The 72,089-nt window shown below is 38.7% G+C and overlaps 1 protein-coding gene and 2 non-coding genes across 7 annotated transcripts; all 3 read left to right on the top strand.

Annotated features, from left to right (window-relative positions):
- The first annotated feature begins 27,449 nt into the window (after positions 1–27,449).
- Positions 27,450–27,521, top strand: TRNAD-GUC. Its single transcript has one exon. It is a non-coding gene; the product is annotated as a tRNA-Asp (tRNA).
- A 623-nt stretch (positions 27,522–28,144) lies between these two features.
- On the top strand, positions 28,145–28,216 carry TRNAW-CCA. The gene has a single exon. It is a non-coding gene; the product is annotated as a tRNA-Trp (tRNA).
- An 8,241-nt stretch (positions 28,217–36,457) lies between these two features.
- LOC111142034 (thymopoietin) lies at positions 36,458–65,630 on the top strand. Of its 5 annotated transcripts, XM_022494954.1 has the most exons (9): positions 36,478–37,022; positions 44,599–44,725; positions 48,126–48,284; positions 53,800–53,897; positions 60,766–60,885; positions 60,985–61,080; positions 61,504–61,614; positions 62,607–62,695; positions 63,391–65,630. In XM_022494954.1, exons 1-9 carry the CDS (start codon positions 36,744–36,746, stop codon positions 63,674–63,676), a joined length of 1,365 nt encoding a protein of 454 aa, XP_022350662.1. In that variant the 5' UTR covers positions 36,478–36,743; the 3' UTR covers positions 63,677–65,630. The 5 variants fall into 5 exon arrangements, with proteins under 5 accessions (XP_022350661.1, XP_022350662.1, XP_022350663.1 ...); XM_022494955.1 differs by lacking the exon at positions 60,766–60,885; XM_022494956.1 differs by lacking the exons at positions 60,766–60,885; positions 60,985–61,080.
- The last annotated feature ends 6,459 nt before the right edge of the window (positions 65,631–72,089 follow it).

Genomic DNA, 72,089 nt, shown 5'->3' with positions numbered 1-72,089 from the left:
GGGCAGAACCATAGGGATGCTCTTCTACTATAGGAAGGACTCTTTCACAGTCTCTCGGTCCTGCCCCTCAGTAGGTATAAACCCACTGGTTTCAAAAGGGTAGACTTAGAACCCCAGAGTTGACAGAAATTCATTGAATAGTTGAAATGGAGGTAGTAATTCTAAAGCTTAGCAGCAAAAAGTGCCTTGTGATTTGAGCTATATTTAAAATTGCTACATCTAGTATGCTTTATTTAAAGTGTAGTTTAATCATAAGCAAATAAAAATTTACTAGCTGAACTCACTTGCAAGTTTAAATGTTGGAAACTGACAGAGGCTATTACCTTCTACTGAACTGCAGAGAATTTAGAAGTTTCTTGGGTTTGTCCAGTTTATTAGAAGGGAGTTTTTGAGGGGAAAAAAAAAAAAGATCTTCAACATTTATAGGAAAATAAAGTCATTTGTTTTCCTGAAATCCCAGGAAGTTGGAAGCAAGGTGGGATGCATGTGTCCTTCTAGTGAACTCTCTCCCACAGCCCTGCATTTGATTCCTCTCTGGGCGTGTTCTACTTCTCCTACATTACAACCTTTGATAAAACTGGCCAAATGAAAGGTTGTACCTAGTGAACACTTGAGGAAAATAATTCTGCATCAGGCTGTGAGCCAGAGACTGGGCAGGGCCGTTGGAACCCAGGCAGGCCTTTTCTCCCTCTGGGCCCTGGTCCCATTTTCCTCACCAGTGCCCTCCAGTTCACCTCTCCATTCTCTGCTGGGACCTTGATCCACATAGTATTGTGATTTTCCCCTTATTTCCAACTTCTTTTCTCCTGCTTTTCCCACTTAATCTATAAACATGCTCAAATTGCTCCTCATCCTAAAGAAAGAAAAGGGAGGAGGAGAAAACAGAAGGAGAGAAATAGAAAACACAACCTTCCTGTATCAGGTTGAATAGTGCCCACTACCACCACCCCCACAAATTCATGTCTACTTGGAACCTCAGAATGTGACCTTATTTGGAAACAGAGTCTTTGAAGATATAATTAGTTAAATTAAGATGAGATCATACTGAATTAGGGTGAGACCAAATCTAATGACCGGTATCCTTATAAGAGAAAAGAGAGACCCAGAAGAGACACCCAGAGAGAATACCATGTGAGACACAGGCAAAAATTGGAGGGCTATATCTACAAACCAAGGAATGACAAAGATTGCCAGCAACGACTGGAAGCTAGGAAGAAGCAAGGAAGGATCCTCCCCTAAAGCCTTCAAAGCAACCATGGCCCTACCAACATCTTGATTTCAGACATCTATCCTCCAGAATCACATGAATAAACTTCTGTTGTTTTAAGTCACCCAGTTTGAGGCAATGTGTTATGGTAGCCCTAGGAAACCAATCCACTTCCCATTCTGTTATTTTTCTTCTTGCTCATTTGAACTCTGTAATTTTTCTACAATGGACATGGATTATTTGAACAACAAAAGCCTAAAGATTCCAAACACTTCCTTGATTCTGCATCCTCTTGCTCCTTCCCTGCTCTCAAAGGCTATCTATACCCACTGTCTCTACTTGCTCTCCTCTCAAACCCTTCTCAACCCACTCACTGCTCTGGATTCTGCCTTCATCATCCCAATGAAACTGCCCCAGCAAAGTCTTCACATTCCCAAATCCCCTAATTTTTAACCTTTCTTATTGACTCTCTCTGCCACATCTGTCAAATACTCTTGCCTTCTTAAAAAGCTCTCCCTCTAACAATGTACAACATGGAGTATTTACATTAAAAACTATTGGTTAGCTGTATATACATCGCAGCAGACATGGATGGATTTTAAAACATAGGGACGCCTGGGTGGCTCAGTTGGTTAAGCAGCTGCCTTCGGCTCAGGTCATGATCCCAGCGTCCTGGGATCGAGTCCCGCATCGGGCTCCTTGCTCAGCAGGGAGCCTGCTTCTCCCTCTGCCTCTGCCTGCCATTCTGTCTGCCTGCACTCGCTCTCTCTCCCTCTCTCTCTGACAAATAAATAAAAAAAAAAAATCTTTTAAAACATAATGTTTGGTGAGAAATGTAAGAAATGGAAAAAGATCTCTAATACATCACTTATACAAACTAGAAATATATACACAAAGCATCAATATGCATTTTTTCAAATACATTAGAATGGTCTCCCACATGGTAATGGGGCAAAAGGAATAAACAAGTAAGGTCTTTCATAGACCAATAAGTTGTTCTTAGTATGCCATGAACTACAGTTGGCTCAATCCTCTACACCTGGGGTCACCTCCCTACACCTAGAAAAACCCATCTCTCTTATCTGGGCTTTCATGACCCCACACTCACCTATCCCCCTCTTTTTTTTTTTTCTTCCCATAAATACAGTAGTTCCTCAGAATTCCTCAGGGTTCCTTCTGCTCTTGCTTAGTCTCCCACAACTGGTCCTTCAAATATCATCAAAGGTTGATGACTCCCGTATTCTATATTTCTAAATCCAGGTCCATAAATCCAGCTTCCTTATATACCAGGAATACATGTTCATGAATTTATCAGAGCTAGGATGAGCTTCCTGATCACAATGTAGTGGCTTAGGTTAAAATCCAGAGTAAGCCTTACACAGGTTAAGAAGGTGGTGTGATACAAGACACAAAAAAGTAAGGCTCTCTTTTCATTTTTCACCCGGCCTTCTACTGCTAACTTACTTTCGGGCAAGCAGGTAGACACTGGGCTTATTTTACCTAACAGTAGCTGCTATAACACATAAACCCTAAGTTCTCAGCATCCTATTATAATCAAGGTTATTTCTCACTCACATCACAGATCAATGCAAGTGTAACTGGTGGGGCAATCATCCTCCATCAGTGATGTAGGGATGGGGCTGCCTCTTGTGACATCACCATCTTTAACATACAGCACCCGAAGTCAACGCTGGTGGATGTCTCTCCATCAGCCATGAGAAGAAGAAACTAGTACTGAAGATGGTCCCTGGGGGATTTTATGGAACAAGCCTGTTGGTGATCACCTCTGCCCATATTCCAGTGGGCAAAACTCAACATATGACCACATTTAACTGCAGAGGAGACTGGAAAATGTGGCCCAGCCATGTGCCGGGAAAGAAGAGGAAATCACTCAGGCAGACATAGCAATCTCTTCCACAGGGCTTTTCGTGCATTATCTCACTTACTCTTTCTACAACTACTTTATTATCTCTATTTTACCAATTAGAAAATCAAGTCAGAGAGAAAAGTGAACAACGAGCCTTAAATGCTCAAGACCCTAAAGCATTTTCTCCTGGCCAAACTTACCAGTCAGGCAGTCAATTAGAGCTACAAGATCCGATTGGCAAAACAAAACCACTTCCATGAGCAACTTGTTGCTAAAATCCTTGAAGATGGCATGAATTTCATTTAGGAAACAGTCGATAGTCTAAGAGTCACAATTACCAATCTGTTTTTTTCTCTCTCTTTTCAGAGTTGAGCATTTGAACACAGGGATCCACAAAAGGCTGGTACAGAATTCTCTTCCTGTGTAATAGCGGCTGGTGCTGTGTCTTGACGGTCTTGATTTAGAGTCATAGTCCTTATTCGTTATGTTCAGGTACCTTTCCTTTCAAACATATTGATGAAACATAAAGGATTCACCTAGGCAGCTGAGAGCTGACATCTAAGTATTATTCTATGCACTGACCTCCAATTAGCAGTTCTAATTTTTTTAAAATAATGCACTTGACTTATAACCACTTTTAAATTCTAGTAATACCAAACCAAATGAAGGTCTTTACCTCCCTGTTAAAGTCTGACTAGTATGTTGACATTAGTTACATTATTAATAATTCCTGTTACAAGACTTCCTACCAATAACTCATTGTGCTACTAGGCCAGAATGACCTTGTAGAGAAAAAGAAAAAAAAATGTTACATTTGTTTATTCTGTTCTCATGATGAGATATTGGAGCTAGAGGGCATCTGGAGAAGTTGGAAGTTGTATGCCAAAAGAAAATAATTACCATTTTTCCAAACTTGACCTGAGCCATGTGTACTTTTGTCTCTCAGAGTCATATTTTATAACCTCTTTTGTCAAAACTTAAAAAATGGGATTAAAGCAATCCCTCTGCTCCAACACAGCAGAAAGGAGACAGTCCTTGCCTCACTGGAAAACAGGAGGGGCTCTTCTACAGTTAACAGAGGTACAGGGAACCTCAGTGAAATTTCCCCTCGGGACCTACGCTGACACAAGACAACTGTCTCATTCAACTTTATGTTTCCATAATGCTGCACATTTAAGGGGTGCATGAGTATTGGAGCACCTGGTTGATTCAGTTGGTTAAGCATCTGACTCTTCATTTTGATTCAGGTCATGAGCTCAGGGTCATGAGATCATATCCCATGTCAGGCTTCGAGCTCAGCATGGAGTCTGCTTGTCCCTCTCCCTATGCTCCTCCCCCTCAGACTCTCTCTCTCTCTCTTTCTCAAATAAATAAATAATAGAAGTGCATGAGTATTAAAAAATACTTGAATTAGGGGTGTCTGGGTGGCTCAGTTGGTTAAGCTCTGCCTTCAGCTCAGGTCATGGTCCCAGGGTCCTAGGATTGAGCCACACATCAGGTTTCCTGCTCAGTAGGTAGCCTGCTTCTCCCTCCCCTGTGCCCCCTGCTTGGGCTCTCTGTCTGTGTCAAATGAATTAATAAAATCTTTTTGAATTATTTAATGTTAGGCCATGTCATCTTATAAAATCAAAACTTTAGAACTCTGTAAAAATTCAGTAGACTTATTCAGAATTCTATTCCTTTATTACTGAGACAATAAAAATTGGTTGAGCTTTCATATTTTCAGGAATTTGGTATGAGAAAAATATTAACAAACTTCAGGGAAAATATTTTAATATAACTTCTTGCAATTGATTTTTATGAGAATAAAAATTTTTCTACCTTCCTCATTATTGAAACTTAAAAAACAATCAGTGAACATAAGCCTTTGGAAATCAAAATGTTATTTAGGTTTTGTTTTGGCAGGCAGGTCTTAGGTTCCTATTGCATCAATAGGTCTATTTAAGTAAAACACATCACCTGTTTTTCCTCTCTAAAAGGTTTCGCTCCCAGATGATTTCTATGGCTTAAATCCTAGGACTGTACTCATTTCAGCAGTCTGGAAGCTCAGACCTTCCCTTTACTTAAGCTTTCCAAGTGTTACAACTTGCTTTAAAACACAAAATCAAAACCACAAATACACACACACACTCTCCTTTCCAGAGCTCTTCTAATAATCTCGTTTATTTTCAAGGAGGTTGGCAGCGCCAAGAGAGTCTTCATTTTCTCTCTCTGGTTGGTTGTCCAGGAAAGCCAAGCACATCCTCATAGATGATGCTGGACGGGCATGTCAGTCCGGCAGCAAGAACATGCTCTGTTCAACAACTACCACGAGACTGCCCAGAAGAACAGCACCCCCATCTTCCCTCCCTCACTCACTGAGTCAACCTGAACCAGATATGAAATCCAGACTAGGATCCAAACTCTAGCCCAGAGAAAAACCAACTGCTCCAGGCCAGGCATGAGGATTTCTTCTGACCTGGAATGACTCAGGAGCTGGCAAGTTAAAATCCACCCACTGAAGCTTCTCTAAACCAGGGGCTGCCTCTGAATTAAACCAGCATGTACTCTTCCTCCAATGACTTAATCAGCCTCTGATAAAATTAATCAGAGACTCAAGTGGTTTCTAATTCTACTCCTTTCAATACACTCACTTCAGTGAAAGTATTCTGTATGCTGTTATAATGGTGGGACATACCATCACATTAATCCAACCATAGAGAATGTAACCCTAGGGTTACCAAGAGTGAAGACTAATGTAAACCATGGACTTGGGGTGATCATGATGTGTCCATGCAGGCTCATCAGCTGTAACAGATGTACCACTCTGGTGTTAGATCTTGATGGTGGGGAAGACTGTGCATGTGAAGGAGAAGGAGGGGAAGGCAAAAATTTATGTATCCTTTGTATTTTCCACTCAATTTTGCTATGAACCCAAACCTGCTTTAAGAAATAAAGTTTAGGCCGCCTGGGTGCCTCAGTGGGTTAAGCGTCTGCCTTCGGCTCAGGTCATGATCTCAGGGTCCTGGGATCGAACCCCACATCAGGCTCTCTGCTCAGCGGGAAGCCTGCTTCCCCTTCTCTCTCTCCCTGCCTCTCTGCCTACTTGTGATTTCTCTCTCTGTTAAATAAATAAATAAAATCTAAAAAAAAAGAAAGAAAGTCTATTAATAATAATAGATAGGGACAACTGTGTGGCTCATTCGGTTAAGTGTATGCCTTCAGCTGAGATCATGACCCCAGGTCCTGGAATCCAGTGCCACATCACTCTCCTTGCTCAGCAGGGATCCTGCTTCCCCTTTCCCTCTGCCCTTCTTCCTTGGTTGTGTTCTCTCTCTCTCTCCCTCAAACAAGAAAATAAAATCTTTTAAAAAAAAGAAAATGAGGGGGAAAAAAACATGATTTTTCTCACCATCCAGATGTGCATCATTCTCTTTCATATATATATGTAACAGGACAATTTCTAAAATATTAATTGTTTTTGCTTTCTGTTTGTTGCTCCCTACCTTCAGCCAGATGGGTGGTCAGTCACCCAATGCTTTAGAGATTTTTAGCAGAGGTACTAAAGAGAACACACCATGTGTATATTTTTTTTTTCCTTTTAATGTCAAAAGCCATATTGCAGTATAAAACAGAAACTATTGGAAAGGATATGCAAATAGTTGAAAACAGTTTTCACTGGACCCTCCCCTACTCTACCACCCATTCCCTAACGAGCTAAGACCCTCTGAGCTGGAAAATTCGAGGAGAGTCAAAAGAGGAAGCAAGGTCAAGCGCAGAGTGTGGAGTGTGCATTGAGCCCTGCAAACAGACTCTGCTGTGACCCAGTATCCAGTCTCCACTTTCTTTCTTACTTCTACAACCTCAAATCTGTTCAGGTGCCATTTTCCCAGCCTTCTTCTTACAGTAAAGTATGGCCACATGACATAATACTAGCCTACTACATGTGAGCAAAAGTCTTCTAGAAAGTTTAAGAAAATATTTTGCTTTTTTTATATAGACACCATCTCTTCCTTCTTCCTTAAATGCAGAACTGATACCCAGTTGGCTACCATGAGGCAGCAAGCTAACAGACTAAGAAAGGATAGCAAACAAAAAGATAAAAGCCTTAGATCTGTCTGTCCAATGCAGTAGCTGTTAGTTTCATGAGGCTATTAAGCAACTGAAATGCAACCAGTTCAAATGAAGATGTGCCATAAGCATAAAATCCCATCAAATTTTAAAGAATTAGGACCTCCCAGAAGTGTAAAACAGTTCTGAAATAATCTTATTTCTAACTGTGTATTGCAAGGACATTATTGGGAATATATTGGGTTCGATGATACATATTACTAAAATTAATTTTACCTATTTACTTTTTTAATATTGCTACTAGAAATGTTTAAATTACGTGTGTGATTCACATTATATTTCTACCAGACAGCACTGCTCTAGAATATGAATGACATCGTGGCGTCATTGCACCACTGAAGCTTATGAGAAAAAATAAATCATTATTAAATCACAGTTAGTTAGGTTATCAGTTTCTTGCAATCAAATGCATTCCCGGCATATACAAGCATCCTTGGAGTGGAGTTTCAGAATGGGTAGAAATTTAAGAACCCCTTTAAACTTTGGGGAGCCAAGAATAGAGATCTGTAAGCTGAGCATAAGCTGAGGATGTATAGAGTCTCCTGACAGCCTCATGGAGCAGCAGTCATAGAGCAGAAGAGAGGGACATTTCCATATTAAAAGAGCCTGGTGATCCCTAGATCTCCATGGTTCCCAGATTGCCCTGCAAGAGCATCCAGAAGCTTTCCAGAGTCTAAATGGTGCTTAGAAGTAAGCTAAATGAGGAAAGGAACTGCCTGGACCATAAGATCATCCTTCAGCCCAGATAAGAAATCACTACTACAAAAGGTAGGACATGGCCTTGCTGTACTTGGGGAGTGTTGAGGATGAGGCCCCGTCTCCAAAGAGTGGAAATTAGCTGGAAACAGGCCAGGGCCTGAAGACTGTCAGGTGGGTAGGGAGACATTTGATGCAGAATGTCATGTACAAGAGGAAAAGCGGGCACCCCCTTTGCCCTGTTGCCAGAGTGGTGTTTACATAAGCTTCCGTGAAGTTCATGAAATAAGGAGGCCACTAGACTGATAGGACTTTAAAGCCGTGATGAGCCTACATAAGCAAACCAACTTCTAAGCCTGAAAATGTCCCAAATTTACAAAATCAAAATGCTAAGGACAATCAACACAAACGTCCTTCTAGGCTTAAGTTGCAGCTGATCTGGTAACTTCCTTTCTTTGCTTCTGTGCCTTCTCTAGATGTCTTTCCCCTGATTCCTGTCCACAGAGCGCTCCTAGACTCTTCTGGTTTGGCACAGCCCCCACTGGAATCGACTTTTGCTCAGATAAACTAAAATGTTTAATATGCCTCCATTTAACTCTTAACACTCCCCAGGGCTTAGCATCAACTCCAGGAGGACAAGAGGAACACAGAGAGGAAACAAGCCTATGTCAGGACTCAAAGACTGAATGAATGAGAAACCACTGAGGCCAAGTGTGTTTATCGGAAGCAGCTAAGTACCATTTTCTAGATCAGGAAGAATGGGCAGATAACTAGGGATGAGAATTGGGAATTGTAGTCATAAATTGAGTTTTAGAATATAATTATGTCACATTTTTAGCACAACCAATTTTTTGTGACCTTGATAGATCATACCCTCTATACATTCACACACGCACGCGCACACGCGCACTTATACAGAGAGAGATACAGCTTTAAATATTTTTGTAAATGGAATCATACTGTACATGCTGTTCTATAATCTGCTTTTCTCTGTTGATAACATACCTGAAAGTTCTTTACATGATCCAAACTTTCAATGCCAGGCTGAAATGCACTCAGTCCACCACACCCTTCCAGGGTCCAAGAGACTACATTTTCCAAAGAATCTTCAACAACATCTCCTACCCCACATGCTCTTCTGCCATGGGACCTGGCCCTCCACCATCAGGAAGTGGAGACTAATCCCCACCCCCCTGAAATCTGGGCTAGCCTTGGTGACTCACTTATAGCAAAAAAAAAAAAAAATGTAGCAAAAGTGACCGCTTCGTGACTTTTGACATGAGGCCAGAAAAGGCCATGCAGCTTCCCCTGGTACCCTTGCACAACTTGTTGTCTGAATGTGCTCTCTTGAAACGAACTGTAACAAACCTAAGCCCCACAGGAAGGCCAAACGTAGGTGCTCCAGGTAACAGTTCCAGTTAAGCCCAGCCTTCAGGATGTCCCAGCTGCCCAGGTACCAGCCATGTAAGTAAAAAGTCTCCAGATGATTCCAGCCCCTCACCTTCTAAATCATCCTTTGCTACTCAAGTCTTCCCATCTGAGGCACCAGATATTGTGGAGAAAAGGCAAGCAATCTCCACAGCCCCCCACTGGATTCCTGACCCACAAAATCTGGAAGCATAATAAAATTGTTCCTTTAAATTGCTAATTTTACGGTGGTTAGGTCTGCAATGATTGAAAACCAGGCCATGGGGCACCTGGGTGGCTCAGTAGGTTAAAGCCTCTGCCTTTAGCTCAGGACATGATCTCAGGGTGCTGGGATCAAACCCCACATTGGGCTCTCTCCTCAGTGGGAAGCCTGCTTCCCCTTCTCTCTCTGCCTGCCTCTCTGCCTACTTGTGATCTCTCTCTCTGTCAAATAAAAAGAAAGAAAGAAAGAAAGGAAGGAAGGAAGGAAGGAAGGAAGAAAGAAAACCAGGCCACAAGTCCAACAGTATCTAGGGTGCTACAGACAGAATGTATCCCAGCCAAAATTCATATATTAAATCTTGGTCCCCCCATCCCACCCCCACTGTGATGGTATTAAGAGGTGGGGCATTTTAGAGAGGATTAAGTCATCAGGGTAGTACCCTTATGAAAGAGGCCCAAGAGCGCCCTTATCCCTTCCACCGTAGGAACACATATGGAGAAGACAACCATCTGTGAATCAGTAACAGAGCCCCCACCAGACCCCAGATCTGTCATAATCTTGATCTTAGACTTCCCACCCTCCACGCCTCTGCAAACTAGATTTCTATTGTTTCTAAGCCCCCAGTCTATGGTATTCTGCTGTAGCAGCCTGGACAGAGTAAGACCCAGGGAAAATGAATGCTGCCAGCCTAAAAACTAACTAAAAAAGCAAATTCTCTATAAACATCTAATGGAGTACAATAAGAGTCAAGCCCGAATTTAAATTTATTTTGGATTCTCTCCGCCAGTCTACGGCCATACCACCCTGAACACACCCGATCTCGTCTGATCTCGGAAGCTAAGCAGGGTCGGGCCTGGTTAGTACTTGGATGGGAGGATTCTCTCTGCCAAATATCCCCCTTGTCAATGTGTGGCTTCATCATGTGTGGCCAATGCGTGTGTCAGACACTTTACAAAACACCAAACATACTAAACAGTTCATTTAATTCGCAAGAACTGTAAGAAAAGTATTTTACCCTCATGCTGCAGATAATAAATCTGAGGCTCAAAACACTTAATCAGCTAATATATGGCAGAGCAGAGATCTGAATGCCAACCCTTGACTCCAGAACACCAGGCTCTACCCACTCCATTCAAGAGTTAGCTGTGTAGCATTTGCAGGAAAGCTTACATACCATAAGAAACCAGCTTTTCCCACCATTCCCCTAAAAACAGAGAGGATTTCAGTGATATATGATCATGGAGAAGATCCCATGGCCTCATCCCTAGTTCTTTTTTGTGATGGTATACTCTGGCAATGTAGCCACTCATCTATTTCATGGGGTGTTTATATAGTTACATTTACATAGTTCAAATCCTTTTCTCAAACAAAATGTTTATCAAGCCAGTCTGTCAGCATGTACACATATAAAAGACCCGCTCCACCAAGAAACACCAAAAATAATATTATCAATATCAACATTCTCTGAGTTGTTCTTTTTTCTATTTTTGATTTCTATAAGGGCATATGTTGAGTTATTACTGCCATTCTGTGATGTAACAGTGGACAAATAAAGTGGGGAGAATACATGGGTAGACAGTGAGTTTGACAGAGGCATTTATAATTTATCAGGATATTGGTACTAACACTTCTTGATTTTTATTTTTTGTTGTTGCTGTTGTTTTACCCAGAAAAGGGGGATCTGAATTTAACACTAAAATAACTCCTGGGACATAAACCATCAAATGGTTTCTATAAAGGTTCAATTTTATATCCTCAGCTTTGATTGTCCTAATATCAACTATAATACCAACAACATCTAGGATAATAATATGAGCTTATAATTAGAGAGTGTTCACTAGGTTAAATGCTTTACATTTTACCATGTTTAATATTAATAGCACCTCTACGGTATTTCCACTCCTATTATCTGTAACTTATACATGAGGAAACAGGCTTGAATGGCTGACCCAGAGTGACTCGGGAGAAGCTGTAGAGCTGATCTTGAACCAAGGCCCATCTAACTCCAAAATCCATGCTCTTAGCCGCTTGGATTCTCTTTCCATTTGGCTGTCTTGCTGCCTTCACCGTGGCCCAACATCTATTGTACATTCTTCCTGTTTGGAGAATTTCTCACATGACGAGTCCCACACTCAAAGGCAGAAATCAGAGATTTGCTTTCTCAGCCTCTCTTGTGCCTAGGCAAGGCTCTACTAATCAGATGCATCCATATAAAAATTCAACTTGCAGAACCAGAGGAGACAACAGGCAGTGTCTTCTGGGAAAGGTGCCAATGGAGTTGCCAACCTCTGGAGGCAGCAGGGATAGATGTTCCAGTGGAGGTCTTCACCATGGACAGCAGTACACAGCACTCTCACAGGGCCTTTGGTGTGGCCATCATGTCATTTGTTTCTGGCTGTGAGGCCCCAAGCCTGACTCTGACCCTCTCAGAGTTTCTCTGACCTGTCAGTCAGTCCTCCATAAATTCTGTCTCTGCTAAACTAGCTACTAAGCTCTCTGGGACTAAGAATCCAACTGGCACAATACCTTCAGAACTCAACAAATATTTCAAAAGGAACTATACAGTCCTGTTTGTTTTGTTTTTCACAAGCTACATTTAAATTTATTAGTAATCATTTATTTTTTTTAAGATTGTATTTATCTATTTATTTGACAGAGAGAGAGAGATTACAAGGAGGCAGAGAGGCAGGCAGAGAGAGGAAGGGAATCAGGCTCCCTGCTGAGCAGAGAGACCGAAGTGGGGCTCGATCCCAGGACCCTGGGATCATGACCTGAGCCAAAGGCAGAGGCTTTAACCCACTGACCCACCCAGGTGCCCCAGTAATCATTTATTTTACATGCACACAGATTTGGGGGCACTTGGCTGGCCCTGTTGGTGGAGGATACAACTCTTGATCTCAGGGTCATGAGTTCGAGCCCCCCATTGGGTGTGGAACCTAGTTCAAAAAAATTAAGAATTAAACACACACAACTTTTTCTAAGTGGATTAGTTCCCTAATAATTTGTCAAAAGCGGTGGTACTAACTAACCTCCTCAGCTATGTAGAACAGATCACTGACTTTTTCACCAACTGCGAACCATTTCTTTTATGAACGGAAATCCCAAAAAAAACTTCAAATATACTTTTTTCCCTTTGGAAATATTTTCTTTCTTGGCTTTTTTGCAATTAACATTAATGTTATATACCTGGTTCTAATTATGAATTTCTTCAAATTTGTATTACACTGCCTTAACTTTATTCCTAAAGCCAAACTCTAAAAATTTTGCTCATCCTTATCCTTGACCTCTGCTCTACTGACAGACTGATCACTGCACCCTAAATGATGTTACATAATTGCAAAACATTCAAAACACTTTTAAAAAAGAGATTTACTGGGGCGCCTGGGTGGCTCAGAGGGTTAAGCCTCTGTCTTCGGCTCAGGTCTTGGTCTCGGGGTCCTGGGATCAAGCCCCACGTTGGGCTCTCTGCTCGGCGGGGAGCCTGCTTCCCCCCCTCTCTCTGCCTGCCTCTCTGCCTACTTGTGATCTCTCTCTGTCAAATAAATAAGTAAAATCTTAAAAAAAAAAAAAAAAGACTGCCTTCAAATGCGTCATATTTAAAAAAAGAGATTTATTTACTTGAGAGAGAGAGGGAAAGGGAGAGAATCTCAAGCACACTGTCCACTGATCGTAGAGCCTGACACAAATCTCAATCTCACAAACCCCGAGATCATGACCTGAGCAGAAATCAAGAGTCAGACACCCAACCAACTAAGCAAGACTGGTGTCCTCAAAACACTTTTGATATGCTCTTGCCTACTGGTTGCCATCTAATCAGCAGTCTTCAGGGTTCAGTGACATCACAGATACTATACTGAAATTGGGTGTATTAAATAACTGAGTTCACAGAATGTTGAATGCTGAGACCCTCAGTTCTCTTTCCTTATTTGTCTCCCGAAATGTTGGCAACAGGATCTGAATCCTCCATGTAGATAACTTAAACACTCTCGGAGATAAACAGCTCACAAGGAAAGAACTAAAGAGAGTCATGGGAATTGAGAATGGTCACTCAGGGCACCTACACAGTGAGGTTCCCAAAGTGAACAAGATTTACCTGTACTCTCAAAAGTGCAAAGTGCCTCTTGGGTGCTCACTCCTCATCAGGAGTGAGACAACCCAAGGTTTCCAATCATCTGAGAAAAACCCATAGCATATATAAAATATATATATACTATATATAGTACATTATATATAATATATATACTATATAAAATATATATATACTATATACTATATACTATATATAGTACATTATATATAATATATATACTATATAAAATATATATTTATACATAGTACATATATTATATATAAATATATATTTATAAGCATATACAGAAAAGCCCTCTGACTGAGGATCAGAGAGATGATTCTACCAGCCTGCAGAGAGAAGAAAGGGACCACATATAAAATATGAAGAATCAAAATTGCTTCAGATTTCCACACAGCAATACAACTGTACAAGTCAGGGTTTATCCAAGAAAACAGAAGTTACTCTTGAAAAAAAGAAAAAGTTACTCTAAGCAGATAAATAGGAAGGGTTTGAGTAGAGGGAATAGAGGCTTATATAACCAAGGGTTGAGGTTATGAAGGTCAGGGAGAAGCCAGTCGAAGCAGGTGATTAGAGAACTTCATCTGCAAACCTCTGAACATCTCAGCACCCTAAGACAAGCCACTGCCTTTGGTTGCACCTGCTGAGCAAGGATCTGAGGGCCACCTCTAAAAGCTGAGAGAGGTCCCCACAAATACCCAGCAAGACAATAGGGACTTCCATCCTAGAGCTGCAAGGAAATGAATTCTGCTAATAACTTGAAGAAGCGTGGACATGTAGCTTTCCCAGTCAAGCCTCCAGATGAGACACAACCAATAGACACCCTGATTTCAGCCTTGAGATACCCTGGACAGAAGGGCCAGCTAAAATGTACTGGACTCCTAGCCTGTGGAAACTAAGGCATAATAGGTGGGTGTTGTTTTAAGCCACTATATTTGTTACTCAGCAACAGAAAACATACCCATCACGGCCTGCTGTCTGGGTGAGCTGAAGAACTTTACTTCACCCCATAGAAGGGGCCAGCTTTGACTTCCTCATGAGAACAGCGGAGAGGCCACAGAGAGCTAGAAAGCTGCCCACGCCGACTATATTTCTGCAGATGGACAATACCTGATACAAACTACACCGTTACCAGGTGTCCCAACTGTGGTATAGCCTGTGTTTCCCAGAACTCACTCTTGATCCTGACCCCTCACCTCCCAGAGGAGTTTGTGGATTCTCTGAAGAACGCTGGGGCTAGACTTGTCTTGGAGATCTGTTCAGCCTGTCTTTTGAGAGCCTGCGGCTACAGTTGTGTTTGCCACTCAATTGTCAAGGATCCGAACTACATTTTTATTTTTCAAAAATTTTTTTAAATTCTAGTTAGTTAACGTAGCATGTAATATTGGTTTCAGGGGCAAACAATGTATTTTCTAAGGATAGAGATAGGTGGTAAAAGCATAAAACAAAGCAAAGAATAATTACAAAAAATCAGGATAGTGGTTACCTTTCGAGTAGGTGAGCAGAGAATATGATTAAAGTACAGCACCAGAAGGAATTTCAGGCTACTGGCCGTTTTCACTTGTGAACCTGGGTAACAGGTACATGAGTGTCATTTTACCATTATTCTTTATATTCTACAGATGTTTCATACAGTCTTCTGTGTGTATTACACTCAACACAAAAGTGCTTAGCAAAAGGTGGTATTAATTGTAAAATGGAGAAGTGTAAGACATGAAACTAAAGATTAAATTTTCATCCTGACTCCTCTGCCCTTGAATTCCTTTCCTTAGACTTCAACAGAGTATTAAAAGTATGGGGTGCCTGGGTAGCTCAGTTGTTGAGCATCTGCCTTCGGCTCAGGTCATGATCCCTGGATCCTGGGATTGAGCCCCACATGGGGCTCCCTGCTCCACAGTGAGCCTGCTTCTTCCTCTCCCACTCCCCCTGCTTGTGTTCCCTCTCTCACTGTCTCTCTCTCTCTGTCAAAAAAAAATAAATAAAATCTTTAAAAAAAAAAAAAAAAGTACTAGTCATAAGAAATGGGGTCTCTGGGGCACCTGGCTGGCTCGGTCAGTAGAGCATGCAACTCTTGATCGCAAGGTTATGAGTTCGAACCCTACACTGGATGTAGAGATTTCTTAAAAAATAAAATCTTAGGGGCACCTGAGTGGCTCAGTCCTTAAGCGTCTGCCTTTCGCTCAGGTCATGATCTCAGGGTCCTGGGATCGAGCCCCGCATTGGACTCCCTGCTCAGCAGAAAGCCTGCTTCTCCTTCTCCCACTCCACCTTCTTTTGCTCCCTATCTTGCTGTGTCTCCCTCTGTCAAATAAATAGATAAAACATTTAAAAATAATAATAATAAGGGGCGCCTGGGTGGCTCAGTGGGTTGAGCCGCTGCCTTGGCTCAGGTCATGATCTCAGGGTCCTGGGATCGAGTCCCACATCGGGCTCTCTGCTCAGCAAGAAGCCTGCTTCCTCCTCTCTCTCTCTCTCTGCCTGCCTCTCCGTCTGCTTGTGATCTCTCTCTGTCAAACAAATAAATAAAATCTTTAAAAATAAATAAATAAATAAAAATAAAAATAATAAAAATAATAATAATAATAAAATCTTTTTAAAAAAATGGAGTCCCTGAAAATCAGGAACCTTTTAGAGTTTCCATTAGTAGTAAAAAGATGGGATCTTTGATAAACAATAATAAATTGACTTCATACCTCAAAATTTACACAGAAATAAATCTCAGATGGATCAAGATTTATATGTGGAAAACTGAAAACCTGAAAGTACAGGCATACAATATGGAAGAATTATTTTATAATCTGGGAGTAGGGAAAGCCTTTGTGAGCATAATACAAAACATGGAAGCTATAAAAAGCTATAAAAAAACATGGAAGCTAAATATAAATACTTTTTTTTAGTATATGTGCTGCTGAAGCGAGCACGAAATACTTTTTTTTTAAAATCCTACTTAGGAAAAAAAAAACATAAACAAACTCAGAAGACATAAAAAACTAGGAACAACAATTTCCATTCCTACAAATCAATCAGAAAAAGACCAATAACTTAATTGAAAATGGGCAAAGGAAATGAACAAAAGTTCCCAGAAACAGAATTTCAAATGGCTTTTAAATATATGAAAATATGCTCAATCTTCTCCATAATAAGGGAAATGCAAATTAAAACTACCAGATTGTCAGATTAAAATTTTGATAACACCATGTAGATGAAGGTTAGGAAAACAGATGCTCTCACATATTGCTGGTGGGAGTATAAACTGGCTCAGCCCCTGAGGAGAACAATTTGACAATATCTATCAAAATCTGAAATGCATATTTTGGCAGGCACCATTAGTTGTAGACCCCAAAATCATTCCCCCAGATTCCCTGCTAACAGAATCCAGTTGCTCAGGTGGCAATGTGCCAAGCTCCAAGTAATGAGTTTATTTATTGATTCATTCATATTTAAGCATTTTCTGTTCTAGCTCTGAGGATACAACATTGAAGGAAGCAGACCAAACCCTAGTCTTCATGATAATCCTGCACCAACTAATGGAGATTCCAGATTTTGATGTATACTTCAAATAAGAGGTGACTGTATAATTTTCATCCAAACGAAGACACTTTTGAGAGTGAATGGAGTGCTATTAATAAAATACACTGGGACAGAGGCACCAGGGTGGCTCAGTGGGTTAAGCCTCTACCTTCGGCTCAGGTCATGATCTCAGAGTCCGGGGATTCTCTGCTCAGCAGGGAGCCTGTTTCCCCCTCTCTCTCACTGCCTGCCTCTCTGCCTACTTGTGATCATTCTCTCTGTCAAATAAATAAATAAAATCTTAAAAAAAAAATACACGGGGACAACAAAGTGCTAACTGGGGCTGTTCCAGGCAAACTGGGAAACACGGTCATCTCTAGTAATCCTTAAATAAAGATGATACCACCACTGGTTCAGTTGCTGTTCTAAACTATGCCCTTCCATTCTAACATGACTCCACCTGGAGTCCTCCAGTCCACTCTGGAAGAAAATTAGGACCCAAACTAGTTTTAGAGAAAGTACAAATGACAGATAAGTTATGAAAAGATACTCATTAATAATGAGGAAAAATGGAATTAAATCAACAGTAAGAAGACTTGGAAGGATTTCAAAAAAAGAAAGGATGTCATCAGAATGCTTTCAAAACATATGCCTTTGATTTAAATGTTAATGCAATTATATAATTTTCTGGGCATATCTCCAGACATAAAAGTGATTAAAACATTATTGTTAAATTAAGGAAAAACAGTGTTATGCTAACAAATTTCAGTTCTTAAAAATAGCAAAGAAGACTAGAATACTAAAAACTGATATTTTAATCACTACTCATTTCCTTTTGCCAGATAGTCACTTTCCCAATCTCCTTGTGATCCAATACTGGCTAAAGAAACAGGAAAATAACCTCAGAGTGCTTCCAGAATGATTTTCTTCCTGTTAAAAGGGACAAATTCAAAAGGAGCATTTGCTCAAATTGCTTCCTACCTCATGCTCCAACCTCAAAAGTGGCCATGATGTCTGGAGCAGCAGCTTGTAACCATGAAGGGACAATCATGAAAAGTCAATTTGTATAGGATTGTAGAAAAAACACACCTGCGGAAAAAGAAGAACCCAGAGCTCTTGATGACCTCAGTAAGCTACTGAATCCTCACATCACTTGGGATGGAAGAGAGACTTTCTTCTGTATACACTTTGGTACTTACTGAATTTCATATTTTGTGCACAAATCACCTATGAAAGGTAGCAGAACATGCCACCCCAAAATATGCCACTTTGGCATAAGAATTATTTTTGGAAAAATAATTTGGAAAACAGAAGGTTTTCCTTCCTAAAAGCAGGAGCTAAAACTCACATGTGAAAAGTATCCTTCTTACACCAAAAGGAAAGAACTATGCTTATCACCAAAGATGGGGTTTCAAGGCTGAGAGAATTCTGTACAAACAGATCTTGTTAAAATAACTCTTATCTTCCTCTAGCCTCCCCATATACTTTGGTTTCTTGTCCAAAATTGGCTCTCTTTGTTCAAACTGATAATATAAGCATTTAGGTTTTGCCGCTTCTTTGAGCCTTCATTTTCCTACGGGGTGGGGGGGCACACATTTTGTAAAAACTAGATGTTTTTCTCCCATTAGTCTGTTTTATGTCAGATTAATTCTCAGACCCAGTATAGATCCCTAAGAGAACAGAGGTAAAGTTTTGCCTTCTCAACAGCCATTCAAATAAAGCTTAAAGCCTGGGATCTTGTCAGTTCATAAATATTTAAAACAAAAATATTATTTGCCTATATTGTTTTGCTTTGTGGGGTTTTTTGTTTTTATTGTTTTATTTCTTCAGTGGAAATGTAATTTTTAAAAACGCACAGTTTGATGAGAAATGCAGTATGAATAATTTACATTAGAAAAGGATTTTCAGGGTTGCCTGGCTGGCTCAGAAGAGCACGTGACTCTTGATCTGAGCATTGTGAGTTTGAGCCCCACGTGGGGTGCAGAGATTACTTACATATATGCATGCATGCATACATACATACATAAACAAACAAACAAAAAGGACTTTCAGTGTCAACTCTTGTAGTATTGTGATAAACCTAAAAGCGGCAGAAATCATTATCAGGAGTCAAGCTAAAGTCTAAGTATCCAGACCTCTTTCACCTAATGTGTCGGCAATTACTCCAAAGTATTGACTTGCTAGAATTACAGAACTAAATTTGGCTTTCTTAGGTTCAGAAACCAGAAACCTAAGCTGACTACTTTCAGAATAGACTATTAGATCTCTTTTAAATATGCAGATACTGATTTTAAGTGTTTTCTAAAAAATCAATAGCCACACCTACAGTTTCAAAGAGTAAACCTGCCAAGCTTTTGACGTGTGATTTCTTCCTCTAAAATGCCAGACGTTCTCGTTTCCAGGCATCATCACATGCGGTGAGTACTGTGTGAAAATGGCCGTGATCTTCGTGGGTTATGTGTAGTTATACCTCACTGGGACACCAGAGGGCGCGCGGAGGGCCGGCACATGTTTTTCTTTAAATCCTGAATCAAAATCCTTGTCGAGCACAACAAAAGACTGGGAACACAGGGGCCGGAAGACAAAGGGACAAGGAAAAAAGGCTGCACACCCAGTTTTACTGACGTTGAAGTTCGCTTCCTCATCCCTTCACGTCCCTACCTTAAGGAAGTAAAACAATTGAAACTGCAAAATGAAATCTTCAACTAACAAGGAAAATCAGAGTAGAAGAGGTTTTTATTATAGTTCTAGGGAAGAGTATATCACAGGTGTGCATTTACGCTGTTTGCTTTGCTTGGTATTAGTAACTTTTTTTTTTAAATGTTACTGTTTTTCTGGGTTTAAGAATAATATATGCCCAGGGTAGAAAATTTGGAAAATAGAGAAAAGCAAAAAGAATAGGGATCATCAACACGCTTTCACCCAGATATAACTACTTTTAATATTTGCACATATTACTTTCCAGACTTGTTTCAGCATTTATAAATGCAGGGGCTCCTGGCTGTCTCAGTCCAAGGAGCAGGAGGCTCTTGATCTTGGGGGTGGGTGGGAGGTTGTGAGTTTGAGCCCCAGCTTATGTGCAAGGATTACTTAAATAAATAAACGTTTAAAAAAAAGATTTTAAAATATTCATAAATGCATAGAAAAATAGTATTCTGCATACTATTTTGTGCTAGTTTTGTTCTCATTTACTGTATTATCAATTTCATTTTTACCAATAAATTCTGATAACCTTGCTAATCACAGGAGTGACTCACAAATAGAAGAAATTTCAAAAGTGTTAGAGGCAGCTTTTTTCCTACGATGGCAGCTTCAATGCCAGACCTGAGTATTTAAGGCAGGAATTTTTGTTTCTTTGCATTTAGAAGAAGAAAGAGCTAAAGACAAAGTAAAGAAGTAGACACTATTTCATCCCACCCCAAATAAGCTGAATGAATTTGTCCTTCCGGTGTCTGAAAACTGACCCCAAAACTGATCTCAAAGGGTTAGGAGAGAGTGTGGGTCAAACAGGACCCAGTGGTCCTCCCAGTGGGGCCAGTGCTTGCCCCAAGGCCAGACAGATCAGCAAGTGTCATTATTAATACCAGCAAACCAGAGCAGGTGGTCTGCAAGGCACGAAATGTCAGGAACAGGAAATCAATGACCCTGAAGCAGGTGCCTTCCTCAAAGGAAAAGAAGCTGAGAACAGCCCAAGAAGAGTTATCCACAGGAAAGGTGATGCCAAGATCTGATGCCCTGGATTCCCTTGCATCACTGCAACAAATAAAGGGAAAAGGGGTGACATTCTCCACCCTGAGAATTAGGGAAGCCACTGGAGCCCTCTGGGCCTCAGTTTCCTTACCTATATAAATGAAAGGGTTGAAAAGATCTGTAAGGTTCCTGCCAGCTCCTCAAAGTCTGTGATTTTTAACTATCCCCAACTGTGCATTATAATGAACAGTGAAGACATTTCCTGCCTCCCGCAACCCTATCCCAACAGCAGCAGGCCTTTGACTTGGCGTTTCCGAAATCCCACATACTCTTTCACAAGCTCTGAGCCTTTGTTAGTGCTTCCCTCTTCCAGAAGTGCTGGAAAGTCTTTTCCCTTCTCTTTCAAACCTCATCATCATCTTTTTTTTTTTTTTTATTTGACAGAGAGAGAGAGAGAGAGAGAGAGAGAGAGAGATCACAAGTAGGCAGAGAGGCAGGCAGAGAGAGGAGGAAGCAGGCTCACTGCTGAGCAGAGAGCCCGATGCGGGGCTCGATCCCAGGACCCTGAGATCATGACCTGAGCCGAAGGCAGAGGCTTAACCCACTGAGCCATCCAGGTGCCCCCATCATCATCATCTTTTAAAGATCCAGCTGAAAGTGGTTTTCTTTGAAACCCACCCCTCCCCCTGCCCCTGCAGACCCAGTCTTTCCTTTTTTGGAATCCCACAGTAGTTTACACTACTATGCATAACTTTGTTTCTTTGTGACCTTAACCTTCTTGTGCCTCAGTTTCATCATCTGTAAAAGGGGAAGAATTACTGTACCAAATTTACAGGATTATAACAAACAGTAAATAGTTTTCTTATTCTTATGTAAAACACTTAAAACAGAGCCTATTCATGGTAGGCTCTCAGGAAGCATGGACAATGTTCCCACCAAGCATTTAACAAACTATCAGCAAGAGGGTCCACCTCCTCCATGGAAACTGAGTTTTTCAAGGGCAGGAAGTGAATATTACTCATATCTTTGTCCCCATTGTCTATCTCCATACCTGGCACAAATACTAGATCAACAAAGTTGGGGTTTTTGTTGTAGTTTGTTGTTTTGGGGAGGGGGGTTAATGAGAAGGAAAAGACTACAGTGTTGATTGGACTGGGTGGGGGGGAGATTTGCCTCTCAGTTTTAACCCTGGATTATTTAGATAATTAGGCTGGGAGATGGTGAAGTATGAGCATCCTCAATAGAAACTTTTTTCCTTTAATAATCTAAACTTGTGGGGCACCTGGGTGGTTCAGTGGGTTAAGTCTCTGTCTTCAGCTCAGGTCATGATCCCAGAGTCCTGGGATCAAGTCCTGCATCGGGCTCTCTGCTCGGCGGGGAGCCTGCTTCCTCCTCCTCTCTCTCTCTCTGCCTACTTGTGATCTCTCTCTGTCAAATAAATAAGTAAAATCTTAAAAAATAATAATAATAATAATAATCTAAACTTGTACCCACCTAAGTCTGTCTTCCAGGCCCAAATCATAAACATTCACCTTTATATTGAATTTTAATGTTTATGGAGGGTCCGTTTCATATTTGCATAGAAGTGTTGCATTTTAATAAACGTAAATCATGTTTCTGTGAATGAATGATTCTAGAATCCAAAAACTACCAGGAGCAATTTAGACTCTTCTATATTTATGGAGGAGGAGGAAAGGGAAAAGAGAATGTTGAGTAGTGAGCTGGCCCAAGCTCTTATTTACACTGTGTTCAAAGGTTAAGTTGAGGAAGTGAAAATAATACAGAAAAAAAGGGAAGAAACACAAGGTCATTATGCTCTGATAAAATAAAAAATTCTTTACTCTTCACTATAGGAAACAAACTGAGGACTGCTGGAGGGGAGGTGGGAGAGTGAATGGGGTAACAGGGTGATGGGTATTAAGGAGGGCACATGAAGTGATGAGCCCTGGGTGTTACATGCAACTGATGAATTATTGAGCTCTACATCTGAAACTAATGAGGTACTTACTATATGTTGGCTAATTGAATTTAAATTAAAAAAAAAAAGCTATACAAGTTAAAATTTTTAAAAAATCAAAAATTCTTTAAGAGAGCGGTGCCGGGACGCCTGGGTGGCTCAGTTGGTTGGACGACTGCCTTCGGCTCAGGTCATGATCCCAGAGTCCTGGAATCGAGTCCCGCATCAGGCTCCCAGCTCCATGGGGAGTCTGCTTCTCCCTCTGACCTTCTCCTCGCTCATGCTCTCTCTCACTGTCTCTCTCTCAAATAAATAAATAAAAAATCTTTAAAAAAAAAAAAAAAAAAAAAAAGAGAGGGGTGCCCGGGTGGCTCAGTGGATTAAGCCTCTGCCTTAGGCTCAGGTCATGATCCCAGGGTCCTGGGATCGAGCCCCACATCGGGCTCTTTCCTTGGTGGGGAGCCTGCTTCCTCCTCTCTCTCTCTGCCTGCCTCTCTGCCTATTTGTGATCTCTCTCTCTGTCCAATAAATAAATAAAATCTTTAAAAAAAAATAAAAATAAAAAGTTATTCTTCAATAAACCCTAAAAATAATAAATAAGCAAAAAATACATTTATTTTTAAATGAACAAGAGGCCAAGAAAAGGTTAACACAGCTTGAGAGATCCTGCACCGCCCACCCTACTGCCATGGGCCTTTCACCGTCATCTCTCCCATAGTCCTCCTCAGGATCCCCATCCACTTCCAACCCTCTTTGAACCCCTCTACTCACCACACTTCCTCAGTTCCTATAACCTCTGCACATACAACTCCATCTACCAAGAAAGCTCTTCCTTCTGCATCTTCTTCTTAGTAACTGTTACGATTGTAATTTTACTTTCTTGTTATTATTCTTTGGTTAATGATATGATATGTGTCTCCTTCGCTCAAATGAAAGTTCCTTGAGATCAGGGTCTTTGTTCTTCCGGGCACCTCCAGCACAGAGCACAATGCGTGGCCTATACAATGAGTACTCAACAGTAATGTTCAACCACCTACTCCATGTCTCAACCTTAACACAACCCAAACCAAAATGCTGATTATCACCCCCCCCCAAATACTGCTCCACATGCAGAGCTGCCATGTTGCACACTTCCAAGGAGGGCCAACCACAGCATTTGTGTGAATGGTGCCCTGCCTCCTCCCCAGTGTGCTCTTGTTGGGGGCCAAGGCGAGGCTGCCCCAAAATGGGCTACGTTGGCATTAATATTATTTTGAGTTAAAAAGCAATCCAAACTGAGCTGATTCAGAAAAAGCTCATGAGCCAATCCACAGCTGCCTAAAAGAATTGAGATATAAGTAACTACATTACAATATGAGCTAAGTATGGTAGATAGGGAGAAACCTAGCAAGGCCTATTTGGTTAAAGTCCTCTCTTTGTCCCATTGTTTCTGAGTAGCCCAGCACACACTCCTTTAAAAAGTATTTACTCTTTTTCATTCTGCCTGAAGAACACAGGCCTTCCCTTTGAAGACCAAGATCCTTACCCCTTCTCAGTTCCTAATGACATATATGCCTCATTTTGCCTGTCTTTGGAATTTCCATGTCTGAATGGATTCCCTGTATGTATGTTATTAAATTTCATTTCCTATTAATATGTCTCATGTCAATTTTTTCCTTTTTTTAAGAGAGTTGGGGAGGAGCAGAGGGAGAGAGAATCTTAAGCAGGCTCCATGCCCAGCACAGAGCCCAACGTAGGGCTCAATCTCACAACCCTGAAATCTGTCTCATGTCAGTTTGATTCTCAGTCTAGCAAAAAGGACCTTCAAGGGGACAGGAATTCTTGCTCCCTTCGCAGAGACTATCAGTATCGATGATGCCGTCTGAAGTTGTGCACTACTCTCCTCCACTTCAGTTGATAGCAACTTTACCCTTCCAGTTGCTTAAGCCAAAAAATTTGGAAGCATCTTTCATTTCTCTTTTACACCTCTCATTCATGCTGTCAGGGAGTTCTGTCAGGAAGGCTCCACCTTCAAAATATCTGAGCACCTCTCACATTCTCCATAACTCTCAGGCTGGCCTGAACCACCTCACCTCCTACGTGGGTTATTACAATAGACCTCATTGATCTCCCTGCTTCTGCTCTTGGCCCTCTACAGTCTATTCTCGACCCAGTAGCCCAAAACTCTAAAACATAAATTAGACCAGGTCACGTCTCTGCTCAAAACCCTACAGCAGCTCATTTCCCCTCAGAACAAAAACCAAAGTCTTGGGGCACTTGGGTGGCTCCGCTGGTTGGACAGCTGCCTTCAGCTTGGGTCATGATCCTGGGGTCCTGGGTTTGAGCCCCGTGTTGGGCCCTCTGCTCAGTGGAAAGCCTGCTTCTCCCTCTCCCTCTAACTGCTTGTGCTCTCTCTCTCTCTCTATCAAATAATAAATAAAATCTTAAAAAAAAAAAAGGTCAAAGTCTTTACAATAACCTCTAAAGCCCCACAAATCTTCTAGATAACATACGACCACACCTTCAAGTCTATTCAAATGCTACCTTATTAAAATGAGGCCTCTTCGACCATTGTATTTAATTTGCTAATCTCTAAAGCCCCTTATAATGCTACTTTTTTCTATTTCCACTCTTGTCACCATCTGGCATATTCATATATTATATCCCTTGTTTATTGTCTACCTTCCTTCTATTAGAAAATAAGCTCCACAAGAACAAAATGTATCCATTAAACCCATGTGTCTAAACCAATGTCTGGCACATTGTAGGTTCAATAGTGAATGAATAACTACAGTGCCTAAACAATTAGAGACTAGTAAATATTAATACAGGAACGAGTGTGACACAGTATGTTGATACTAGTGATAAAGAATTTTCTCTCCATAACGCATGATTTGTTACTGTACAAGTATGTGGAACTATACAGCAGGGTGAATTCTGTACAAGATTTGCAGTCGAGGCCCGGGTGAGTCCTGGCCTCTCACCACTTCCTATCTGTGTGACTCTACAAGACTCTCTTTCTCCTCCTGTAAAATAGGGATAAAACACCTGCCCTAGTAACCTCCCAGGACTGTGGAGAAGATGAAATGAATGTGAATGGTTCTGCAAGCTGTGATAAGCTAGACAACCAATTACTTAGGTAGAGCAAGATTTGAAACTTTCAATAACATTGATTGTCACCATGCTTTTCACCTCCAAAGAGAGTTCTGTGCCCTCTTTACTGCCAGTCAGATTTTAACCTTTACTTTCACCCAGTGCTGACAGTGAGGAATCTCTGAGCTCCCTTACCCTCTTCAGGTTAATTATCCTCTCTTCTTTTCCATTTTAGGAAAATGGGCAGCAGGTGGTGTTTCCTGCTCCATGATCTCTGCTGACTCAGGCTGCTTCATTTCCCTAGGGAGGATAAAAAAACCACATAGAAACACATGTATGAACACTGGCATAGCTTTACCACAGCTTAGGTGGAGAGGACGATGTCTCTTCTGAGGGACGAGGATCAAGCTTCCCCAGTGGGAGTGGGGGAGGGTAAAGACAAGCTGTGTTAAATTAATTTGGGTTCCAACTGCTGTTGGAATTTTGCCAACAGAGACACCTGGGACAAATTCTTTAACTCTTACAAGGAAAAAGAAATCATCATAGTCATCACAGAGCCTTTTAGACTTCATAAGAGTTACTAGACAGAAGTAGAAGGAGGCCACAGGACATGGAGTTTTACTGAGGCTTTTGGTGCATTTAAGAGTGAAAATATATGCCAAAACAGGCCTCAAAAATTGCCGTTTTTTAAAGTCTGCATTAAATAATCCCTTTCATCAGATGGAAAACACCATGTAACCCATGATCCCTCCAAATTGTGTTAATTCATTACACTACAAGGAATGGATTCCATAAATTCAAGTTCGACAATGAAAACTTTCAATCATGTCAGTTTGTGACTCTACAAATTTGCTTATTTAGAGTTAATGTCAAAAGTTTATGTGGGGGGTCGTCCTTGGAACAGGTTTGATCCTGTTTATGAAGAAGCTAACAATGGTACAAATTATTCTATTAGCACACCTCTTCAACCTTCTTTTTAATTAATGGCACATCCTTATTGAGTTATTTAAATGTATTATTATTTTGCCACTTATGTGTTTATCATTTTCAAGCAAACTGTAGACGCCTCAGGAAAGAGACCGAAATACAGGGGGAAAAAAAATCAGCCAACAGAATTGCATTTGGCCACAGCTGGTCCAATGCGTGAGCCCCTTTGAGTCATAAAAGCTTAAGAATTGTTTGAAGAGGCACTGTATTGTGGGACAACCCTGACTGCCCTGGACATCTGGCAACCATATGATACCCTTGAACTTCGACTTCAGAATGAAAATAAGAACTTGTGAAGGTAAAGTTCTGCTTCAAGTCACATCCCCTTGGTCACTATTAAATTAAAAACCTCCCTTCAGAAACCTAAATCATCTGGAAAGCAAAAAGCTCCGGAAAACAATTTTCATTAATTCATCACTACTCAAACTGGAAGCTCATTTTGTTTCACTTATTCTAAATAATTTACCGTTTCCACCAACGACAAGTCGAAGTGCCCAGAGGGGATAGTGAGAGGAGGAGCGGTCCAAGTGCTCGCATTTTCCACACTTCCGGGTGGTAAGCGGAAAAGAAATGAGCCGGGGAAGGGGATCTTTCCTACATTTGAAGGGCTGTTTGGAATAGTCATCAAGCGGCTCCTCGTTAGTATAGTGGTTAGTATCCCCGCCTGTCACGCGGGAGACCGGGGTTCAATTCCCCGACGGGGAGATGGTTGCTTTTTACTAATCCAATTGTTCTTTTACTTATAATTCAATTCCATGGCATCAGACCTGCTGACAAATACAATATTTAGATGTTTGTTTTACCACGGGTGCCTCTTAAGCTTAATGCTCACCTTGAAATAAAAGCCTTCCCTGACATTAAAAGCTCCGTATTGTTGGTGGAAGAGAAAGGGAACCACACACTCCTCCACGTTAAGTACCAGAGGCGAGCTGGCACAGGCGTGCGCCTGCGCAGCAACGCCCGCCAAATTCCAACTTGAGGTCATGAACTTGGCGCAGAACCCGAAGGGGGGGAGGGGAGAGAGAAGGCGGAGTTTCCGCCCCTAAAGGGGCGGCTAAGAACGGAAATTGATGTAGAAGAGGAAGGAGCAGTTTCCCTTGACCCTGGGGACCCGAGTGAAAGGGAAACTCAGCTCTCCCGCCTTCGCTGGTCCCGTCTCAAGTTAAGTGGAGGACTAGCGATCAGTAAAATTTGGGCGCTAAAGTGATCAGTCTCCAGCTTCAGCGTGTACCGGGTGGAGGGGCAAGGAAAGAATTGAAAAGAGATTATCCGGAAGAAACGTCATGTTACTTGAGTCCTAAGAAACTGCCAGAGCCACAACCCAGCAGGACCTCGTGGCGCAACGGTAGCGCGTCTGACTCCAGATCAGAAGGCTGCGTGTTCGAATCACGTCGGGGTCATGGGCTTTTATAAACTTTTTAAAAAAAAAACACTGGCTTCTTGAGATCCAGGAGCATTCCCGCCGTTTTTCGAAAATGCTTTAATTTTAAGATTAAATCTTACTTCTTCAAATGTAATCCTAGTAATCCTTAGGGTGCGAAAAGATAAGGCTGATTTTATATCGCATTCTTAACGCTGATCATTTTGGATTTATAAATTGTTTGGATTTATAAATGGAGTTTTTTGTCATTTAATGTTCGTAATACATAGAAATGTGGACTATTACTACTGTGCACTAGTGGGCATATCAGTCCAACCCTCCTTCAGAAGAAATGTGCAAGTTGTTTTCCCAAAAATGGTGTTAGACCCTTTTGAAAGCAAGGACAATAGAGTAAAATTTCTAACTTTGAATATTGCTGCACTTTACACATCTTAGCCTGTGTGCCAATAAGCAATCTTACAACGTGTGATTAGTATCCCACTTTTACAGTCCCTATTCCTCTGACAAACAGAGGAATAGGGACCTGCCAAGGGTCACTCAAGTTTCCAAACAAGGTAACTTACTATATCCTTGTCTTTACTAAATTTTATAATAAAGGTAGGGAAATTGTTGAAAAATCGTGCTAGAAGCCTTTGGGCCTAAGTGATATTATCAATGCCCCTTTGTATTTTCACCAATTCATATGAGTGGGGACAAGTCAGCTATCACTTTCAATTAATCTCTTTAATAGGGAGCAAAGCTTAGTCAACCTTTGTGAGCTCCAGAACTCTTAGTACTGAATATTCCCTGACAAGCATGTGTCAAACACTTGTACAAAAAATGAATAGCAAGATGATGACAAATATTTTTAGATCTTTATTGGTCATGTTCCATAAAAGTCCCTGAGTGTTTCTGCTCCGTGTTTTGAAAATATCGAGTACTAATTTCTTATGACTTAACCTAATACAGCAGTATAGCTGGACATCATATTTTCACTTTGTGTAGTTTGTTCTTCTTTCTCCTCTTTGGATGGATTGAGATTAGACCATTTCAGCAGATATGAACCACCAACTATGATGAGCCTAATACTGTGCTCAGCACTGAGGGATACACTGAGTAACCAAATACTGTAATATGTTGGGCTAAGTGCCATGAAAGTAACATGAACAGAATGGTATGTAGATGCTAAAATAGGAACATTAACTCTGCCTTGGGTAGCTCAAGAAGGCCTCATAAAGGAGGCTCTTCAAAAATAAAAGTTTGCTATGTTACTTTAAGGCAGTAGATATATATGAATGCCTTCCATGAGTCAAGCACTGTCACTTAATATCCCTGGGGTCTGATTTATTCAATTACAAAAGTAGTTCATATTAGTTTGCTAGAGCTGCCTTAACAAAAGACCACAGACTGGGAGGCTTAAACAAGAAATTTATTTTCTCATAGTTCTGGAGCCTAGAAGTTCAAGATCCAAGTGACAGCAGGGTTGGTTTCTTCTAAGACCTGTCCTTGGCTGATAGGTGGCCACCTTCTCACCATATCCTAACATGGTCATTCCTCTGGATGTGCACATCCCTGCTGATGTCCAAGTTTCCTTTTATAAGGAAACCAGTCAGTTTGGATTAGGGCCCACTCCAATGGCCTCATTTTAACTTAATTACCTCTTAAAAGCCCTTATCTCCAAATATAGTCACATTTTGAAATACTGGGGGATAGGGCTTCAACATATGAATTGTGAAGGGTCACAATTCTGCCCTAACAGAAGTTATATTCCTTCTCCCCTGGCAACCTTTACATGTATAGAATGTATCTGTAAAAATACTCACTTTATCTTAGCTTGGACCAAATACGTTATCTCATTCGTACAAAATCATACTCTTGTGAGGTAGAGCAGGTAATGTTACCTTATTAATCATTTTGTGATAGCGGACCTAGCAAACTAATACAGCGTCTTTGGAGAACTGCTAGTACTCCAGCATGGCTGGAGAGGAAAAGAGAAATCTATTAAGGTAAAACAGGAATCAAATCAGTCAAGACCTTCTAACTAATTTGGATTTTATTTGAAAGGCAATGTAAATATTATTCAAGACTATGACAGGATCAGCTCTGGCTTTACAAAGAAAGTTAAAAAAAAAAAAATGGCCTAAAGCTGTTGTTTCCAGACCAGTACCCCCTGTGAACAAGTTAGATATGCAAATGTTCAGGCCCCACACCATACCCCATACCCACATCAGAAAAGTATGGGGATGGGGCCTAACAATCAGAGTTTTAACCAGCCTTCCAAATGATTTTGATGCCAGCTAAAGTTTGAGAACCACTGGCCTATAGAGCAAAGCCAGATTGGAGATCCCACTTACCTGTCAGGGTTGTTAAGAGAATCAAATAAGGCACAGCATAGGGAATATTGTTATGATATTATAACAGCATTGTATGATGACAGATGTTAGCTACACTTGTGTTGAGCATAAAAGAAGTCGAGTCACTATGTTGTACACCTGAAACTAATGTTAACATTGTGTCAACTATACTCAAAAAAACTTTAAAAAAAGAATCAAATGAGACATACATAAAAATGTTGTAAGGCAGTATATATATATATATATATACATGTCATCATTTATACTGCTGTAGCTCTAAAACTGTTACTTCACAGGTTCCAGCTTCTTTCCAAGTTTGGACATCTGTACTTTCCTAGAATAGCCCATTTGCTGACTTGCTATAACTCTGAAACAACTTGAAATCCAACACTTCATTTTATCTTCTACAACCAATATATAGGAATGATGTCAGCAAAGAGGCTCTGAAATATAGATCCATATTTGAATTCCCACTTAATAGATCTGTGATTTTGTTCTTTTCCTCTAAAAACTTTCCAGGCATTTATTCTTCCAGGTAGATTTATCCACTAGTACAGAATGCTCTGACTATTTATTTCACCTGTTTAATAAACTAGCTTTCTCTTTTGAGATTATTTTTAATCAGTTACCGAAGACTGATGAGCTGATAAAATGGACGCTTTGGAAATATAAAACCGAAAGACTGAATTCTGATAAGCCAACTGATTTCCTAATTTCTCACACTCATTCCAAAAGAAAAGTAGTTATGTTTATAAAAGCAAGTGTTCATCATAGAAATTTTGATAAATACAGAAAAAATAAGAAAGAAAACAAAAATTACTTGTTCCCCATCACCTAAACAAAATTACTACAAACACTTTGGTCTATATCTAGTCTTTTTTATTTGTATATATTTAAAAAAAAATCCATACACACTGTTCTTTACAGAACTGAGATCTTACTCCAATATGGCTCTCTTTTTGTTTTCTTATTTTTTACTTAATGCTGTATTGTGAATACACTTTCATATTCTTAAAAAAAAAAAGTCAAGAACATGACTTTTATGACCATGTAGTATTTGGTCATCTACTTTTGTTTGAGGTGACACCTTCAAATTCACAACCAAGCTCTATGCAAAATGGAATAATGAAAAACAAAAAAGTCAGCTGTACGTTAATAACATTTAAAACTTCAAAAAGGAAAATGAAGTCAGTTATCCAAGTGATTTATGGGAAAAAAAGTTCCAGAACAGTTTTCTGACAAAGTCATTCCATTGATTTATTTTTTTAAGCTGTGGCTTCACATAAGATTATCTTTCCACTGTCTCCCAAGGTTTTAGGTATCAATGCTGCAACATTTTAAAGAGTTTAAAAAAAAAAAACAAAAAAACAAAAACCTAATACCTGTTTCAACATAAAAGGTAATTTTTAAAAATTTTATTTGTATGAATATAACAAGATAAAATATTAAGACTTTTTTTTCAATTAAGAAATTTCGCAGGGCAGTAGAGCATGTGACTCTTGATCTCAGGGTCATGAATGAGTTCAAGTGCTATGTTGAGCATGGAACCTACTTAAAACTTAAAAAAAAAAAAGATCTAAGAAATTTCATAGGCATTGATCAAAGAATCAAGTCCTTGATCCTACGATTGAGAAAGGCCCATCCAGGAGAGAAGGATGAGATCCAGAGTACAAGGGGTGGAGTTCTTTCTGATAGGAGTTCTCTCTTTTCCACTGAAACAAGAAAGATGCAAGAGCAAATGATCACAGTAATAATCTTCTGAAGTTAAGGCATTCCCTGCAGATGGTTTCCAGTTTCTCAAGTATGATCCAAGTTCACCAGCTAAAAATGGGGATAGGTGGGGAGAAAAGGATGTAAAAGATTTGAGTAGAGAAGCCAAGGTATGAATGGTTAATCCAGCAAATGAATACTTTTGCCAGACAGTATAAAGTGCTCCCATGAGGTCTGAGGTCATGAATTAAAACCAGTCAGCCCTGTAGTATGATTTTTCTATAGCAGTCTTTGCTACTTGGATGCAGCAATGAAATGGAAAAGTTTGTTTCAGTAGGGTTCAGTCCAAACATGACTAAGTAAGAGTCTACCTTGAGGTTCCTCCAAGTAAGAAAGAGAGAGACATTGGGGTAAGAGAGTTGAAAATGTCTGCAAAAGAACAATTACAAGGATTAATTGAGGAACCTAAGTTGGGTAAGTTGGAAGTGTTTATGAGGTCAGAAGCATAGTAATTGTTTTTTTTTAAGTGTTGGGCTTAATAGAATGGAGGTGGTAATAGGTCAGTGAGAGTATAATGAGTTGAGGAAAAAGGCTAGTGATTGACAACTATGATGCTTTAAATTGAGATTTAGAAGGCAAAACAGTTACTGATTGCAAGGTTCTAAGTTACCACTTGCAGTGGATGGATGATACGGAATAGAGGAACAAGTTGCTGGAGATGAAGAGGTTAAAATTCTACAAGGCCAAGTGCTGAGGGTGCCTGGCTGGCTCAGTTGGAAGGACACGTGACTTTTGATCTCACAGGTCATGAGTTTGAGCTTCATGTTGGGTGTAGAGATTATTTAAATAAACTTTAAGGGGTGCCTGGGTGGCTCAGTCGATTAAGCGTCTGCCTTCAGCTCAGGTCATGATCCTAGGGTCCTGGGATGTAGCCCCGCATCAAGCCCCACATGGGGCTCCTTGCTTGGTGGAAGCCTGCTTCTCCTTCTCCCACTCCCCCTCCTTGTTTTCCCTCTCCCTTGCTGTGTCTCTCTCTGCTGGTGTCGTGTGGGCCATCTATAAGAATGTTAAATTCAGGGGTGCCTGGGTGGCTCAGTGGGTTAAGCCTCTGCCTTTGGCTCAGGTCATGATCCCAGGGTCCTGGGATCGAGCCCTACATCGGGCTCTCTGCCCTGAGGAGAGCCTGCTTCCTCCTCTCTCTCTGCCTGCCTCTCTGCCTACTTGTGATCTCTGTCTGTCAAATAAATAAATAAAATTAAAAAAAAAAAAAGAATGTTAAATTCACAGAGAAGATAGTGATGGCGGGAAAAGCTAGAGCAAGGAAAAACAGCCTATAATATCTGAGGGAGAGTGGCCAAAAGGTTGATAGATGATCAAGATGTTAAAGGTGATTTAGCAAGATGATATGAACTTCATACATTTCTGAACAAGGAAAGAAGAAAAATAATTTTGTAGTAGTAATCAGGATCAAAGAAGCCACCCAAATTCTGTAGCCCAACCTCTTGGCCTTAAGGTACACGGAGTATGGGGAATAAATAACTCCTACTTAGGAGCTCTACAGCAGAGTTAAAAGCAAATATTACCTTCATCCCTAAAAATTAATAGTGCTAGGGATATAGCTGGGTGCATCTAGGACAATTGCGAGTCTGAATTTGATAAGTCATGACTTAGTGGATGATGTAGAAAGGCGATCTGATAGCTTATGACATCATCCATGTCTCCTGGGAAGCATAGAATCTGCAAGTAAGCTCCAGTTGATAGTGTCTAAGAATAAGAAAAGGAGAGGTAATTAATGAAAGGGAATGAAATGTTTTTGCTCAAGGAATATTCATTTCAAGCATCTAGAATGCAGTTCTTTGTGAATTATATTATCTTTACTGTTTGCCTGTAAGGCATAGCACTTGTTTACTTATTTTAAAGATTTTATTTATTTGAGAGAGATAAAGGGGGGGGTGGGGAGAAGTAGAGGGAGAGGGACAAGCGGACTCCATGGTGAGCTCAGACCCCCCTACATGGGGCTCAATCTCACAACCCTGAGATCATGGCCTGAGCTGAAATCAGAAGTTGGATGCTTAACAAACTGAGCCACCCAGGTGCCCCATACTGCATCTATTTAAAACAACTTGCAAAAACAAACACCTTGCAAACTCAACAGGTGACTGATTTCTTTTAGCTTGTGGTTAAAAAGTAGGATAAAGTATTATCTCTAAGGATTAAACAGCCTGGAAAATGGAAAAATATCTGGTGCAAGGAAATGATAAAAGATATGAAAAAAGTCACTGCACTATCCTTGGGTAATTCTGTGACTTCATCACTGTATTCTATGACATCAAATTTAGGTAGAATATTATCCTCAGATATCAGTGATGCCTCCCTCTCTAAGGATCCATTTCAAGGACCAAGCTCCTCAGGTATCCTCAGACCATGGGGCAGCTGTCAGAGCCGGGAGACCCTTCTATGTACCCAATCTGGTCAGATCATATATAGCCCTGGTAACTCTGACCCTTTAGATACAGCAGCAAAAACCACCTCTTAAAAACTGTTAGTATAATCAGACCGGAGCCAAATTCTTCAACTAGCAAGTTAACGATTTAGCAGGATAATTTACTAATCCAAATAGGGTAGACTAGACCCATCAACTGGGGTCTTGCCAAGATTATGCAGACTGGGACTATCCCACGTGCATTAATTACATTTGTGGTGCAAAATCATGGTCCTTTGCCTCTCAGCTCAGTCACCCTATGAAGATAAAAGCAATTGCCTATGTACCCAGGGAAGCTGTGGGGAGAAAAATTAGGTAACTTTCCCAAGGCACCCTAAAAATGTACTAAAAAATTTGCTACTTAATTTTTAATTTGCATTACTAGCTAATTACTATTGCTGAAATATATGGAATACTGAGAGTTCTACAAAATAATTTAAATAAATAATTGCCCCTAGGGAAAGAATCCATCATTAAACAGCATCTCCTCAATTTGAACAAAATATAATGACTTAACTCATGGGGAACATTCTTAATGAAGGCACTTTAAAAAAATTTCCTCAAACAACAATGCAGAAATCAGATAAACATTTTTTAAAAATTAAGCAGCTTATAAAACAGCTTGGAGGTCAGAATTTGGGGGAAATGATTAAAGTACCCTAAATGCAAGGTCAGTTTTTCTTTCGTGGAGGAAAGCATCTTGGAACATGTACATTCGTAAGAAACACAAATATTTGTCATCACTGGTATTTGTTTTCAGGAAGACATTTTAATCTTACGAAATTCCTGATACTTTTCAATTTGGATCAGTAATATGGGCTTGATTAGGGTTCCTGGCCTGATTATAGGTCACCAGGCTCTGCTATGATTGAAATCTAGGTATGCACCGTCCAGCTATCTTACGTTGCCCATTAAGGCATTCCTAACTGTTTTGCTTCATCCTGTTTTATTATTTAACATTAGGTTTGATGAAGTTATGGTAAGATACTTATGAGTGTAAGAATCTAACCCAGAGATGCTCTCAACAAAAATGCAGTTAGCTGTGCCCCAGTGTTCAAAATGAAATTTAGAAACGTCCCGACCTGTAGGGTAGGAAACGAATGAAATATTTGACGATACAATTTTGTCACAGATTCAGGAACATTTTAAAGTGCCCAGTGGTTGAGGTCTGGCTTTTCCCGAATTTCAGAAACAAAAGAAGCACCTGCAAGCAGAGAGGGATTTTACTGCTTGCCCTCCCCTTTCCTCCCCCCAGGTAAACCAAATCAAGGAAGCGGAGTGCCGATAAGCACGCCTTGCTCCTTTTCTTTCCCTCCGGGTCGAGCGTTTGGGGAAGGAAAGGCTGCGGTCATTCTTCGGTAAATTAGTGTCCTACGATTGAGAAAGGCCCAGTCCAGGGTCCTCGCAGCTGGCGTGAAAGTCCGCCCACTGGAAGGCGATCGACCCTAGAGAGAAAAGCTCCTTCTCAAGCAGGGCGGGGGCGGGGGCGCGGGGGGGAAAGAAACCGCACACACAGTAGTAAGACTTGTCCCTTATCGGCATCTTAGAGGAAGGGTGGAGAAAAGGGAAATAGAAACACACCAGGCGCCGGGGCTCCCGCCCCAGCGGCTTTTAAACTGCGTTTCTACAACCTCTCGCACCGTGCAGCGGCTAATGGAACCCGCGCGAGGGATCCTACCAATCACCGCCCGGCTTCCTCCCACCGCGGGCCAATGGCGGCGCGCGTTCTTGGGGCGTGGGTGAAACAGGCTGATCTCTCCTTGCTTGTGTAGTGTGTGGGCTGGGGTTGGTGGAGGCTCTTATCTTGGCCGCACTTGGTCCGCACTTGTGCTCGGGGGGGCTTTTGTGTCCGGCTTTTGCTTTGCTTTGTGTATGCGAGTTTTTGCTTTGCTCCGCGGCGCTCCTCCCGGGCAGGAGGCGTAGGGCTCGGAGGCGGCAGCGCGGTCCCCCCGGGCAAAGAGCGAGCGCGCCGGCTTGAGCTGCGGGTGTGAGGTCTGCAGGGAAGGGGATTCGCCGCGGAGATGCCGGAGTTCCTGGAAGACCCCTCGGTCCTGACGAAAGAGAAGTTGAAGAGTGAGTTGGTCGCCAACAATGTGACGCTCCCGGTCGGGGAGCAGCGCAAAGACGTTTACGTGCAGCTCTATCTGCAGCACCTCACGGCGCGCAACCGGCCGCCGCTGGGCGCCGGCGCCAACAGCAAGGGGCCCCCGGACTTCTCCAGCGACGAGGAGCGCGAGCCCACCCCGGTCCTCGGCTCCGGGGCCGCGGTCTCAGGCCGCAGCCGGGCCGCCGTCGGCAGGGTAAGGACGCCCAGCCGGGGCCACAAAGGCGGGCGGTTGGCAGTTGTCGCCCCTACCCCCGCCTCTCCGCGCGCGCTCGCAGCCCTTCCTCCTTGGCGCCCCCTCTTGCCTCCTCGGTGGCGGGGCTGTCCCCGCGCGGGACCGAGAGGCTGGCCTGTGGGTCTGCGGACGCAGGATTCAGCTTGCAGCTCTGGAAGGGGAGGCCGCTGGAGGGAAGAGTCGGGAAGTTGGGGCCGCAGGACTAGCGGTTGTGTGTGTGGAAGGTGTGAAGTCGGCGTTTGCTGTTCTGTGGCGCGCGGATAGCTCGGTGTCCCTCGACCGTCGGGAGTGGGTATTTCGGCGGGGACTTCCGTGCCCGATTCGAAAGCCCTTTGGGGAGGGTCAGCCTGAAACTGCAGTAGGTTACATTCGAGCGTTTTCCCGCTTTATTAACTGAAATGACTAGTAACCGAGTCTCAGAGCGCTCCCTGGAGGGCAATTTGTGACATACTAATTTCTAACCAAAATTTGAAATAAAGAAATTCCCGCCTTTTTATGGTTTTGCATATGGAGGTCTTTTTGAACCGTTTATGTTTTTCTCGTTAAGTGTTCCAGCAACAGGCTATGTTTTGGCGGGGCAGTGTTGTTCTAAGTTAAAATGAGCACTTAAAAATAACATCGTTAAGCGGTTATCTTAGGCGCCTAGAATATTTGGAAATTCTAGGGGGCTTGGGTTTTTGCTTTTCTTTTTTTTTTTTAACTTTTTGGTAAATTTTGCATAAGAAAAGGAAAGATTTCGGAAGCCGGAGTTGCTCATTTCTTGGCATTCTGATGTATCAGTGATTGCAATTTGGATTATCTAATCCCGGTTAAGTCCAAGATTGGTTTTACCAAATGCATATTCTGTTTGAGAATAGTTTGGGTTTTGTTCTGTGGGTTTTTATATGCTGTTTTGTTGGCGTGAACTGCGTACTTCTCAGATTTCAAATCATGACAGACCGTAGTTAAAATTGGTGATTGGATGTAATCAATCACGTTGCTTTGTAAGGCTTTGAATGTGGAGTTTATAGTTGTTGAGTTTAATAACTCAGAAGTACTGCGTTCTTCAAAGTTGTGTTGTTTAGTTTTTAAGAAATCTGTGTGATGTGTTTTTCTGGACTACCAGGTGGAAATGAAAGAAAGATGTAATGTAGATTTAACTGAAAATCTTAATCTGAGCTTTAGAGAAATTGAAAATCTTAATGTCTTAATAATGCCTGGCAACTGGGAGTGTCAAATATTTATTCGTTGAATGAGAAACCAACTGCACCTTATTGCTTCGTATGTCTTAGTGGGTTTGCAGAAAGCCAGTTTACTTCTCCATAATAGAGAAATTTAAGGGATTCTTAAAGACAAAGTAAAGCATATTGATTATCTGCTTTTTCCCAGGCCCCGTGGGAAAAAATATTCAAATGATTTTAGTAAAGATTTTGGTGGAAATGAAATCTTTCCCATTTAAATCAGCACACTAAAAAAAAAAAGTTCTTCTGTAGAATCCTATATTGTATTCTGTGTAAATGTATTCTTGAACCGTGGAAGTACTTGGTTGTGTTTATAAATAGGATTGTTTGTTCTTAACTTGATTCGTTTTCAGCGGAAACCTCCACCTTGGTTTTGATGCTTTTCCTTCAAAAACTTTTAAAGAGTGTGTCCCAACTAATATAACATTGTATGTTAAGTATACTTCAGTTTAAAAAAAAAAAAAAGTATGTCACAATCTGCTCTGTGTTTTGGAGGTGTAAAAATTTGAGTTCAGTTATCCAGCATTTTTTAATTCCTACCAAGTGTTCATAACTACTGGAGATTGATTTCTGCAGACCCTACCCACTAGCATAATTATATAATTTGTTGGATTTTTTTGTATGCTAATTGATTGTGTTTGTTACTCAAATTTCCCATGGTATCAGAGTTGGTCAGCACCACTCAAATAAGTTCTGGGTGAAAGGAATTAATATTTTAAGAGAATCTACAATCTCCAGTAGCATGTTATGCTGTTTATATCTCATTTAATGTTTTAATCCATATAAAGAAGAACTATCTCGTAGCTATATATTCAAGTCTTACCTGCCTTGAGTTTTTAAAACTCAAATACCAGGTTCAATGGTGTGAACAACTTGAGGAAGTAGTGGTAGTTAGGCGGTAGCATCATTTTCTGTTTTAAAGCACATTAAGTAAAAGTGACTTTAAATTGAATTTAGGAATATGATAGACTTTATCAGGCATAGGAAAAATTATCTTGTATTTGCAGGAAAAGAGCCTTAGGGTATTTATAATACTCAATAAAATCATTCTCTGTACTCTTATGTGTACAGTATTTTATGTTGTAGCCATTGTTAGCCCCACATGTAAAACAATGTAGTCACATTTCTTAAAGAATATAATCTAGCAGAAAGTCAAATTATGTTTGAGAGTTATAGATAAGGCAGATTTTTTTAAGTGGTAAATTTTTAGCATTTTATTTCTTTATTTTAAGATTTTGTTTATTTATTTGACAGAGAAAGATCATAAGTAGGCAGAGAGGCAGGCAGAGAGAGAGGAGGAAGCAGGCTCCCTAAGCAGAGAGCCCGACGGGACTCAATCCCAGGACCCTGAGATCATGACCCAATCCAAAGGCAGAAGCTTAACCCACTGAGCCACCCAGGCACCCCAATTTTTAGCATTTTATTTTATTTATTTTTTTTTAAAGATTTTATTTATTTGACAGATACAGATTACAAGTAGGCAGAGAGGCAGGCAGAGAGAGAGGAGGGGGGGGAAGCAGGCTCCCCGCTGAGCAGAAAGCCCGATGATGCAATGATGCGGGGCTTGATCCTGGGACCCTGAGATCATGACCTGAGCCGAAGGCAGAGGCTTTAACCCACTGAGCCACCCAGGTGCCCCAGTTTTTAGCGTTTTAAAACAAACCAAACATTACTGTGACTTGGCCAAGGACTGAGGATATACCTTCTATTTAAATATGGGTTTATGAAGAGTATTTTTGATTGAAGGAGAAATTTTCCATTTAGCCATGGCCACGGTCTTTTAGATTCATTTGGTGTGATATGACAAATATTTGCATGTTCAAATTTTTGGTTTTGGTTTTCAGTTTTCTTGTTTCTGAGCTTTTTATTTTATGCATCTTGATTATGCCAGTGTTTTTAGGTGTTGAAATTACTTAGATTGTTGACACAAAAATAAACAATCACAAAGTTGGCAATCTGCCTTATTGTTCCAAGGTACAAAGCACAGGTATAGCTATTTGGAATCCAGTGGAGCATAGCATTCTTGAATGGTCTGATCTAGCAGATCATGAATTTTTAACAGGAAATATTTAAAGACATGGAATAGAACAGTAAAAAGTATGCTAGCGATGGTGAGTGTTAATTAAATCATAAATTGACTGCCATAGTCTTCAGTAAAGTGTTAAGTGTAGACTTTTGAATTAGAGTGTTCTAGAGTGGGGATTAAAATCCCAGGTCTGCCTCCTATTCGGATGACCTTGAACAATGAACATTGTCTATCAGATGCTCAGTTTTCATTTGGAAAATAAGAATAATCTAGTAACTACTAGTAGCTACTTAATTGAGGATTATTAAAGGTTGCATTTGTTAAGGTATCTAGTGCTCAGCGGTTGATACTATTACGTGTGATTTCTGAATTTTTTTGTGTTTATTTAGCTCCAGAGCAATACAATGTTACCATAATATTTTTTTCAGAATTGGATGAGGTAAATTTGTGAAAATGATACAGTCCTAAAGTCTATCCAAATGTTTCTGTATTGCTGGAGTTAGCTGTGCCTCTTTGAACTTCAGTTTCCTCTCCTAAAATGGGGATGTTAGTGTCTATCTCATAGGATTTTTAGGATTCTGTGTAAGTTAATACATGTAGGAAGTTATCCAGAACACAACCTGGTATATAGTAAGTGCTCAGTAGAATCTGTTTTATAATGATTATCGTTGTGCTTCATCTTGCTACTAATGGTGGAAATTTAAAAATAAGAGTAGCTGGGGACGCCTGCTGGCTCAGTCAGTAGAGCATGCAACTCTTACTAATCTTGGGGTACTGAGTTTAAGCCCTGCGTTGGTCGTGGAGCCTGAAGTTTTAAAAAAGTAATGAAATAAATAATAGCTCATAGGTGATATTATCAAAGAACTGTTGGATTTTTAAAGTTGAAAAAGACATTAGAGATCATCTGGTAGTTGGGAAGAAACTGGAGAACAGTGCCTGGCATGTAGTAGGTACCTGGTATTTTTGACTGAATGAAACTAAGATTATGTGATTTACTCAAAGGAACAAAAACTCTGGATGCAGAAATCAGTACAAATAATGGTTCCTTCTTCCTGATTGAAACTGCTGGCTTGATAATTATGCATAAGACACTAACCTGTCTCCCAGTTTGTATTCCTATTAAATTTGATATTTCATAAAAATAGCAATACAGGGGCGCCTGGGTGGCTCAGTGGGTTGGGCCTCTGCCTTTGGCTCAGGTCATGATCCCAGGGTCCTTGGATCTGCCCCGCAGTTGGGCTCTCTGCTCAGTGGGGAGCCTGCTTCCCTCTCTCTCGCTGCCTGCCTCTCTGCCTATTTGTGATCTCTCTCTCTCTCTCTGTCAAATAAATAAATAAGTAAAATCTTTAAAAAAAAAATTTTATTTATTTATTTGACAGACAGAGATCACAAGTAGGCAGAAAGGCAGGCAGAGAGGAGGAAGCAGGCTCCCCGCTGGGCAGGGAGCCCGATGTGGGGCTCCATCCCAGGACCCTGGGATCATGACCTGAGCTGAAAGTGGAGGCTTTAACCCGCTGAGCCACCCAGGCGCCCCAATAAAATATTTTTTTAAAAATAGCATTACATTTCTGGAACTTTTCTGCCTGCAAATTAAAGATAAAAATCAGGTAGCTTGTTAATTCCCTCTTTATTTGACATACCTTATGCTAGTTTATTCTCCTCTGAAGATTTTGTACAGCTGTAATCTTTCATTATGTTTTAAGAAAATAGAAGACTGTTGGATTCTGCTTTGATTTGATAAGGCTTTGTTATTTCTTTTTTTAAAATATTATTAATTTTTATTTATGTATGTGAGAGAGAGAGTGGGGGTGGGCAGAGGGAGAGAATCTGAAGCAGACAACCCACTGAGCTTGGAGCTGATGCGGGGCTCTATCCCACAACCCGTGAGATCATGACCTGAGCTGAAATCAAGAGTCAGACGCTTAACCCACTGAGCCACTCAGGTGCCCCAAGCCTTTTGTTATTTCTTAATAAGAAATGGATTTTTAAAAATAAGTGACTTGTTTCTCCCTCACTGGATGACACTTTCATTCACTCAGCAAAACATTTGTCAGATACCTACTCTTCTTTCAGGCAGTCTTTTTTTTTTTTTTTAATTTTAGATGCTTGGGATACAATATGAATATGACAGTGCCTCTTCTTTCTTTCTTTCTTTTATTTTTAAATTTTTTATATTTTATAAACATATAATATATTTCTATCCCCATGGGTACAGGTCTGTGAATCGCCAGGTTTACACACTTCACAGCACTCACCATAGCACATACCCTCCCCAGTGTCCATAACCCCACCCCCTTCTCCCAACCCCCCCTCCCCCCAGCAACCCTCAGTTTTGTGTGTGCCTCTTCTTTCTGCTACCCTCATAAATGTTGCATCCAAAACACCTGAGATACATGTTAAAATACAGATTCTCAGGCCCAAGGTTAGGACTCACACTGGGGTAAGACTTTTTAAAATAGGGGCTAACTTTTCCAAAAGTTTTAAAGTTCTGATAATAAACCAAACTTAGGCACTATTGCTCAAGGAATTTACCTTCTGGAGAAGATAAAGTATGTTTACAAGTAGTGGTGTGTGGTGAGTGCCAAAGGAAGATATTTCTTGAAAACCTCAGGCTGTTGTAAGAAATTAAAATTCTTGGATGTTTTCTTGATAATAAAATGTGAAAATTCTTAAGGTGGGAGGGATTATCTACCAGTAATCTGTATTTGATTGATTTCCTTTTATTTAAAGTATATATGTTTTATATATTTATATAAGGGAGCTTTTGTTCCCAACCTTTCCACAATTTTTGGAAAATTCAGGTAGGTCATCAACACAGGATTTGGTCTATTTGATATTTTAAAAAGTCTTTAAAGAATTCAGGGCTATGATAGATAGAGCTCTTAGACTCTTGGAAGCTATTTTGACATTAACGTGTAAGTTGCTTACAGATTTGAGCCTGATCCTATCGGTGCAATGTGTATTTAAGCCTTCTGAAGGTATCCTAACTTTCATAGCCATTTTTTAGTTATATAAGATTTCTCATGGTAAGATTTCTCTTATTGGCAGTTATCTTTAAAAACTAATTTCTCATAATCTTGCTTTATATAAAATAATTCAAATTTGTATTTGGCTGATTCCCCCCCCTCAGAATTATTAAAAGTAAATAGTCTGTGCAACTATTGTTTTCACCATTTTGCGTACAATATTTCTAGGATTCAGTATTGACTCATTTGCCTTAAATAACAGTTTGCCTAAATTGACTTTGATATTTGTGACCATTATTTAAAAAGCCATTTTGTTGTTGTTGTTGTTCAGTTCTCTGAGGCTTTCTGGGGTTACTGAGGCATTTTGTAAGGCTCTCTGCCACAACCCTAGAAGGCGCCCATACTTCTGCTCTCTTCTCTTGGTTAGCCTTGGAAGGTTATGTAGTTTAGATAGTTCTTCCAGTACAGACTGCCATTGCTTAAGTTGAAATTTCTCTCAAAGCTGTTCCATGTTCTTTCGCCTTTTCTATGTAAAACAGCCACATAGAACCAAGTGTGGTGACAAAGCTATGTCAGGAGGTGATAGCCATAAAGTTTTACTTCCTTCATAGGTCAAAAACTGGGCACTAAAGTCACTGTATTTCAGTATTCATTTGGGCTTCTTAAATTCTGATATGCTTGTTTAAAGATTTTTTTTTTTTTTTTTTTTTTTTTTGACAGAGAGATCACAAGTAGACAGAGAGGCAGGCAGAGAGAGAGAGAGAGAGGGAAGCAGGCTCCCTGCTGAGCAGAGAGCCCGATGCGGGACTCGATCCCAGGACCCTGAGATCATGACCTGAGCCGAAGGCAGCGGCCCAACCCACTGAGCCACCCAGGCGCCCTGATATGCTTGTTTAAAGGAAATCATTTTTAAATATAACTAAGACCTATCTTTATGGTAAAGTCTTACTTTCATAGAATAATTTAAACTTTTAAGGATTTTTAAAAGAGGTCAGTGGTAAATTGTATTTCTGATTATCTGGGTGAAAATGTTTAATCCCAGTCTGTTTACTCTTGAATTTTTTATGCTATCATCTTCTCTATAGATAGGTTAGCCAAAACTGACCATATTAATAGTAATATTTTAAAAGTATGAGTTATTTATTATAATACCTTCAAATAACGAGTTGCTTTTAATTTAATTATATTGCTAAGGCCTGATAAAGCTATAAATCAACAGAGGGTATGTTTGCAGGTTTATTGTATACAGTCTTAATTATATAGTAGTATAGTAAAAAGAACATTTTTTTAACTCTGTGCAAATAATAACTGGACTTTCTTTACAGAAAGCCACAAAGAAAACTGATAGACCCAGACTAGAAGATAAAGATGATCTAGATGTAACAGAGCTCACTAATGAAGATCTTCTGGATCAGCTTGTGAAATATGGAGTGAATCCTGGTCCTATTGTGGGTAAGTTGGTAAAATTTCCTTTTCTGTGAGTGTCCTACATTGTTTTCTTGTCTGGTCTAGCAGTTAGAGTTTGGGTTCTAAGGAACAATGTGTCATTAATTATTTATGTGGCCAGGACACAAGTTCCTTGACTATAAATGAGGAAAATAAAATGAGAAAAATGAATTTAGATAATCCCCAAGATTATCTCTGTTGTTGAAATTGTTTCATAATGTTGCTCATGTCACAAGTACCTGGTGAGACATAGGGATCTTACATGACAACTGAGGAAAATATGAGGTTACATAGTGGGCCAGGTTCATCCAAATCAGTAAATTGGTGACAGACTTATTAATATAACCCAAATTAATCAATTCCTAGCATAGTATCCATTTTTAGTTATCATTAAATGTACCATTTATAAAGTCTTGTTTTGATTAGAAATCAAGAATGGTCCCTTGAAGAACAAACTAAAAAAAGAAGACTTGAAACTAAATACACTGGATTTCTATCATTTGGTTACTATTGGTGATTTTTGCCTTAATTTTGGAGGGTCTTGACAATAACCTCAAGATGAGAAATGTCTGTTTTGGTATTCTGAATTGTGTAAAATTTTAAACACTGGACAAATCATAAGAGACTCAACCATAGGAAATTGAAGGTTGCTAGAGGAGAAGGGGGTGGAGGGATGAGGTAACTGGGTAAGGGGCATTAAGGAGGGCACATAATGTAATGAGCGCTGGGTATTATGTAAGACTGATGATCACAGACCTTTACCTCTGAAACTAATGATATACTATATGTCAATTAATTTAAAAAAATTTTTTTAAAGATTATTTATTTGACAGAGATCACAAGTAGGCAGGCAGGTGCCAAAGGAGTGAAATTTTAAACCAATCAGTCTGGAATTTCCTTGTCCACACTTGTGAGGTAATATGGATAAGACCACCTGCTCTGCCCCTTAAGGGGAAGGTGAACTTGCCTGAAACAATCTTTTCTTTTGCTAGCAATCTTCCTGTTTCTGCCTATAAAATTCTCTTCGGTACAGTTCCTTTCTACTTGGAAGATGGGATGCTGCCCAATTTATGAATCACTGAATAAAGTCAATTAAGTCTTCAAATTTATTCAGTTGAGTTTTGTGTTTTAATAGTACACAGGTTTTTTGTATCTTCATTTCTCTTGGGTCAGTACCTAGGAGTAGACTAGCTGGGTCTTGGCATGCCTGCGTGTAAGTTTGCCTTTATAAGAAACAACTGAACTAACTGGAATATTTTGCATTCCCACTGACCATACATGAATATTCTTGTTGTTCCCCATCTTTGCTAGCACTTGAGATTGAGATTTTGAGTCATTCCATTAGGTGTGTAGTAGGATCTCTGTGTGGTGAATAGGTCTTTTCCTAATGAATAATGATGTTGAGTATATTTTCACGGGTTTATTTGAAGATCTTAATATTTTGCGTATTTTTCAATTGGGTGGTTTTCTTACTGAATTTTGAAAGGTTTTTTTGTATATTCTGATTACTTGTTTTTAAAAATCTGATATATATCTTGGGATATATCAACACATATATGATATATCTTGGGAGATGCATTTTCTCTCAAGCTGTGCCTGGTTTTTTTCACTCTCTTAAAGAATTTTTTTTTTAATAAAGATTTTATTTGTTTATTTGACAGAGAGAGAGAGATCACAAGTAGGCAGAGGGGCAGGCAGAGAGAGAGAGGGGGAAGTAGGCTCTCTGCTGAGCAGAGAGCCCAATGCAGGGCTCCATCCCAGGACTCTGAGACCATGACCTGAGCCAAAGGCAGAGGCTTAACCCACTGAGCCACCCAGGCGCCCCAAATTAAATAAAATTTTTAAAAATTTGAACACTGGCAATTTGGGGATTTGTTTTTGTTTTTGTTTTTTCTATAGGTGAAGTTGCAAACAAAAATTTAGAATGTTATCTTTCATTTTATTTAACATAGTACTTCCAAATAGCTGGAAATAAGCCTATGAATATAATTACCAACAGACATTTGATGCACTTTTTAATTTTTCATTTAAAATTCCAAAAGGGAGATGCTACAAAAATGTGTATTATATATCAATATATATTAAGTTACATGGTAGCATACCAGCTGTTCATTTTTTCCCAACCTTTTTGGGGTATAATTGACAAGTTACATATATTTAGTATGTATAACTTGATGTTTTTGTAGTATATATTGTGAAGCGATCACTGTGATCAAGCCAGTTAATATATCTATCACCTCACAGTTTTAGTTTGTGTATGGATGTGTGATGAGAGAGCACTTAAGGTCTACTTCTGCAGATTTCCAGTATATATAGGCCACTCTAGATATTAGATTTCCAGAACTTAATTCATCTTGCAGAAATTTCGTACCTTTTGACCAACATCCTACACTTCCCCCTCCATCTTACAGCTACTTATGTAACATTTTGAGATGTGTTGTTTCTAAAATATGTATATTTATCATCATTGTATTCATCTTATAGAAACCAGGGAGACATGCAGCTAGTGTAAAATAGAAAATAAAGGCTATTTTTGGCTTTAAATTGTCATTCATGCTGAAATGTGTTAAAAATGTGTTTATAGTCCATTTTATTTTGCTATCTAATTGGTATGTAATTTCTGCTTGTGGTACACATTTTCCATAAAAGGTTATTTTAATCACAAAGTAGTTTTATCTAAAATGATTTAATTCCTTAAATATATACAATTTTTTTTTAAGATTTTATTTATTTGAGAGAGAGGGCACGAGTAGGGGTGGGGGGAAAGGGCGGTGGGAGAGAGAGAAGCAGGCTTTCCACTGAGCAGGGAGCCTGATGTGGGGCTCAATCCCAGGACCCCAGGATCGGGACCCGAGCCAAAGGCAGACACCCAACCCACTGAGCGACCCAGGTGTCCCCAAAATTTATACAGTGTTATATGAAAATATATTCAACTAAAAAAGTTATTTATATGCTTTTTCTTTTCCCATAACTGAGTGGCTCTTTTTAGGCGTATTAAATTCTGAGAGTCTTGGGATTTTAATCATAGTATTCAGAGGAATACGGTTTATAAAAGTGATTTTTTTCTACAAGGCAAATACTATTACATAGTACTGGGGGAAAATATACAGAGTCCAAGACTTTTCAGTCAAAAATACTTGGTCATACATGGCTCTTTAGTAGGTGATCTGTAGTAAGATTTATATCAATCTACTATGTACTTCATGTTACTAAAAGAAACGTTGTAATCATGTATTAAAATCTCAGAAAAACACCTATTTTAGAAAAGAATCCTTTATATAGTTTTTAAAGCACTTACATGTAGGAAAGGAAAGAGTGAATGTAACATTTTAATGTTGCTAAAGACAATCAGTAGGATCTTAAACAAGACAATACAAATGCTAAACCAAGTTCTGCCTTAATACAGGAACAACCAGGAAACTATATGAGAAAAAACTGTTGAAACTGAGGGAACAGGGAACAGAGTCAAGATCATCTACTCCTATGCCAGCAATTTCTTCATCAGCAGAAAATACAAGGCAGAATGGAAGTAATGACTCTGACAGATACAGTGACAATGAAGAAGGTAAAATTTTAAATGATGTTAGTCAAATATATGTAATTTTTTTCAGACTTATAAGGCACAGTAACCATGAAGAAGATAAAACTTTAAATATTACCAAGTTACATGTAATTTCTGTTCATATCATCAGTAATCCTCTAAGTAATTTCATTTGAGTACCTTTTGAGAATTCTAAGAAACAGAAATGTACAAATGTCTGATTTTTTTTTTTGGTCACCTAAAATTGCCAGGTACTTTTTTTTTTTTTTTTTTTAATTTCATTTTTATAAAAGAATAAAGTATTAAAAATAAAGATGAAGTTCCCCCACTTACCCTTTCCAAGTATTATTAACACAGAAGCAACCACTGTCATTAATTTGGTGCTAATCTTTCCAATCCATTTTTAAATACCTTTTTTTTTTTTTTTTTTTTTAAAGTAGGCTCCCATTCCTAGTCTGGAGCCCATTATGGGCTTGAATTCACAATCCTGAGATCAACACTTGAGCTGAGATGAAGAGTCGGATACTTGACCGACTGAGCCACACAGGCACCCCAAATACTCTTTATATGCATCTAAAACATAATATTATTTAGAACTTTTAAAAAAATTATATAAATAGCATGCCAAATCTTTTCACTTGCTTTTGAGATCTCATCCTACTGATAGATTACATATGTGTCCAGTTTATTATAATTAATATACAGTGGTATTTATAATATGGCATATATTCTGTTCTGTTAATATTTAAATTTATAGTTTTGCTAGATAATGTGATTTCAGGGCACCTATGAAGCAAATATTTTGACGTATTTTTAGTGGACTGTTATAAGAAAATTTGACCATAATATTTAAGTATTTTTTGAAAATAGTACGTGAAATTAATGACCTTTCTATAATAAGAACAACTTGATACTTTTTAATTTTTAATTTCATATAACTTGTTTGTCAGTTTCATGATTATTTAATTTGATTCAAATTACTTATATCTTCATAAGCACTGCCTGCCAGGGCACAGTGTGTCGATTGGTTGTTCAGAATATGAAATATAGTCTTTTCCTTCAACAGCACTATGTTAGCAAGGAGGCAAAGAATAAAATTAGCTTGAACACAAGTAATGCTTAAACTTCCTGCCTCTTTTGCCTCTACAGGAAAGAAGAAAGAACACAAGAAAGTGAAGTCCACTAGGGATTTTGTTCCTTTTTCTGAACTTCCAACTACTCCCTCTGGTGGATTTTTTCAGGGTATTTCTTTTCCTGAAATCTCCACCCGTCCTCCTTTGGGCAGGACTGAACTACAGGCAGCTAAGAAAGTTCATACTTCTAAGGGAGACCCACCTAGGGAACCTCTTATTGCCACAACCTTGCCTGGCAGGGAACAATTGCAGAAGTTAGCCTCTGGAGGTAATTTGTTTACTTCCTCCAAGTCTAGCCATGATAGATGTTTAGAGAAAAGTTCTTCGGCATCTTCTCAGCATGAACTCGCTGCCATGTTGGTCTCTGCTGCAGCTTCTCCTTCACTGATTAAAGAAACCACCACTACTTGCTATAAAGATATAGTAGAAAACATTTACCATGGAGAGAAAAGTGGAATTCAACCATTGTGTACTGAGAGGTCCCGTGTTTCAGATCAGTCAGTTCTCTCCAGTGAAAGGAAAGCACTAGAAGAGTCTGAGAGATCACAAGTAATTTCTCCACCACTTGCTCAGGCAATCAGAGATTATGTCAATTCTTTGTTGGTCCAGGGTGGGGTAGGTAGTTTGCCTGGGACTTCAAACTCTACAGCCCCACTGGATGTAGAAAACAGATGGAAGAGAATTGATCGATCTAATTATCAAGACACTGAGTCCCTGTCTCCTCCACGAAAATTCCCTCGGCTCAGTGAAAAGTCAGTAGAGGAAAAGGATTCAGGTTCCTTTGTGACATTTCAAAATACACCTGGATCTGAACTGTTGTCATCTTTTGCCAAAACTGTTGTCTCTCACTCACTCACTACCTTAGGCCTAGAGGTGTCTAAGCAGTCACAACATGAGAAAATAGATGCCCCAGAACTATCTTTTCCCTTCCATGAATCTATTTTAAAGGTAATTGAAGAGGAGTGGCAACAAATTGACAGAAAACTGCCTTCATTGGCATGCAAGTATCCAATTTCCTCCAGAGAGGCAACACAGATATTATCAGTTCCAAAAGTAGATGATGAAATACAGGAGTTTATTTCTGAAGCCACTCCACCAGTAGGTATTCAGGCAGCTTCCACGGACTCTTGTGATAAACAGTTAGACTTAGTACTTTGTAGAACATACGAAGCTGCAGCATCAGCATTGCAGATTGCAACCCATACTGCCTTCGTAGTTAGGGCTCTACAGGCAGACATTAGTCAGGCTGCACAAATTCTTAGCTCAGATCCTAGTCATTTGCACCAAGCACTTGGGATTCTGAGCAAAACATATGATGCAGCCTCATTTCTTTGTGAAGCTGCATTTGATGAAGTAAAGATGGCTGCCCATAGTATGGGATCTTCCACGTTAGGTCGCCGCTATCTCTGGCTGAAGGATTGTAAAATTAATCCAGCTTCGAAGAATAAGCTGGTGGTTACTCCCTTTAAAGGTGGAACATTATTTGGAGGAGAAGTGTATAAAGTAACTAAAAAGCGTGGAAATAAGCACTAATAAAGTTAAGAATAAAAATACCTATTTGATCTTTGATACGGGGAACTTAGCAGCTTCCCTAAGAATTTCAAGTGCTTTTATGCCAAGATTTTGAAGATCTTTTTAGACTCCAGATTGGGCTATTTTCGAAGTCAAGCTTCTGCCCATCAAACTGTAGTTTCAGACTATTTGCCTACGTAGAACTGCCTTTACTTTTTCGGTTGCACAGATAGGAAAAGCCTGATAGAAACAATTTAAAGATTTCTGGGTCACATTTTTGCCTCATACAGTTCATTCTCTCCTATTAAGATTTTACAATTCTCCAAGATATAGAAAACGCTAATAGCTAGAATATAAGTGGAGTCTTCACTGATTTAAATATTACTATATATTTTTTCACTTTCTGGAACTTGTCTACATTTTTTTCTTTTATTCTCACTTTTGTTTGTTTTTCCTTCTGTATTCCTTCATAATATTCTAGATCAATGAAATTCAAAGTGCCAGTCTGTAGACAGTTACTGATCCACTGATAAGTATGCAACAGAATTTGGATCTAGAGACACTTTTTAGATGAATGACAGTGTTTATTTTTGTGGCAAATTTTTATTGATAAAACAGTGTGCCAGTTTACATTCTGGTGCAAGTGTCTCATTTCTTTAAGGACTGGTAACAAACAGTTCATGGACCACACCTTACAAAATACTGCTTTAAACCATGTAATTGTGGAATGGTGCATTCTAACTATCACTGTAGTGTGTCAGATGAACTAGACACTGGAAAAGTGGGGCCTTTTTTTTTTTTTTTTTTTTTTAATAATTTCAGGTTCTGTTGTGGTTCATGGATGGTTAGATTTAATCTAAATTCTAAAAGCAGATTTAAGCTATTTTTAAAAAATTCCTAAGAAACACTATATTCCGTTGTGTAAAGCAGTATATTGTGTTTTCATTTCTATGATTGTAAGATGAGTCTAACTATAGAGACATTTAATAATCAAATTTCTTTGTATTTTTATGGAAAATAGTAGTGTTAAGTATCAGCAAAGTTCAGTCCCTTTGGTACTCCTGGCAATTATTATATTTTTACTATACATGTCCATCTTTGCATCTTCCTGGGAGTAATTTTATTTGTCATTTGTCTTCTGGAATGTACATGTATACATGTACCTACTAAGTGCTATGTGACTTTTTCTAATGTATTACTGTAGAATGCTTCTGCAAATTCAATAAAGTTGTAATTTGAACAGTTTCGTGTGGTCTCCAGAAACATGTTGTATGTGTGTTTTATTCTTGGAGTTGCAACAAGTTAGGTATTTGTTCTTGAACATTTCCTTTCCATTTTTTCAATGAAGAAATGAAACTTGCTTGAGATTCCAATGGTATAGTTTAAAATACTCTACTTATTGTGTGGTTTTTCTTCTGTTAAAGACCATGTTTTTATTGGCTGTTGGAATTTAAATTTGAAAGGAATTAATTTATAACCAGATACTTTATTTGTTTAATCAATTTCTGCTCAATTACCATTGGGTTCTTTAGTTTGTGATTTCTAATTCTTAGATTTTGAATTAATAAAACATAAGGTTTATAATGTTAAACGTTGTCACAAACTTAAATATATCAATAGATTAATAGACATTTGGGGAGGTGGGGGTTGGGTTGATACATTAATCCTAAGTAAAATTGAACTATTTGAACTAACATAGTAAAAATTACTAGTTGGGGGAAAATAGCAAGTAGACTCTGGACTGACTAGTACTAGACTAGATAGTAAAACTTAACTGTCCTGACTACTTTTTAGCACCAGCGCATCAAGTTCATGAAAAGCTAAGCTTTTTAAGAATTAACTCTATTTCTATCTTTGGTAGGAAAGTATTCTAACTTAAATTTTTGGTAATACAAGTTTTAGTAGTCACAACAGACATTAATTTTGCTATACTATGATAAATGATGACAAAAATGTGGGACTTAACTGAAACTTTTATAAGTCTTTAAAAATCTAGCTCTTCAGGGGCACGTGGCAGGCTCAGTCGGTAGAACGTAGGACTCTTGGGGTCATGAATTCAAGCCCCATGTTGGGTTTAGAGATTACTTTAAAAAAAAAAAGAAAACTAGCTCTTCAAATGGTGATAAAAATGAAGGCTAGGAGAATGGGATATTGAAGACTATAAAAAGATATATTTGAGTTGGTTAGCATCATGGTGAAATGCTAATTAATATATATGCACTGGCTTCTCTTCAAATAAATGTTACTTTTATTATGGAGTGACCTGTGAGTATTACTCTCTGTGATCAGGATTCTTTATTACCTTCTTGGTTGTACCCAGTTTTTTTATAATCACATCAAAACAGAAGTGAGGACTTTTAAACTGCACTGAAGTATCAAAGTCACTGCAATTACTTTTTTTAGGGGCTTAATACCATACAGTTGTTTTCAGTCTTAAAGTTCCCTATAGCTTTTTTCTTCCGTATTTCAAATTTTACTGACCTTTGTTTATATGGTAGTAATGCACTGTATGAACAAAAGAATATTAGCAACTGTGTGTTTTAATAGCCTCTTCCTTTATCCAAGTAGTTTTTTTGTGAAAAGCCTCCATGGGCAGTTTGAATTCACTTTATGTTTTAGGCTATTAGTCCCAGAAAAAGGGAAGAATAGGAAGAAGCAGTGAACAGATGAAGGAGTAGGGGAGATGAACAAAACTGGAATAAAATAAGAATGGAAAAGTAAAGTTTTTAAAGACAAATTGCAGTTGAATAGTCATGGTCTGTTGCGGTAATAACCAATAGGCAAACTTGTTTTACGTAAGAATGCCTAAAACCAAGGTTCCAGAATAATGTTAGGATGACATTGTAATTTATTGTATATTTCAGAGAGTAATGTTTCTCCGATGTTATTTCCAGACTCTAAAATAGAGCTCAAGCTTGAGAAGAGAGAACCACTAAAGGGCAGAGCAAAGACTCCAGTAACACTCAAGCAAAGAAGAGTCGAACATAATCAGGTATCTTTAGTTTTATGATCACTGTGTTCAGGTATAAGTAATCTGACAACACTAATTTGCTTGTGTCCTAGCCTTTGGTTAAATAAACTCCAGCGCTCTCAATGAAGTGTTCATTCCATTGTTCATTAAATGGCATTAGAAATCTAAGCTTCATGTTTTTTGTCAGTAGTGTAGCCTGTGCTTACTGCAAAAGCAAGTGTTTAATAAATGTCTCATTTGTGTTTGATTTTGTGCTGAGCATGGTTCAAAGCCAGTCATATACTGCCTTTCAAGGGAAATATTTTAAAAGGTGGAAATAAATGCCTAAGCATTTTTTTTTAAAGGAAAGGAAGGATTTTATATTTAATCTTTGTCTAGGTTTCTAACTTTGCTTTTACTTTTGCTTGTCTTCTGTGGCTTTTCCCTCAACTCTGAAGCTAGTCTGTTCCTAAGACCACACTTTTCTTTCCTTATCTGAGGTGAAAATTTATCTTTTTCATTGTAGGTGAGGCAAGATAAATTTTTCAAAAGGAAAATGTAGGAAACTGAGAACTAATAAGCAGGTATAAATGAACTAATTTACAGAGAACAAATTATTGACTAATCTAGCATTGATTTGGCTGACCTTTACAAGGTAGCTATCCCAGGAGTCCTTTTCCTTACCCTTATTTTGTCTAGCTGGAAAGATTTGTCTAGTTGGTTATTTATCTTTTCCATCTTCTCTTTGTCATTTTAAAGCCACACATCCTCAGAGAAAGTTCTTGATTTCTTAAGCCATGTCTGTCTGGGGTTGATGACTTGATAAGTTGAATTTCAGAATTCTTTGTTAGAAATAATCTTGGTGATTATGGAGAATGTATAGAGCACTCAGTGAAAGATTTTTTTTTTAATATAGAACCAAATACTGGAATAAAGATACTGCCCTTTTATTTAGTAGGGAAGAGCTCCAGGGTCATGCTGAAGAATAAGGAAATAATAGAGCAAGAGAAACTAAGAAAATCTAGTGAAGGACAATGAAAATAGACAAGTATGGAGAATTTTAGTCCGCAGTATGAAGGCAGGATGGTATAGTGCCATCAAGAATGCTGGACTGATCAGATAATAGGTTAAAAGCCGGGATGAAGGATGGTATTATAGATGGTTTAATTGAGTTGGGGAATCCAAACTGAAGGACAGGATAAATAGATTTAGGAGATGATTATGGCCCTAACAAAATTTAAAAACATCAAGAAAATTGGAGGGAAGAGTTTAATGACCCTCTAGTCACAGAGCCTCACAAGTTTTAACATTTTACGGTTTTATTTCATCTTCACCTGTACCTTCCAGCTTTTTAAATTCCTTTTGGTATTGCTATTTTTTGCTTTTTTGCTGGAATATATTAAAGTGAATCTCTGACATCATTTCACACATTAAAATGTCAGTATTTCAGTATATATCTCAAAAAGATAGCTGTTTCATACATATATATAACAACAATGCCACTATCACACCTAATAAGATTAATAATTCTTTCATGTCTAATCTATTCAAATTTCTCCAGTTTCAGAAATACCTCTTATGATTAACTTACTCAAATCAGGATCCAAGTAATCTACACATACTGTTTGGTATTTGTTTTGTTTTGTTTTTATCTCGTAAGCCAATAGTTGTCTCCACTGCAAGTTTCCCCTCTATTAATTTGGTGAAGAAACCAGGTCAGTTCTCTCCAGAATTTCCCACATTCTGGATTTGGCAGATTGCTTCTTCAAGTGTTGTTTAATCTCTTATTCTATAACTGCTTTCTGGAGACTGGAGTTAGACCTGTCGTAGAACTGTGTAGTCAGTAGACCTTTCTGTGATGATAGAAGTGTTCTTTATATCTGCTGTCCATTGTGGTAGCCATTAGCCACATGTGGCTATTGAATACTTGAAATGTGGCTTGTGTGGTAGAGAAGCTATAACTTTAATGTTACTTAAATAGCTACATATGGCTAGTAGTTTCCATGTTGAACAGCATAGATCTAGAGAATTGGTTAGATTCAGGTTCAGTTTCTTTGACACAAATACTTCATAAATGGTGTTCTGGTTTTCATATTGCATCATTTCAGGAGGCAAATGATGCTAAGTTAGGTTCAGGTGTTGAAAGCATGATCCATCCATTTTAAAGACCCATATTACCCTTTCATTTAATGGTTATGACTGTCATTTATGATTATTGCCTAGATCTACTATTTTGGTTGTAAGGTAATGATTTTTCTCATTGTCTTACTCCATTACATCTGTAACTGGAATTCTTTTATAAAGAACTTTTCCCTCATGACCTGCATAGTTATCTTCAAATAAAATTCACACAGGAGAGCCAGCATAATTTGCCAGCTTTCAAGTTAAAGCCTAGTCACTTTGAAAGTTGATCAATAAAATCATTTTTAACTAGTATGGTTTTTATCTATTTCATTTATGACCAGTTATGCTCATCATTCTTTTTCCATGTTCAAACTGTGCCATCTTCAGCCATTAGGTTCCTCTCGTTCTGTGTTGGTTCCTGTGTCATTTTATTGACCCTGTTTGTCTTTGATAGTTTCTTATTTTCTGCCACAGTAAGATGTCCCAGGCTCATGTATGGTGCCTGCCTTTTACCAAATCAGCCCTTTTTCCAAAGAACCCTAATCCTTTTCATTGCAAGTATTATTTGGAGGCTACCTACAGTCTGCATGGTAGGTTGTTCATTTCTGCTGGGTTGTCATTGCTTCTAGGCATTTTTACTAAGTAGAGCTAGGAGTACTTCTTTTTTAGAAAGAGAAAATAAATCATGAGTTCATCAAATTTATGAATGCAAGCTATCTAACTTCTGGGTGTTTTGCCTATATCTCTTATGCTGAGTGTCTTGGTTCTTAAAATAATGTGATTTATGTAGTTACCACTATATAGATGTTTCAACATAATACAGTGCTCTTGATCATAAGGCTGCTAAATGGCAGTTTTGACGGGGGGGGGGTGGGGTTGCAGTTTTTGTCTTTTGAGCATAAAATTAAAATACTGTGCTTCAAATCACTTGAATGAATTTTCTTTCATAACTTTTTTAATATTGAATATATAGTTTTATTTAGGCAAAATAAGATGGAGTCAGAAATTTGGCTTTTATCTTTGTTCCTTCCATTTATAGGCAACTTTCTGTTAGGTTGGGGTTAATTTCTTTTTGAAAACAATAAGTAAATACATAGATTTATACACTTATTTTTGCTCCCCTCCTTACATAAAAGGCAGTAAACTTTGCACATTTCTACCTTTCTGGTAAACTAAACATGGAGGTCACTCTGTATCAGAATACAGTCTAGCCATCTTCCTCATTGCTCGGTACCACTGAATGTCCTTGCATTTTATGGATGTACTGTATTTTATTCAGCTGTTTTCCTTCTAGTGGGTATTTGGATTATTTTCAGTTATACTGTTTAGGTAATGCAAAGATGAATTGATGAACAACAGTTTGCAAGTATCTTTTCATATTTTAGCCAATTTATCTTGAAATCTAGAATTGAAATTACTGGGTAATTTTGCTAGATGTTCTACAAATCGCCTGCATAAGAGTTGAAGCATTTTGCATTCCCACCAGCAATGTATGAGTGTACCTTTCTCTAATGGAGGGATAGGACACTGTTTTGAGAAAAAAATTAATATGAGTTAACCAGATTACTAAACTGGTAGTTCTTCAGAGTAAAGTGGCTTTTAATTATACTGTTTCTTTTTATAACTTAGTTTTGTGTAAACATTTTGTTCAGAGCTTATATTTTTACTGACAGATCTATAGCTACCTTTTAATAGCCCAGCTCCTGCATTCTCTTGTGCGGCAACTGCCTACGGTCTTTTTTGCCTGGTAGCTTATTGAAAGGCAATGTGAGAAGGTTTTTGTTTCTTTCTCCTGTTGGTTTCCTGATAAATAAAGAGGAGTTGCTGCAGAACATCTTGCTGCAGTTAGTTTTTGATACAGAGTATATAGCAATCACATGAACTAATTTTACATAACAATGAATTTCTTTTCAGTCAATAATTTTCACTTGTTTGTAATGGACTCTGGTAGAAAAAAAATCTTCAGAGTATCTTTTCTGGTGTGTGAAGAGGTGTCAATTAGTTTTCTGTGAAGGTGATTAATTCTAAATAGATAATAATAGTGAAAGAACTAATAAAACTAGTTGACAGTCCTCAACCAAAGAATTTAATATACTTAGACAAAAGGAAATATAAATGATTTATAGTAAAAAGTTGCTTTCCCCACCCCTTCCCAGGTATTCCCACAGGCAACCAATGTATTTCTTGTGTTTCCTTCCATAGAAGAAAATAAAAGAATCTTTAAATGGAATTTATTTTAATGTCAAAGATGAGTAATATAAATATAAACATGTTATTTTTTATCAACCATAATAGTTTCAGTAGATGTTGGTAAAATTTTTGGTGAAGAGCTCATTTCAGTTCAAAATATAACATGGAAAATCGTGGAATTTGGTAGAAAACCCAATTTTAAGGAAGTGATACTTCCCCTCATCCCCACCTTCATGGACAAAGATAAAATATCTGGTCTTTATATTTTATCAGTTTTATTGGCCCTTTCAAGAAATGTAGGGGTGCCTGGGTGACTCTGATCCCAGAGTCCTGGGATCAACCCCTCATTGGGCTCCCCACTCGGTAGGGGGCCTGCTTCTCCCTCTCCCTCTGCCAATCCCCCTGCTTGTGCTCTCTTGCTTTCGCTCACTCTCTCAAATAAATAAATAAAATCATTTAATAAAAAAAAAGAAATGTAGTTTTTAGGGGCGCCTTGGTGGCTCAGTCAGTTTGGGCGTCTGTCTTCAGCTCAGGTCATGATATCAGGGTCTTCCTCAGTGGGGAGTCTGTATCTCCCTTTCCCTTCGCCCCCTCCCTGACTTGTCTGAGCTCGCTCGCTCTCTCTCTCTCTCTCTCTCTCTCTCTGTCTTTCAAATAAACAAAATCTTGGGGCACCTGGGTGGCTCAGTGGGTTAATCCTCTGCCTTCGGCTCAGGTCATGATCCCAGAGTCCTGGGATCAAGCCCTATATCGGGCTCCCTGCTCAGCAAGGAACATGCTTCCCCCTCTCTCTGCCTGCCTCTCTGCCTGCTTGTGACCTCTCTCTCTCTCTCTCTGTGTCAAATAAATTAAAAAAAAAAAAAAAGTAGTTTTCTTTGAAGAGTTTCAAAATACTTAGTATCTACTAATAATACCAGATAGGCTGTCAAACCAGAATATTTTTAAAATAGTGCTTTTAATTAATTTTACTGGCACTGAGCAATTGACTATGAAAGAGGAAACAGAATTGAATGTAGTTTTAAGAAGATACTTGACTTTGAGATGCATCACAATTCAGTTACAAGATCTTAAACCAGGTGTTCTCAATGCTGGCTGCACATTAGAATCCCCTCAGGAGTTATAATAATTAACTATTCCCAAGGCCCTTCTAGAAGAGATTCTGACTTAATTGGACCAAAGTAGGGTGTGGGGCATTTGATATTTCTCAGAAGCTCCCAGTTGATAATTGTGCTGCCAGGATTGAGAACCTCAGATTAAAACTATTTATTGTTCCTATATAATTTAAGAGATTGGACTGACCTTAGATTTGCATTCAGCAGATATTTCCTAATGGATAGCAGGAAAAGGAACCCAGAGTTTCCAACTGCGAGTTAAAGAGAAACTCTTACATGTTAAATCCCAAATATAGATAAATACAAAATTAGGAATGAGACTATGTTTGTAACTTGTGAGGTTCTGGTAGTAATGTTGCCATGAAATAAGCATGCCTATTGGATAAGTGCTCTTGTCCCAGGATAAGAGTGAAATACATCTGTCTTTAAAATTAATAGGCACTCTAAAAAAAAAAAAAATAGGCACTGACTTGAATATAAAAAATCAGTTACTTAGATAAAATACTAGCTTGAAAGCAGAAGCGACAATATACGCACACTCTAGTACAATACTGATCGTTGGTGGATGGTCTCTGGTTAATTTATCTGGTAATAGTGGCTTCAAAGTTGAATAAATTGCTACTTGGAATGCAGAATCTCAGGCCATACCCCAGAGCTGCTAAATTAGAATCTGCATTTTAACAAAAGCTCCACATGATTAATATGCATATTATAGTTTGAGAAGTATTAGTCTAGTGGTTTTTAAGCTATTAAGTAAGGACTACTAAATTATTTTTTAAGTGAAGAAAAATCAGTTCCCTTCTCAGGGAGACAGGAGTCTGGGACTGGAAGATACCAGTGACCCATCACTAGTGCTTTCTTTCTGTAGTGAGGAGTGGGTAATCACTTGGGTTTGGCATTGATGTTACAGGCTTGCCAGTTTGTGAAAGAGGTGACCACCAGATTTTTGTTGCTCAATGTTGTCAGTGACATCTGGGAACTTCTAAGTTCAGATAGCTGTGTGTAGATTATAATTTAAACTGAACCTATTTAAATACTCCTACTTGGAAAGGATAATGTGTAATTTGTGCTAACAATTATAAAATTTTATTTTGTTTTTAAAGGAAACTGCCTTGTTACAATAAATGACTTTCTTATAAGTCATGATCAGCCTGCTTTTTGTTGAGATAGCCAAAGAGATGCAGTTGTGATACGAGAGCCAAATAGCAAGTCACAAAAGGAGCTGGTGATAAATCAAGTGCTTTTTTTCTTCTTGCTTTTATTACAATTTGTGAGCTCCTATGTGTTTTACCATAGTTTAAGTGTCTTCCGATGCCTGCATATTGGGTCAGTCAGTACATTTTAGAAATATTTTGAGGGCGTAGCATTGTTTGCAAAAGATGGCATTTAGAGATTTTTTTTATGACTTCTCAGTGCACTAATGGCCATTATTAAGGTGTTTGATGTTAGAATCTGACTTTTTTAATGTGTCGATGCTTGAATAGAGCTATTCTCAAGCTGGAATAACTGAGACTGAATGGACAAGTGGATCTTCAAAAGGCGGACCTCTGCAGGCATTAACTAGGGAATCCACAAGAGGGTCGAGAAGAACTCCAAGAAAAAGGGTGATGCAAGGCTTATTGCTTAGAATTGGGTTTTCAGATTGGTAGGGTTTTAGTGATTATTTTATATTTATTGTTTTTGTTTTGTTTTCAAACTAACAGGTGGAAACTTCAGAACATTTTCGTATAGATGGTGCAATAATTTCAGAGAGTACTCCCATAGCTGAAACTATAATGGCTTCAAGCAACGAAACCTTAGTAAATATGTTTCATAAACTATACAAGTGGTATTCTTTGTAAATTACCCTTTATTTAGAATTGGGGAGGTGGTAAATTTCAGCAGATCTCAAACTTGTGTTTTAAACAATTATATTTTTAAACTCATTTTCCCATATAATTCTGAATTTTAGAATTTTTTAGTATAGCCATGATATATACATATATAAATTTGTATAAGAATCTTACCTCTAAGTATTATAAGGAAACTTTTTTGCTAAAATATTTAGAGTGCTAAGGCTTCATATGAGAAGCACTGAATATGTTCATTTCTAGGTTCTTCTGCCTAAATTTTTATTAATGGAAAGTTTTCAAATGTTACAGAAATAGAGTATCTTTTTTTCTTTTTACATGTCTTTGTTATGTTTGGATAATTCTGAGTCTGAATAATTTGAATCTTGGCAGGTTGTCAATAGGGTGACTGGAAATTTCAAGCATGCAGCTCCTATTCTGCCACTCACTGAATTCTCAGACATACCCAGAAGAACACCAAAGAAACCATTGACAAGAGCTGAAGTAAATGCATAAAATTTAGATCGATGCTATCATTGATCTTTTAAAGAGGAGATTTTTTTATTTTTTTGCAGTGGGAGGGAGCAGAGCTTTCTTAACTGGGTGGGGTGTGTTTGTGTGTGTGTGTGTGTGTGTGTGTGTGTGTGTTTAAAGACACTTTTATTAGTGACAATCAAAAGTAACTAATATAGTATGATAAGCTAATACTATCTGCTTGCTACTGTATGCCTCTTAAGTTCCACTTTTCAAGGGAATATTCATTTATGTGCTGCTTCTCTAATATGTTCTCTTTGTTATTGATGTGGGTTGAAAGTGTTACTGGGCTGTTGGGAAGGCTATACTATCTTTCACTGAAAGATCAAATAATGGGACTTTAAAGTGACTTTGTATAAGGCTTGAATTGATTAACTCCTTATAATTAAGCTTTAAAGTACTAACTGCATGATGCATTTTAATTTTAATGAATTTTTACCAAAGGTTGTTTTGATCCGGGCTAATGGTAAACAGCAAAACAATCAGGTTGTTTAAAAAATCATTTTACAGCTTTTTAAGTTAGGAAGATTGAATTGACTATGTTAATTTGATATCCTCCATATTTGATCATTTATTTTATTAAAAATTCTTAACAGAAGAAACAGTGTACTCTTAATATTAATGAGAAGCATGGGAAAATCCAGTGGGGGAACTTAATGCTGCCATATTAGCTATACTGAATTTTAGTTTTGTGGGGTTTGTTTTTGTTTTTTTTTTGTTTTTGTTTTTTCTTAAACTTGGTTGAATGTGTGGTAATCCCCCATTACCACGTTAATATATCTCCACATTGAAGAAATTTGAAGAGAGCTTTGGAAGTTTATTGATACTTAGGTAATGATGAATTTAGAAAGGGCAGCTGGGGCAGACTTGAATGCACTCTGTTCTCTGAAACTTTTTTTAAATTATGTTTTAATTGCACATTTACACTAAATGTTAACTTGTGGTTGTTTGTTTCTTATTAGGTGGGAGAAAAAACAGAGGAAAGAAGAATAGAAAGGGATATTCTTAAGGAAATGTTTCCCTTTGAAGCATCTACACCAACAGGAATTAGGTATTCAGATACATTAAAACAAGAATTAGTGTATTCTGCTAGGGCATTTTTATTTATTTACTTTTAATTGAAGTGTGGTTAGCATATAATGGGAATTTTAATTTTTAATTCTTCACACAGTTATTTATTGTACCTGTGTCCTCGGAATTAAACTGTTCTTTTGAGAGCAGTTTAATTCTTAAGTCACTAGTTCATATTCTTGAAAGTTGAGTCAGATTCAAAGTTAACTTGGATAAGCTGAAATATTATAAATAATTCGCCTACTATCTAATTCTGATTTTTCATAGTAAGGAAGAAATACTTGTTTTCCTTAAAGGTTTCCCTTTTCTAATTGAAAAGACTTTAGGTAAGAGCTAAACTGTTTCCTGACTAAAAGAATCACAGGCAAACTACCTTATTTTTCTTCTATCTCCTAAATATATTGGCCCTGAAAAGAAGTCAAGTTTAGTGAATACTTACCAATGTTCTGAAAGTTATTTTTTAATAGAGTGAACATCCAGCATTTTAAATGAAATATGTATAGAGATTTTAAATAGGCTGACCTCACTGTTTACATGTGACAGTTTTCTACTATTGTCTTAAGAATGTGTTTGAAATTAGGAGTGGTAATGACATTTTATATTTTATATTCTACATCTAAATCATGACTTTTATCTAAATTTATTTTTTCTTCTTCCTGTTTTCACTCCCAACAGTGCTAGTTGCCGCAGACCAATCAAAGGGGCTGCAGGCCGGCCATTAGAACTCAGTGATTTCAGGATGGAGGAATCTTTTTCATCTAAATATATTCCTAAGTATGTTCCCTTGGCAGATGTCAAGTCAGAAAAGACAAAAAAGGGACGCTCTATTCCCATGTGGATAAAAATTTTGCTGTTTGTTGTTGTGGCCATTTTTTTGTTTTTGGTCTATCAAGCTATGGAAACCAACCAAGGAAATCCCTTCACTAATTTTCTTCTTAATGACTCTGGAAAATCCATCTGAATGAAATCTCTTTGGCACACTCAATTTGGTCTCCTATTTTTTCTAATAACTATATAAAAAAAATGTGTGTATACTTGTTGACTTGAGAACTAAAAATAATGTGATTTCACCTCAAAGTAGTATTCCATTGAAAAGCAAACAGGATATATAAATGGACTTCATTTAAATGTTTTGGACTTTGGATTAGTAGGAGATCACTTCGTGCCATATGAATAATCTTTTTTTAGCTCTGGAACTTTTTTGTAGGCTTTATTTTTTTAATGTGGACATCTTATTTCACTTTTGAGAAAAATGTATATTGTTTTTGTGTATTTGGGAAACAAGAAGGGCAAAACATGGTAGTATAATGTGAAGCTACACATTTAAATACTTCAAATTCTTACAGAAAAGATTTTAAGAATTATTCTCTGCTGTATAAAAACTTTAGAGATATGTGAAACATGAAATTTGGTAAGAAAAAGAGTAACTTGGGTTGTACTTTTTGTAACTGCCACAGGTTTGATGTGTTTATGGGGGAACATACAGCAATAATCTCTTCTGTAACTTTTATTAATAGTAATATTATTGTAGTCCTATTGTACTCACTTTTTAAAAGATTTCTAGTATCATGAATGTCCTACTTCAGTAAGACCCATTTAAATGCTGTTGATATTTTAGCAGGGATCTTTAGTGCAACATACACATGTTTTAGAGAATTGTTAGCTGGCTGTACATGTTTTTAGAAACTGTTTAGCTAGCTGTAAGGCTGTAATTGGAAACTTGTACTTTTTATTTACAGCAAAACATTTATTTTCTCAATCCAATTTGCTACCAAAATATTTTTTAGATAAATAAGTGTGTGTCTGTTTAGAAGTTAGAAACTTTAAAACACTGGTCTGAGGTTCCATTTTGATTCATTTTTGCATTGCCTTCTGTTACCAAAAACAAAATTTGCCAGGTTTTTTCTTTGCCCTACATTTTCCAACAGAATTTGATTTAAAAGTACAAAAAGGGTTTCATTTAAAATTACATAGTAAACTTTTCTTAGATACAAAGTAGTTAATACATAAATTTTTAAACTCTGAATATGAAGTGGGCATTATGATTTTTGTGTACTCTTGAAATGGTTAACTTATCTTTGTGGTTGATTTATTTTTTAGCTAAAACTTACCTCATGTATAACTTGGTTAAGTAACATTGTAGGTAATTGAAATTTTAGTAGAATCAAGTAAAACAGAAATTTGAACTTACTCATTTGAATTTCAACTTTACAGTCATTGACCATAAAGCACACTAAAAATATAAGTTATTTTAAATATCATCTGAAATAAAAAAATACTTTTTAAAAAGAAAAAAGCTTAATATGTATATTTAGGCCAGCACACAATTTTGATTTCATTAGCTGTATCCTGATGTTTAGCTTTGAGATGTTTTGTAGACATTTTTTACTTAACTTTGCAATTGATCAGAAACTTTTGTAGGTCTGGTCCCATGAGAGAGTGGGAAACTTACTCCTAGATCAGAAATGCTTGCCTCTCTGAGTAAAAGTGTTTCTTTGAGATGAGCCACAGAGGGGGCACATTTTACTCTTTTCTGCAGTACAGTAATAGCAATATGCTTTTTCCTTGTTTCTAAATTTTACTTCCCATAGTTTTCTATCTTTTCTTTTTGATTAGAAATTGTGAGAAGCTTCATTTATTGTTTAAAAATATGGGAAAATAAATTGAACTTGTATGTATGTAAGATCAGTTTTCTAATAGAAACGTATGGTCCAAAATAGTAAAAGAAGGACCACGTAAAACATGTAGTCTTTTTTTTTTTCCCTTTTCATGTGTACGTGGTCTTTTGTCTGTGTCTGTTTTATTCCATTAGAATAAATGTGTCCTTGATGTAAATGCAAAGCATTTCTTCCTGATTAAATTGTAGATGTAGACTTTACAATATAATTCAATAATAAAAATGTAATTAATCTCTAGTTTTGTCATTGTAATAAATGCTTTTCAGACAACACAAACAGTAAGATACCTGATAACATTTCTTAGGTGATTTTTATGGATTTTTGGGCTTTAGTTCTCATTTCAGTTTTCTCCTTTATGTCTCCTGTATGCTTCTAATCATTTCATAATCAACTCCTCATTTGTTCATGGATAAGCAGTGTATAGCCTTATACTCACCATCTTAGGGAAGCTTTCAAAGGCACCTTTCCCACTCTACAACACAGTAATATAGTAAATATAATATACTTTTTTCAGTCTCCCTTTCCTTTTTTTCCCCTGGTTGTACTGTCTTAGTACTTATATCTGACACTCGTTGTTAGTCTTGCTTTGAGATTAAGCAAAGATGTTGCCAAGGTATATTATCATAGAGCTGTGTTCATAACATGAAAGTGCTTTTCTCTTTCCATCATTCATGTGTTCCCCAAAGAAGTTGTGTGAGTTTATTTAAATTAGTGACTCTTAAAGCAATATACATCCTATAATTAATTAGAAAGCACATAGCATCAAAGACATACTGTGCTTTTTTTTTTTTTTTTAAGATTTTATTTATCCATTTGACAGAGATCACAAGTGGGCAGAGAGGCAGGCAGAGAGAGGAAGGGAAGCAGGCTCCCTGCTGAGCAGAAAGCCCGACTCAGGGCTCTATCCCAGGACCCCTGGGATCATGACCCGAGCCCAAGGCAGAGGCCTTAACCCACCAAGCCACCCAGGCGTCCCAAGACTTACCATGCTTATTGCATGCTTACCATGTGCTAGATACTGCTTTATGCCCTTGACATGTATTCACTTACTTAATCCTTGTGATAATCCTATGAAGTAGGTATTTTCTTACTGTCTCATTACAGATGAAGAAATTCATGCTCAGAGTGGTTAAGAAACTTGTTGAAGTTTGCACAGCTGGGAAATGATGAGTCTAAATATGTATGATATGGCAGAAGAGACATGAAAGAACCAACATTCCACTTGTATACTGTGTATCCATTTTCTTGTACCGCCTTGCTCCTTACACAGTTCCGGTGCCTCTAGGTTCCTGATTTCATTGGGGGTTCCTTTTTTTTTTTTTTTTTTTTTTTTCTTTTTTTTAAGATTTTATTTTATTTATTTGTCAGAGAGAAAGAGCGAGTGAGCACAAGCAGGGAGAGCAGCAGGAAAAGGGAGAAGCAGGCTCCCCACTGAGCTGGGAGCCTGATGTGGGACTAGATCCCAGGACCCTGGAATCATGACCTGAGATGAAGGCCGCTGCTTAACTGAGCCACCCAGGTGTCCCAAATTAGGGGTTCTTTAAGATCCACTTCTAGTTTTAATCTTTGTCCGTAGCCATTTAAGTTTTTTGTTTGTTTTTTAATAAATTTGATACTACATTTTATAAATTAGTATGTACATGTTACTTTGATATATTTACTTATTGTAATATGATTGTTGTTGTGATTTATCACATTATACAATTAATGGTGTAATGTTTATACTAAAGACCAAGCATTCTTCAAAATAATGGGATCTCTTTTCAAAGTTCAAATTTTGTTGAAAGTTATGTTTAGTTCGGCATCATAGTCATAGTACATTAAAATACATTGATCAGTATCACCCTATCCTGTCATGAATTATATACCAACTTTTTTGGATAAGGTCCTTTTTTATTTAAATTCAACTAATTAGGGGGGCCTGGGTGGCTCAGTGGTTGTTAAAGCCTCTGCCTTCTGCTCAGGTCATGATCCCAGGGTCCTGGGATGGAGCCCCGCATTGGGCTCTCTGCTCAGCGGGGAGCCTGCTTCCCTTCCTCTCTCTCTGCCTGCCTCTCTGCCTACTTGTGATCTCTGTCAAATAAATAAATAAGATCTTTAAAAAAAAAATTCAACTAATTAACATAATAGTGTAGTATTAGTTTCAGAGGTAGAGTTCAGTGATTCATCCGTTGCATAGAACACCCAGTGCTCATTCCATCAAGTGCCCCCCTTAATGTCCATCATCCAGTTACCCCATCCCCACACCCCCCTCCCCTCCAGCAACCCTCAGGTTTTTTTCCTATGCTTAAGAGTCTCTTATGGTTTGTCTCTGATTACATCTTGTTTTATTTTTCCCAGGTTTTTTTTTTTTTTTTTTTAAGATTTTATTTATTTATTTGACAGAGATCACAAGTAGGCAGAGAGGAAGGGAAGCAGGCTCCCCGCTAAGCAGAGAGCCCAATGTAGGGCTTGATCCCAGGACTCTGGAATCATGACCTGAGCCAAAGACAGAGGCTTTAACCCACTGAGCCACCCAGGTGCCCCTGTTTCTTTTACTAACCAGAATCATGCTGTATGTATCTTTGATGGGCTTGTTGAGATGTTCTCAGCCTAGCACACTCCTTTTATCCATTATATATTCCAGAGAATCAGTGTCACTGTTTGGGTTGCTTCATTCTGCTGTTACAATTATGCCCACTTTTTTGCACAAACTGACTTGGACATTGAGCAGGTGGCAGGCCATGCATGCTGACTTGGGCAGGAGAGTGACTGGACAGTGAATTTGGGACAGACAGGTCCATGGTATCATCTGTGACACAGGCAGGGCTGGTTTTGCTTTTAACTTTTGTTTTTCTGGGGAACTCTCTCCTAGATGAAAGCCTTCCTGGATAGAGTATTCTTAGCTGTAGATTTTTTTCCTTTTAGCAGTTGGAACTTATCATGCCACTCTCTTCTGGCCTGCAGAGTTTCTGCTGTAAAACCCAATGATAGCAGTATGGGGTTTCCCTTGTATGTCACTGCTTTCCTTTCTCCTGCAGCTTTAAAAATTCTCTCTTTTGGCCATTTTACTTAGTTTGTGTCTTGGTGCAGACCTCTTTGGATTGGTTTTGTTGAGGGCTCTCTCTGCCTCTTGGATCTAGATTTCTCTTTCATTCTCCAGATTCAGGAAGTTTTTAGCTGTTATTTCTTCAGACAAATCATCTGCTCCCTTTTTTTGCTCTTCTTCTGGGATCCCTGTCATGCAACTGTTATGTTTGACAGTGTCGCTGAGTTCCCTGGGTCTATTCACATTTAGCATATTTTTTCCCCTCTCAACTGCTCAGCTTGATTACTTTCCATTACTCTGTCCTCCATGTGGCTGATCCATTCTTCTACTTTCTCTTGTTTGCTGTTTATTCTGGGTGGTCTATTTTTATTTCCATTTAGTGAGTCTAGCATCTCTAATTGGTCCTTTGGAGGGTCTCATGGAGGGCCTGCACTCTTTTCTCAAGTCCAGTGAGTATCTTTATGAGCATTACTTTAAATTCTTTGTCAGGGGGTGCCTGGGTGGCTCAGTGGGTTGGGCTGCTGCCTTCAGCTCAGGTCATGATCTCGGGGTCCTGGGATCGAGTCCCGCATCGGACTCTCTGCTCAGCGGGGAGCCTGCTTCCCTCTCTCTCTCTCTCTCTGCCTGCCTCTCTGCCTACTTGTGACCTATCTCTGTCAAATAAATAAAATCTTTTAAAAAAAATTCTTTGTCAGACGTATTTATCATCTCTATTTCTTTTAGGTCTCTTGCTCTGATTTTGTTCTGTTCTTTCATTTGGAACATATTCCTCTGTCTCCTCATTCTCTTTCTTATTGTGTCTATTTCTGTGTTAGGAAAGTCAGTTATGTCTACCACACTTGGAAGTAATGGCTTTATAAAGAAGAGGTCCTGGAATGCAGTGTCTCCTTTTCACCAGAAAATGGTCCTTCAGGGGTATCTCCTATGTGTTTTGCTACGGGGGTGTCCTACTGTTGTGGCAGAGCTGTGTTTGCCTTGAGTCCAGCCTGTGATGGCTCTCTGCCTGTTGTGGGCAGAGTCTGGTGCTTGTGGTGTTAGTGGGCTTGTCAAGGGCTGCCTTGGGCTTGAGTTGAGTCAGACCAGGTGTTTGCCAGAGCTGAAGTAGCACCAAACTGCAGGCATTTTTCATGTGTGGTCCCCTGAGAAGTTTTTGTTGATCAAGCTTTTTTTGAAGCTGCAGTCAGCTAGCTGCCGGCCCCTAGCCCACTGTTGGGGTTGTAGTCAGACTGGTGTGTGGTTATCTTCCCTTCTCCCTAGAGCAGGACTCACTGTGGAGTAGTGCTGGTCCACACTGCCAAGCTTGTGGTAACCTCTTTGATGGGATCTTGCCAAGAGCGATCGGCGGGGGTGGGGGTGGATCTGCTTTGCTGTGGCCTCTTGTCTATGTCAGGCTGCAGAGAGTCTATTCTTTCAGTGTCCCGGTTGCTTTCTGGGTTATTTATGCCAATGGGGGTGTTCTCTAGGTGGCCACGAGGCAAGAGGTGAGCCCAGGGTCGTCCTACTCCACCATCTTCTATATACCAACTTTTAAATGCATAAATACTAACACTTTTTCTCCTTAAGTTTAAAACAATGATTTCAGGGGCTCCTGGCTGGTTCGCTCAGTGGAACATGTGACTCTTGGTATTGGGGCTGTGAACTAGAGTCCCATATTGGGTGTAGAGATTTACTATAAATAAATAAACTTTAAAAAAAAAAATGAAACTGGGGCACCTGGGTGGCTGAGTTGTTAAGCATCTGCCTTCGGCTCAGGTCATGATCCCAGGGTTCTAGAATGAGCCCCACATCAGGCTCCCTGCTCAGCAGAAAGCCTGCTTCTCTCTCTCTCCCACTTCCCCTGCTTGTGTTCCCTCTCTTGCTGTGTCTCTCTCTGTCAAATAAATAAAATCTTTAAAAAAAAAAAAAGATTTCAAAATAACTCTTGTGATCATGTTAATTTCCTTAAATATGTTATTTTCTGATTTATATCTTATTTGCACATCCTGTTTTTTCCTCTTTAAGTTTCATTTTCTTTTTAATTATAGTATAGTTAACATGGTGTATATTAGTTTCAGGTCTACAGTATAGTGATTCAACAATCGTATATATTACTCCATGTTCATTAAGTGTACTCTTAATCCCTTTTACCTGTTTCACTCATCCCTAACCCACCTTCCCTCTAGGAACCATCATTTTTCATAGTTAAGTGTCTCTTTTTTGGTTTGTCTTTTCATAGTTCACTTTTTTCCCCCTTAAATTCCACATATAAATGAAATATGGTATTTTTTTTTAAATAGGCTCCACACCTAGCATGCAGCCTGTGCAGGTCTTGATCTCACAACCGTGAGATCAAGACCTGAGCCAAGATCAGGAGTCAGACATCTATCTAACTGACTGAGCCACCGAGGCACCCACATGTGATATTTGTCTTTGATTGACTTATTTCACTTAGCGTTATACTCTCTAGATCCATCCATATTGTTGCAAATGGCAAGATTTTGTTCTTTCCTATAACTGCATAGTATTCCATTTTGTGTATGCATACACCACATTTTTTTATCCATTCATTTATCAACAGACAGTTGGATTGTTTCCATAACTTGACTGTTGTGAGGAATGCTTCAGTAAACCTAGGGGTGCATATATCCTTTCAAATTAGTGTTTTCATATTCTTTGGGTAAAAACCCAGTAGTGGAATTACTGGATCATAGTGTAGTTCTGTTTTTAATTTTTGGAGGAATTTCTGTACTGTTCTCCACAGTGACTATACCAGTTGCATTCCCACCAACAGTGCATGAGGGTTCCTTTTTCTCCACATCCTTGCCAATACTTCTTGAGTTTTTTATTTTAACCATTTTGGCAGGTGTGAGGTGATATCTCATTGTGGTTTTGATTTGCATTTTCCTGATGATAAGTGATGTTGAGCATCTTCATGCGTCTGTTGGCCATCTGTAGATCTCCTTTGGAAAGGTGTCTGTTCATGTCTTTTGCCCACTTATAATTGGTGTGTGTGTGTGTGTGTGTGTTCAGTTGCATAAGTTCTTTATATATTTTGGGTACTAACCCTTTATTGGATATGTCATTAACACATATTTTCTCTCTCATGGGACTCCTGGGTGGCTCAGTCAGTTAAGCGGCTGCCTTCAGCTCATGATCTCAGAGTTCTGGGATCGAGTCCTGCATTGGGCTCCTTGCTCGGTGGAGAGCCTGCTTCTCTCTTTCTCTCTGCCTGCCACTCTGCCTGCTTGTGCTCTCTCTCTCTCTGTCAAATAAATAAATACAATCTTTAAATATATATATATTTTTTTTTCTCCCATTCAGTAGGTTGTCTTCTGTTGATGTTTCCTTTGCTGTGCAGAAGCTTTTTTCTTTTCCCTAATGTACTCCCAATAGTTTATTTTTGCTTTTGTTTCCCCTGCCTCAGGAGACATTCTAGAAAATAATGTTGCTATGGCTAATGTCAGAGAAATTACTGCCTGTGCTCTCTTCTAGGATTTTTATGGTTTTAGTTCTTACATTTAGGTCCTTAATCCATTTTGAGTTTATTTTGTGTACAGTGTAAGAAAGTGGTCCAGTTTTATTCTTTTCTATGTTGCTGTCCAGTTTCCCCAGCACCATTTGTTGAAGAGACTTTTTTTCCTGCATATTTTTACCTTTTTTATTGAGGATTTTGTTTCTTAATCTGTTTC

Source organism: Enhydra lutris, unplaced genomic scaffold, assembly GCF_002288905.1.
Source record: "Enhydra lutris kenyoni isolate GAN:26980312 unplaced genomic scaffold, ASM228890v2 scaffoldscaffold7, whole genome shotgun sequence".
NCBI classification, from domain to species: Eukaryota; Metazoa; Chordata; class Mammalia; order Carnivora; family Mustelidae; genus Enhydra; species Enhydra lutris.
Note: the sequence above shows the minus strand (reverse complement) of the source record. Positions and strands in the feature narration are given on the sequence as shown.

What these genes read in the sequence shown, in the direction of transcription:
- LOC111142034 (XM_022494953.1), top strand. Translation starts at nt 36,744, where the DNA reads ATGCCGGAGTTCCTGGAAGACCCCTCGGTCCTGACGAAAGAGAAGTTG. An exon ending in GAATCCTGGTCCTATTGTGG is followed by an intron (nt 44,726 to 48,125) that starts GTAAGTTGGTAA and finishes GCCTTAATACAG; the next exon opens with GAACAACCAGGAAACTATAT. An exon ending in ATACAGTGACAATGAAGAAG is followed by an intron (nt 48,285 to 49,409) that starts GTAAAATTTTAA and finishes TTGCCTCTACAG; the next exon opens with GAAAGAAGAAAGAACACAAG.